At 34.6% G+C, this 71,347-nt stretch overlaps 3 protein-coding genes and 1 non-coding gene across 6 annotated transcripts; all 4 read left to right on the forward strand.

The window, feature by feature from the left end:
• The first annotated feature begins 10,134 nt into the window (after nucleotides 1–10,134).
• On the forward strand, nucleotides 10,135–10,779 carry LOC122310465 (uncharacterized mitochondrial protein AtMg00810-like). The gene has a single exon (XM_043124339.1). The coding sequence runs from the start codon at nucleotides 10,135–10,137 to the stop codon at nucleotides 10,777–10,779; it is 645 nt and encodes a 214-aa protein (XP_042980273.1).
• A 5,868-nt stretch (nucleotides 10,780–16,647) lies between these two features.
• Nucleotides 16,648–20,777, forward strand: LOC122310659. 2 transcript variants are annotated; one of them, XM_043124752.1, is made up of 2 exons: nucleotides 16,648–16,991; nucleotides 18,993–20,777. In XM_043124752.1, the coding sequence occupies exons 1-2, from the start codon at nucleotides 16,896–16,898 to the stop codon at nucleotides 20,400–20,402; spliced, it is 1,506 nt and encodes a 501-aa protein (XP_042980686.1). In that variant the 5' UTR covers nucleotides 16,648–16,895; the 3' UTR covers nucleotides 20,403–20,777. The 2 variants fall into 2 exon arrangements, with proteins under 2 accessions (XP_042980686.1, XP_042980687.1); XM_043124753.1 differs by lacking the exon at nucleotides 16,648–16,991 and adding an exon at nucleotides 17,051–17,381.
• An 11,265-nt stretch (nucleotides 20,778–32,042) lies between these two features.
• LOC122309613 (mitogen-activated protein kinase kinase kinase YODA-like) lies at nucleotides 32,043–41,846 on the forward strand. Of its 2 annotated transcripts, XM_043123146.1 has the most exons (13): nucleotides 32,043–32,363; nucleotides 33,381–34,227; nucleotides 34,379–34,614; nucleotides 34,699–35,107; nucleotides 35,624–35,711; nucleotides 35,930–35,992; nucleotides 36,751–36,911; nucleotides 37,022–37,097; nucleotides 37,346–37,405; nucleotides 37,496–37,603; nucleotides 37,859–38,098; nucleotides 40,381–40,472; nucleotides 40,578–41,846. In XM_043123146.1, the coding sequence occupies exons 2-13, from the start codon at nucleotides 33,671–33,673 to the stop codon at nucleotides 41,056–41,058; spliced, it is 2,571 nt and encodes an 856-aa protein (XP_042979080.1). In that variant the 5' UTR covers nucleotides 32,043–32,363; nucleotides 33,381–33,670; the 3' UTR covers nucleotides 41,059–41,846. The 2 variants fall into 2 exon arrangements, with proteins under 2 accessions (XP_042979080.1, XP_042979079.1); XM_043123145.1 differs by having other exon boundaries at nucleotides 34,379–35,107.
• A 1,307-nt stretch (nucleotides 41,847–43,153) lies between these two features.
• Nucleotides 43,154–43,261, forward strand: LOC122312088. The gene has a single exon (XR_006243002.1). It is a non-coding gene; the product is annotated as a small nucleolar RNA R71 (small nucleolar RNA).
• Nucleotides 43,262–71,347: the final 28,086 nt, after the last annotated feature.

Here is a 71,347-nt window from a genome sequence, read left to right on the forward strand (position 1 = left end):
ATCATGATCACTGTGTGTGCTGCGCTTTGCGGATCTTTTATTTAATTTCTTATGGTTTATTAATTATTTCAGTTGGTCTATTATATATATAATATGATCGACTTAATTATCACGCACTTGATTTTAATTAAATTTTGGGTATTGTTCCACCTTCGTCTTTGGTCTTTCGTTAATTTGTGGATATTTAATTTCATTAACATAAGCTTTTTAATTTCAAGTGTATTTGTATTGATTAATTAATTAGCGACAGTATTTTAACTTGGATTAATGGATATCACACAAATATTATGTACGATCCCGATTCCCGATCGAGTACAAAGAACATGGAGATATTTGTGCCTGTGCAAGGGTTATATATGTATAATTTGGAATTCTTGCATGAGCAAGTGGGCGGGCGGGCGGGCGGGCCATGCATCATGAATGATGAGATCGATGATGAAGTTGCATGCATGTTGTGTAATATTTTGCCAATTTGACTTTGGTGATAAAACTTGGACAGCCATTACAGCTGAATCCAAGATCCAGAGAGCTGAGAAGAAGTAGAGGAAAAGGCAAAGTGAAATTGAGGGAAAAATGTTTTCTTGTTCTATGTATTGATCTGAAACTCAATTGTACATTACATGCTCTGCTTTTTATATACAAGTGAACAACAAGTGAAAAGTAAATACACGTGCTGAAAATGTTTCCCAACTACTTACAGAATTACAACATGATAAAATCTTCTAGTATCTTCTAAAGTTGCTAACACTCTCCCTCAAGATGCAGTGTAAATATTAATAACACCCATCTTGGACAAAAGATGATTAAACTGAGCAACACTGAGAGGCTTGGTACGTAAGAAGATCACTGAGTTGATGAGTACTGTTAACATGTAAAGTCTTTATTAAACCTGCTTGAATCTTATCTGAAACCAAATGACAGTCTATTTAATATGCTTAGTCCTCTCCACAAAATAGAAGAGCAGCTTTAGGATGATCAATATGTAAAAGTTGATAACACAACAAGTAACCAAGTAATCTCATAGGTTTTTTCTTCTTTTTTTTTTCTTTTTTATAGAAGAGTTAGGGTAACATGTCCAAGACTAGTGACCTATCTTCAATTTTATTAATAAACTCTTACTTATAACATATGAATATCGTGGAAACAAGGAGGGCATTATAGAAGCCTACCACATCATCTAGCATAAATATGTATTTGTGTTTCGACTCTTTTTTTATATAACTATAATAGGTCTAGTGTGTTTAGCTAATAAGTAGCAGAACTTTACAGAAATGCAACATGCAACTGACATATACCACCTTTGTGTAACCGGTTGACATAACTGGGTCCCACCTTATTACTTTTTTCTTCCCTCTTTCTCTTCCCTTTCATTTTTCCGTCTGTCGATGAAAATTTAGAAACTTCTTTCTTACAAGATAGACTCCTTCTTTGCGCTTCATCACCCAGTCATTCTTCTCAGCAGAGTGTTCAAGCGATCTCAACTCTCTCAAACAGCTCTCTCTCTCTCACATTTTTATTTTTTATACAAGTATTCCATTACTCACGAGAAAAATCTAACAGACAAGAACAAAAAACAATGACAGCAAACATAAGATGATAGTTTGTAAATGATCTTCAAACATTTAAAGCAAAAAAAACTCATACTCCCATTATTGAACTCAGGTTTAAACATTACATAGAACTAAAATAGAAAATCAAGAGGTTCTTCAAACTTAAAAATCAAAAATCATATCATGCTTCAGCCAAAGCCTTTTACTCTTGTGGAACAAACAAACGAAACCCTTTAGCGGTACTGCAAGAAAAAAAAAAAAGAACCCACCCAAAATCAGATCAAATTAGGAAACAATCAAAACCCAACAATCAGAGTAGGACAATAAACTAATTAGAAAAATAATACCTTAATGAAGCCAATTTCCTTGACGTTGCTGTGGAAGAATTGCCTATCAAGCAAAGAAAAAGGCAACACAAAACTAAAGTCAGTAACTTCAACTTTTTAAGCAAATCCCAGACCATGTACAAAATCACAACTAGAAGGCATGAGCCCTAAAAATCCAATCCACGGAAACTAATTCATTTTAAAAATTCAATCCACAAAAACTAATTCCTTTTCAATCTAATCCATGAGCTTGTTCTGTGTTTCAACGAAAGGGAAAATTGGAGAGAGCTGCAGAAGCAAGAGGCTTTTGAGAGAGAGGAAACGAGAGAGAGAGAGATGAAAAATTTTATTAAATGGGCGCCGGTTGCGCGCCAGTCTCACCGGGCGATTGCAAGAAGTATTTCTCTTTCTTTTAACATGAGAAAAATGATGTCTTGGATTATGTTTTGGAATTTAGTTTCCTCCAAGAACTTTTGGACTTATTAATTTTTTAAAAGTATTCCAGGAAGCAAAGACCTTTTAAGGGAAAGAGACAACATCTGTATCGTCTAAAGCTATTTCCCTTTTGACCTATCCTGGAAAAAATTGAAGATAATCTCATGGAAATAGAAACATAAACTTCGATGACATAAATGCTTTATTGGCCAACAATTTTTCACCTGCCCGCGCAAGGGTGTGTTCTTCACCAGAAGCTTATTTGGCAAAGCTGCCATCTAGGCGTCAGTTGACTTTGAATTAAACAGCATCTCCTTCCATTATAAAGAAGGGGTAGAGGGTGAAGTTATGGGTTTTATCCCATATAAAATTTAACTTGGGTTTATTTATAAAAAATAAATACCAAACTAAATAATAGTCTCTTTATTTTTTCTCAGATATTCGCATGCACCAAGTTTTAACTGCCATGCCTTAGATGGAATCATCTTACACCACAAAATTACTTAATCAAATTTCAAGATTTGACATGGTTTCTATTAAGGCACATAAGCTAGCTCAACTCCCACAAACAGAGCACGTTGAGGATGTCTCTTTAAAAAATAAGGAAACTATCATGTCGTTGAGTGATAAACATCCTCATGATCATGAGCACCAATATGTAGAGACAATTTTAGATGGAAAGTACTACACAAGGACTAATATGACTCAATCACTGAATGAAGATCTCTGTCTGAAATCAAAGAAAAATAGTCAAAGTTCCATTTTATATCTCTGCATCTTCAATCAAATATTATAGTCCCCGATACTCTTATACTTTACTCTCTATATAATGTCCTTCTGTCTGATTATTTCTGTTTAAATACAACTTGTAATCTTTGGTTGTTTTTCACGTTGAAATAAATACAAAAGTGATATTTGCTTCATTTTTAAACTTTTTCATGGTATCAAAGCCTGCCACAGAACAAATGGGGGCCCACACTATTTATCCCGTGACAATAACCAAAAAAATATTGGCCTACACGTGAAGGAGGGTATTGAGAAATAAATCCCACATCGCTTGTAGATAAATTCTTAGGTATGTTTATAAGGTTTGAGCAAACATCTATTATTGAACTGGTTTTAAGAGATAAGTTAAGCCCATAAATTTCTTCTTGGTATCACATCCAGTGTGAGCAACAAGCTCTTTTTTTTTTTTTCACTCTCAATGGACTTTCTTTCTCACAATGTCAGCAATTTCATCACTCTCAAATTAGAACAAGACAATTACCTTCTATGGCATGAACAAGCTCTGGCTCTTGCTAAAAACCAATACATGGTTTGGTCATCTCATAGGAGAAACACCCAAACTAATCATCTCCTTCACATTAGCCATAGACAACCCTACAAATCAGTCTGCATATGCAATGATAACATGGCGAAAACGGCTTCTTCGTGGATGGCTTGTTGGCACACTTGCCGAAGAAGCACTTGGCCTTGTTGTTGGCCTAGACACATCCAATTTGTTTGAGATGTTCTCAAAGAAGCATATGCACAAGACTCTCAGGAGAGAGAGTTCACTCTTTGTAAGCAAATGACTTACCTGTGCAAAGATGACAACATAACCATTGTTGAACATATTTGCAATTTCAAAGGCATCTGCGACAATCTAGTAGCCAAAAGAAGTCCTGTAATTGAAAAAATCAAAATGTTTTCTCTTCTCACAAGTTTAGGACCAAAGTATGAGTCCTTCACCACAACCATTTTAAAGCCACCACGTCCAACATACACTGAATTGGTGTCCTTGCCGCAAGGTTATGAACAATGTCAAAACTGGTTCACTACTAATACATTCACTCACTAGTTGGATTTTTATGGTCAAAAGTAGCATCCTCAACAATATAATTCCACCAATCAAGGATCACAAAATCAATTCAACTCAAATGGTCGTGGATTCCAAACGTTCAATTAGAATTTCAACAACTAGGGACATGTCAACTCTCACAACCAAACGGCTCATGACAACAACAAATAAGGTTCTATGTCTCGGTGACCACCTCCTCTAGGACAATGACAAATGACACCAACTGAACGTGAAATGTATCGCAATGATTCCTATCAAATTTGTGGTGTCATGGATCACATTGCAAAGATCTGTTAGCACTTACCAAAACAAACTCTCAAACAAGATGAAGTTCCTCAGGCTCTAGCTACTCTCACCCTTGACAACATTGTCTTTGATACTAAATGGACATCATACACAAGGGCCTTAAATCACATGAAAGGTAACGGCTAGTATTTTAAAAAATATACGTCCCTATCCTGGCACTGACTCTGTCTTGATTGGAGATGGTACATCACTAGCAATTAAATCTATTAGTGATACTACTCGTAACAATGGAACTCAAGCCCTAACCCTTAATAATGTCTTGCATGTCCCTCATCTGAAACAAAATTTATTGTCTATAAGTTAGCTTAGTGATCACTATCCATTGAATTGTGAATTTTCTAATACTGATTTCTATGCTAAGGAACGGGAGACAAGTCAAAAAGGTGTTGATAGGATGGCGCAAGGGTGATTTATATGTTCTTTCTAGCTCCCATGAATTACATTTTTCACATAAGTTCAAATATGGTACTATAGAAGTATGGCGTCAGAGATTAGGACATTCTCAAGCATCCACTCTACAGTTGATTCAGAACAAAGGATTAATTCATGTCCTAGGATCCAATAAGTTGCAATCCATTTGCGACAGTTGTCAATTAGGCAAACTTAGTAAATTTCCATTATCTTGTTCTAACAATTCTAGTGCTTCTATTTTCAATAAAATTCATTGTGATTTATGGGGTCCATCACTTGTTTTGTCTCATGGAAAATATCGTTCTTATGCTTATTTGGTTGATGACTTATCTCGATATACTTGACTCATTCCTCTCAAAACAAAATATAAATTTGTTAATGCTTATTTGGCTTTTGAGCAATATGTAGTGAGACAGTTTGACAAAAAAATTTAAATATTTCACTCTGATGGTGGAGGTGAATTCATTAATTCAAGGCTCAGCTCCTAAACAAGCAGATATGGTTGAACATCGATATAGGATAATTCATGAACTAGGTATGGCAATGTTGTTTCACAGTAGTGCTTCTTTATACTTACGGGCTGAAGCATTTACAACTGTTGTTTTTCTCCTTAACCGTTTACCATCCATTACCATTAATCTAGCTACTCCTTATTTCAAATTGCAAACTGTGCATCCCAATTACTCCTTTTTACGAGTATTTGGATCTAAATGTTTTCCATATACTTGGGATACTAGGAAACACAAGTTTGAACGCAAGACAATACCATGTGTCTTTATGGTATATAGTGATCGTCATAAAGAATACAAATGCTTCCATCCATCTATACAAAAAATGTTTATTTCTTGACATGTGGTGTTTGATGAAATTAGTTTTCCTTTCAAGGAACCTCGAGGCCGTAGTCATTCAATTTACTTTGATCAATGGATGACTATTTTTTACTCATGGACTGTTCTTCCTATTTCTCAAACTAATCCTCCTACTCTGTCTATAGATCCGACTGATTCACCTCTTCCACCTTCTAATTTAACTCATTCAAATACCCAACCCCCTTGGACTCGATGACTAACACAAAATTGTCTTCCTCTCCCTTTACTTCATTAGTTTCTGATAAGTCTCATCTTACTTTGACTAACTCCTTTATTTTTTCAGGATTAGATCAAAGACATAGCACCTATGTCACCTCTAACAGAGCACGTTGAGACTCAACCTGAGGCATCTAGGCCTCATTATCTACTCGAGCCTCCTAAATTACCTGAACTCCTTGAGACTCAAAATCAACGAATGATGACTCGCTCTCAACATGGCATTCACAAACCAAATCCGAAATATGCTCTCATTGTTGACAGTCAAGATATTCCAAGGATATATACCTCATTCAATTAAAGCTGCTCTTAGTCATGATGGTTGGAGGGCAGCAACGCAAGAGGAAATTGATGCTCTTCATCATAACAATACTTGGCAGCTTGTTCCTCGTAACCCCACTGTGACGCCCCCAAATTCCGTTTGGGATCGGACGGACATTTGAAGCGTCGAAACATGCAACACAAGGTTACTTGCCCCCGTTTATGACATATAAGATGTAATGTTCCTAACATGCATCTAACATTATGCAATATTCGCATCGGATAATTTTTTTTCTTTAGCAATACTATGCACCAAATTGAAAATATCCCAAATGCTTAAAACATATTTCATACATAAAGACCCATTAAACAACTAAGATCACAACACTAGTCCAAAATGGTTATGATTCAAAAAGTACTAGAGATGCAACTCCATCGTACAAGTAGTAATTTACATTAACTACTATATTAACATTGACATCGTACCGTCGCTTAGTTAACTGTGTCTAGTTGATCAGCTCCTGATTCTCCTTCAGGTCCTGTAACAAGATCTACCATTCGGGGGGAATGGTAGTTAGGACTACCAAAGTGAAATTTGATTACAAATCTCAGTAAGTTAACAAAAAACTTTCACACAAGCTAATGATGCATGGATGACAGTAAAAGCATAAATGCATAATCAAATTTATAAGTAATTAAAGCATAACTTGACGTATAACATAGCATAATTGACATAACTTAAATTGAAACATGAACTGAACTTGACTTGACATGAACTTGATCTGAAACTTGACTTAGCATGAACTTACTCTGAAACTTGAATTAATATGAACATGATATGAAACTTAACTTATCATGAACTTGTTCTGAAACTTGACTTAACATGAACGTGATATGAAACTTGACTTATCATGAACTTGTTCTGAAACTTGACTTAACATGAAAAATACATACTCCACAGTTGTTGTGGCCGCATGTATTCTACACAAACTTGACTTAACATGAAAAATACAAACTCCACAGTTGTTGTGGCCTCATATATTCTATGGAAACTTGTTCTTTAACTGCTTAAATACATACTCCACAGTTGTTGTGGCCCCATGTATTCTACGTGTCATAATTGTTGTGTCTCACGTAGTGTATGCATCACAATTGCTGTGATCTCATACATAAGTAATTAAGATGAAATGTGACTAGAATACGAAATGACTGAAGCCCTGACGTAATATAACGTGACTTGAACATAACTTGAAATACATGACCAACTTGAGATAGAAACATTTCGTAACATGACATAACATATAATAGACAACATATTTAACATGACATACTTGCAACAGTAAATATTACATGACTTGACATACATGTAATAGATGACATACTTAACATTATGTACTTGTAATGTACAGCAATACATGACAGAATATATTATGTAACAGATAAAAACTGATGACAAAATTAATTCTGTATAACAGACAATTACGTGATGACTTGGCATGGCATGACATATATGATAACACACATACATACACTGTAGTTCCTTTACTTAGTGCACATACACAGTAAACTGCTAGTAAGTTAAAAGCTAACTTACCTCGATCTCCGCGTTTCTTATAAAACCTCAAGCGCGATCACGAGGAACTGTAATTAGTGATTCTAAAAGTTAGCATTGAATCACTAATAACTTGAAATATGAAAAATACTAACTTAAAGAGTAAAATTTCTATTTTACTCTCTACATGTAGGAAAATGACCGTTTTACCCATAACTTAAGGATTTTGTACACTAACTCCAAAAGTCACCAAAATTTACATCCCTCATGTAAATTTTATCCTTAACTCAAGTATCAATTTAGAAAAATTTAAAACTAATCACAACTATTTAAAACTCCATAGGGCCAAAATTCTCATATGTTATTTCCATTGATTTTTGTTTCTAACTTGTTTTGATTAACCTTTTGATCTATGACTTATAAAGATGTGATCTTCAAACCAAACCATCACATGGTTTAAAAAGATATCCTAAAATATATACAAGCTTCTAATTCAAGATCACATGGTTAAAAATTAACCAAAACATAAATTTAGCCAAGAACATCCACACTTTGGCTTATCTGAATATCTCTTTGCATAAAATTTCATATTTTTGAAACTAACATCAAATATCTTCAAAATAATAATATAACATGTATATAAGATGCTTATGATCCTCCAATAAAATTATCTAAGTCATTGGAATAGGTTTAGACCACCAAAGAGTTAAACTTTCTCAAAACAGAAACTGTTTTTCCTCTTCCAGTTTCTAAATCTAAGAAAATATTTCATCAAAACCTTTAATCATGCAAAAATCCTCAACCAATAGTCATATATACATGTTAACAATACTCCATAAAAATTTCGGACCAATATCTATCCATTAGCTTGGTCAAAAACTCCAAACTATAACATATTCTCCAGTTTATCTTTCAGAATGACCTTTTTATATTTTACATAATATTTGACTGACCAAATGATTTTCAAATGGGACAAATAAGATATCCACGTAAACTAGACTAAAAAATGAGCAACTTATATGAAGGATACTTTATGATAAAATACTTACAAAAGCTTCAAAATGGGCGTGCAAAAAAACTCCTAAAAGCTGTCTGAGAGAGAGTATTTGATATTGTTTTAATGAAAAGTATAAATTAAGATAATTTCGTGGGGAGGGGTGGCTGGAGATACTTATGGATGAGATATGGAAGAGATGAGGCTGGAGTGAGAGTTAAGTGTAGGACTCTCTTACCCGAAGTGAGAGTTAAGTGTAGGACTCTCTTACCCGGAATGAGAGTGGAGTGTAGGACTCTCTTACCTAATAATATCTATAAAAATCAATTCAAGATATTTTTACCCAATAATATCCATGAAATTAGCTTAAAATATTTTTATCCAATAAAATCCACAAAATTAGCTTAAGATATTTTTATCTAATAATATCTACAGTTTTGAACAGACGTTTTGTCCGAAAATATGAAAAAATGTTATTGCGCCATAAGACCTTAAATAACCCTCCGAGTCTAATGGCACAAACCATAATACATTTTGACACTTCTAACTATCTCCAATAATCAAAAACATACTTCTGATACCATAATAAATAATAACACTAATTATGTAGTTAGACAAAAACCTATACGATTAATGGATTTGTGAAAACTTATGGGGTCTTCACGAGGTTCCTAAAGTTAATAGAAATTTCACAATTGAATTTCTAGTGGGCTGTTACACCCACCATACACGTTATTGGCTCAAAGTGGATCCTCCAACCAAAACTCAATCAAGATTGCTCTTGATTGACTCAAAGCTCGTTTTATTGCTAAGGGCTTGCATCAGTTGGATGGCATCGACTACATTGACACATTTTGTTCTATAATCAAATCCGGCACTTGTTCTCAGTTTTGCCTTAGATTGACATTGGGATATTCAATAGTTAGAAGTTAAAAATGCATTCCTCCACGGCTTTCTCTCTGAAGATATCTATATGGAACAAGCACTAGGCATGTCTAATCCAATATTTCCTAATCATGTGTGCACGCTTCAACGTGCACTTTACGGCTTGAAACAAGCACCGATGCCTTGTTTGACCGTTTCAATATTTTCCTCTCTAAAATGGTTTCTTTTGCAGTCTAGTTGATCCATCTTTATTTATAATTCATTCTACTCATGAAACTTTAATTCTTTTATTATACGTTGATGATATACTTCTTACAGGTTTCAACCTACAGTTTCTTAATAATTTTATTCAACTTTTACACTCTTAAGTTTGCTATGAAGGACCTCAGTCCTATCCATCACTTATTTGGTATACAGATTGCACACACATCTGCAGGGTTACATCTCTCACAAGCTCACCATGCACTCACCATTCTTAAGAAAACACAGATGGTGGACTGCAAGCCCATGAGCATGCCTCTAGAGGCAAAAATTATGAGTCTTGACAGTGATGTTCTACTTGATGATCCCAGCTTCTATCAAGGGATTGTTGGGACTCTACAATATCTAACACTCACTCAACCCAGCATTTCATATATTTTTAATTTTGTCTCCCAATTCATGCATGCACCCACTCTTTCACATCTTAAAATGGTTCGACGGATCTTGCAATACATCAAAGGCACTATTCATCTAGGTCTTGATTTAACTTCTCACACTACACTTGATCTTTGTGCATTTTCTGATTCTGATTGGGCGGGTTGTTCTACTACTCGCCAGTCAACGACTGGATATGTCACATTCCTTGGACACAATCCTATTTTGTGGTGTGCAAAGAAGCAAAACACCGTCTCTCCCTCCAGCTTAGAGGCCAAATATAGAGTCATGGCTCATACTACTGTAGAAATTACATGGTTAACATTCATTCTCAAGGACCTTGGTGTTCCTCAAACTCATCCTTCAATGCTGTTTTATGACAACATCAGTGCACTTCTTATGACAATCAACCCAGTCTTCCATGCCCGTAGCAAACACATCGAGTTAGATTATCACTTTGTGCCTGAGAAGGTTGCACTCGACCTCCTTGATACTTGACATATCTCTACTACACATTAGGTGGCAGACCTCTTTACCAAACCTATGTCTAAAGCCTCCCTTACTCAATTTCTAATCAAACTTCACCTCCAACCCTAGCCAAGTTTGCAGGAGGATATTAAGGCATATCAGCTGGCTCAACTCCCACAAACAGAGCATGGTGAGGATGTCTCTTGGAGAAATAAGGAAACTAATAAACTACCATGTCGTCGAGTGATAAACATCCTCACGATCAACACCAATCTATGGAGATAATTTCGACTGACAAGTACAACTCAAGGACTAATATGACTCAATCACTGCATGAAGATCTCTTTCAATAGTCAAAGTGTCCTTTTATATCTCTGTATCTTCAATCAAATATTATAGTCCCCAATACTCTCCCCCTTTCCTTTCTATATAATGTCATTTTGCCTTATTATGTCTGTTTGAATATAGCTTGTAATCTCTGCTTGTTGTTCACATTGAAAGAAATATAAAAATGATATTTGCTTCATTTCTAAACTTCTTCTATTTCCCATGCAACCTGCTCAATTTGCCTTAATAGTCAAATTATATTGTGCAAAAATAATATACCAAAATGTCTTTTGTTAGAGATCCCTGAGTTATTTTTTTGTAAGTAAAACAAACGAAGTGTTAGAGCTAATCCTTAGTTCATGCTTGTTTCTCTAAGTGTTATTGATATTTCTTTTTTCCAAAACTCTATGTTGATTTTGGTTGCATTCAAGCATATGTTAGGAACTTTAGTGACAAAGATGGGAAAGTTTAACAGGAGGTGGAGGAAAAAATCCACCCCTAGAGGCACCTAATCTTGTCATGACAATCCCGGAAATAGAGGCTCTTCGATCTAAGTCACCAATGAAGAACCAGTAGCAACTTTAACAGAAACAATCAACATCTATTTCTCTGACAACAGCCAATTCCTCTAATAGAAGGCCTACTACCTGCTGGAAACTCACCTTCCACTATAGGTACTCTTAGTCTAAACTAAGAAGCTTTCAATTCGAACCCCTCAACTCCAGCTTCGTGGGCCTCACCAATGGAGGGTTTTAGAGGATGAGAAGGCAACATTATACCCTCAGATGATAAGGTTTTTGATATATATGGGTATGGTGGGCAAGCAAATCGAGACTATTAGGATTTTGAGTATCACAGACAAATGAATTTGTTATAACATAATACTCAGCATATTAATCTGCATTGATGCAGCCTGTATTTTTTGTTTTTTCAGCCCTTCAATATTATGGAAAGAAAATCTCACATGTTCAGTGGGCACATGCTAATTTGATTTACGTATCGTAATATTTTCTGGTTTGAATGCGTGGTGTGTAATTGTCTACACTGTTGGCAACTTTTATTTATTTTAAATTAGTGAGAAAGTCAGTGTAAGCAAGATGTGTTTAGGGGTAGTAATATGTGACATGACCTGCGAACTCAATATGACACGAAATTAACAAGTTTGGATTTGATATAGTGGGTTTAGGTATAAATGGGTTAACTAGTTAAGACATGATTAATAAACGGGTTAATAACAGGTTAATCTGCTTAATTCAAAATTAATCATCAATAATGCATTTGAAAGTTTGACATGTTTAATTTGACAAATCAGATTCGGATTGACCTATATAATCAAATGCTCGTGACTTAACATGATATGAACACGACTCGTAAACACGAATTGTCATCCCTGGTTGTGTTGTTGAAATTTATATATGTGAAAACCTGCTCTGGGACTATGGAAAATCTTGGTGGAATTGAATCAAGAGTAAACACGTATTACCATGAACAACTAACAAGTAATTTACCAAACAGAATGGGTTTCAAACTCATGAAATAACAAGCCCAAATCTAAAACATGGTAATATTTTAAAGCACAAATTGTTTCTGAAAACTAAGATAATAGCTTCAAGATAGGCTATGTTTGAATTCAAAGTTGATTTCAATTCATTTCATCTTATCTTATATAATTATTATAATTTTTTTAAGTTTTTACATTAAATATAATAAACAATTCAATTTTTTCAAATATCAAAACAGTAATAATATTAAAAAATAATATTCTAACAATATTTTATATAACTTTTAGCTTTCATCCCATTTCAACTTACTATCCAAACCTCACCCATTTGGTTACACAGTTCAGATGAGATGAGATAAAATGTTTTGAATAGTAATAAATAAAATATTGTTATAATATAATTTTTTAATATTAGTTTTGTATTGGGATTTGAAAAAGTTAAATTGTTTATTATATTTTGTTTGAAATTTTAAAAAAGTTGTAATAATGAGATGAAATGAGATTGTTTTGGTTTTTGGAAACTGTGTAACCAAACGGACCTGAATTACTTTGATAAAAAGTTTCTAAAATTGATTCTGAATGGACATCCTTCTTATTTAAAAAGTGAGTAAGGCACTAACGGTATAAGACAACCACTTTAATCGTTGGATCGAGCAATCAACTTTCGATTCTACCAATCATTTTATTAAGAGAAGTGATATTTGTAGTCGTGGTTGTGTAAGCAGTGTGCAGTAGTTTTGAAAAAAATGAATTAATATGGGACTCACATGAAAAAAAAAACTAACTTTTTAATCGTGGACCTCACTCTTTTTCAAAATAATTGTGCAGTATTTGCAATTCCACGACTGTATGTAGCATTGTTCTTTTATTAATAACCATTTTTTCATTACTTCTTTGATCTGTTAATCGTTTGATGTCCTATTAAACAACATGATAGGTAAAAGAATGATGAACTGTATTTTTTGTACATATATTATCCCAAAGTATCAACGGCAATGCCTACTGAATACAATACACCACTCATTGTGAAATTTAGTTTTGAAGAAAGTAAATAAAAATATTTATGTTAGTTAATGTTGCAGGTTTGTAGATAAAGTTGTAAATAGGTTTCTAGTAGGTGAGAAATCGATATTGGGCTGACTTGGGCTTAGAAGGTACAGTTGTAAGAACCCACTAAACAGTCAACGCAACAATTTTAAAGATTTTTTGACGCAAATAATTGGTTTTTGGACCCACCCAGGACCATGGGCCTGTGCTGTTAGGCCCATTGAATTAGAATAGGTGCAAATAACATATGCGATGGCCGATAGAAGAGGTATGCTGTTGTGTTTCGTGATACGAGTAATGGGTGCGATTTGGAGTCTCCCATGCGACTTGTGAACCTAACATTTTTCAGTGGGTGCCAATGCCAACCAGTATAAATGAGGGTCTTTAAAGTAGTCTGAGTAGTTGAACATTTTTTTTTTCCTCGTCGTTGATATATATATTAATAAATTCTAAATCAACCCCCCATCTACGTGATAAAACTGGAACATGTGGTGTGCTGGTTTTGCTTTTGCCTTGTAGGACCAAAGCCACCCCATAACAGGCTCACCTTGTGAAATATCCAGTAGTTGCACCTCCCTGTGGAGCCTACAATTTTAAATGTTGTCTTTCTTTTTCATATAACATTACCCATATTTATACGAGAAATAATACTTACAATCGTGAGTGTGTAAGTGTCTTGTAATCACTTAAAAAAATAAATAAATATAATAATCACATGAAAAGAAATTAATTTTTTTTATTAGTGAACTCTATTATTTTTCAAAACGACTATACGGTACTTATGTACTCCACGATTATATATAGTATTACTTATCAATGATATTATATATATAAGAAATGATTTATACAAGTAGCAAATATACAAGTTTCATATAAGTTCTTTTTTTTAAAAAAAAATAAAAGTGAACTGACCCTTAAGAAATTGTAAAAAAAATTATTTTTTTATTAGGAAAACTTACTTTTTTTTAAAATAAACTTGTATAAAATTTATCTATCGGAGACTTATTAACAGCATCCAAACATATCCTAGAATTAGAAAAGTGAATCATCATAATAATCCTTAAAGCTATTATTATAAGTCCAAAATCTAATGAAAGTAACAAGAAAAAAAAAAGGTTAAAAAGCTTAGTAAAGAAAAATGAGTGACACATTGAGAGGTTAAAAGGTAGGAGAAGATCGTAACAAATAAAAAGGTTGGTGGAGAGAGATAGAGAATGGTAGGAAATCATCATTATCAGAAAGGAAAAAGGGATAAGGGGATAATGGTTGAGAGGAAAGGGCATTGTGGGGCAAGCAAATACGTTGATTTAGAGGAAAAAAGAAAAAGGAGGAAGGTCACCATCTCATGCAGTGCACGAGGGGCACTCACTTTTGCACAAAAACCCAACAAAATTAAAACAACTGGATCCTCACGCACACGTGCACATCTTTCACAAAATGAAAAGATAACTTTTTTTTTTTTTTAAAGTGCCTTAATTCGGGAATAATAATAATAATAATAATGGAAGGCAAGCATTTGGACAGAAACACCTACGTACAACCATCAAACACTCGTGCTAGCTGCTGATATTTGGTTTGGTAGAAATTGATTTTTATCAACGTCGGATTAGCAAATGCAATGCAAGGAATTGAATTCCATTCATATTTGGTCACGAGAGTCGTGCGTTTTTGTATGAATGAATGCTCATAATAACTTAACGGACACATCATCATCAATTAATTAATTAATTATGACTTGACAATAATATCGTTCGCCGCACGAGGATCTCCCCCCTCCAACAACAACAACAACAACAAAAATTTATTTATTATTCAAGGCTTTCGAGCTCACCGTTTCACGTATATTCAATTCCATATATATGTTGGTCATGTCATGGCAAATTTCGGATTGGCTCATGGGCAGTTTTGTCAATCTATCTGGCTATTACTACAACCAGCAGCATTACCTTTTAAGAAAAATGATAAATGTATAATTAATTTTTACAATCCTTTTATAAGAGGTATTTTGGTAACATCAATTTACATAAAATATTCTCATTTTAATACATAATTGTAAATTATTAACAACTACCACAATTTAAACAATCTTTGGTCCTCACTTCGTGTCTCCCCTACAAAATACATATATAAAATAAGCAAGCACACATGAGAATGAGATGCATTAGAATGTCGGTATTCGCTTAGTCACGTGCTAATATTAGGTAAAATTTAGCTAATTAGACTTAATAATCTGAGGAAGTTGTCGATTTTAATTAAATGGATGTATTTTGATACTTTATGTTTTTTTTTTTTTATGTATTTTGATGTATAGGCTTAAGCTGTTTTTAAAAATAAGGAAAGTGAAACTAATTTGATGGACTTAATATATATGTATTAATAATATAATATATTATTATTATTATTATTATTATTATGTAGAGAATGATGACCTAATCAAATATGAGTTTGATTTTAAATAGATTAGGTAACATGTAAAAAAATGATATCTTTAATAAAAGACTGTCTAAACCAATACTAATGCTTAGTTTATCATAATCCATTTTTAAAGCTCTCCAATATTAATCAAAGTAACTAAAATCGTTTCAAAATAAATATTTATAAATATATATATATTTGTTAATATCAATATGTAGAACAAGAAGTGATAATATCTGTATAATGTAAACAATAATTATGCTCATCTAGAGGGAAAACAAAATAGCAATAATTTCAGGTGGTCCCCCTCAATTATCCTTCCATGCTGTCGTGGTCAGGATTTAGCGCAAATTTGGAGGAAGGGATGGCTCTACACCCACCATGGAGCTCTCATTAGTGTATTTTTTATGTTTTTTTTTTTAATATTTATATAAAAATAAAAAATTTATAATATTACTAAAAAATATTTCTTAATTATTAAATAAAAAAATAAAAATTCCAACGAGAATATCTGAATAAGAGTAGTATTTTCCTAAAAAATCCACACTCATATTAATTTTTATTTATATATAGAAAGAGTTTGCTGATTTTTCAAAAATAATAAAAAAAAAACAAAATAGTTTACAAGTACCTTTGATGGTGTCTCTGTAGTTGTAGATCGTCAAAATCCATATTCCATCATCTCTAGACTCTAATCTCTCCGAAACTGGAAATTCAATCATTTTCGGCCAACTCTCATGCTCGAGCAGCCAGAAAATCTATTCACCGTTGAAATCTGGCCTTCTCTTCTCTCTCTCTCGATTGAAATAAAACAATAACAATAAAGGTTGCTCCGGATCGAAACGAAACCAGAAGGATGAGAGGCGCAAATAGTAACAGCGTGGAGACCATAAACGCTGCAGCCACTGCCATCGTCTCCGCAGAGACCCGTGTCCAGCCTACCGCTGTTACTGTAAGAGTGTGTGCGCGCGCGCGCATGTTTTGGCTTTTTATATGATTGTTTTCTCCATTAATTCTGGTCTGTGTTTGGGAGCTGAGAAAATGGAAAAAAAAAAAAAAAAGGAGCGGGTGCTACATGGGATGCTGTTCTGGCTTTCAGCGAGAACCCGTTCTCTGTTAAATGATTGGTTTTGCTAAAATCGTTCAATTGTTTATTTTTTCGTTTGTTCAGTCATTTTTTTACTCTGTTTAGCTGCTGCTGTGCTGCAAAAATGCGGAAAGAGAGAGAAAAATAACTTTTTTTTTTTTTTCTAATGCCGGTTGGGGGGGTGGGATTCATTTCGCTTACTTCCATTTCATGTTTCTTAAACTCTCTTTGGTGGGCGAGGAAAGAAACTGAATGGTACGTTCGAGTTCTTTTGTAGATTTTAAATTTGGCAAATCTCATTTGGTTGTAGTTTTCTTCTTCTTCTTCTTCTTCTCCTCCTCCTCCTCCTCCTCCTTTCTCTCTCTCTCTCTCTCTCTCTCTTGGCAAGCTGGATTTGGGGTATGGGAAGTCGATCCCGAAAATCTCGTGAGAGAGGCGCAGTGCGCTATTGGCTAGATATCTCAGTCATCATATGGTGCTCGGAGAAATACGATTTAGGCATATTTTCTGCTTTTTCTCGTTTCTTTTTTGGCCGCGGATCATTAGTATATTCGTCAATTTATTCTTGTGCTGCGTTTGGCTGCTGAGAAACCGAGGGAAAGGGCAAAAACGGAAGAATATATAAAAGCTATAATATTTATCAAATAATCCTAGTAGATATTTGGCTCAATTTAGTTGGTTTCTTTCTTTTCTCATCAACTATATTTTCATCTTGTGTAACTTGTTAGCGTCCCTCCCGTCTTGTAGAAATTGGCTGGGTATATCCTTGCACACCACCTGTTCTTTTCATTCTGTGGATTAGACTACACATTCCTTTGATCTCTACTTTTTTCAGTTGCCATAATCATGAAAACAATAATGCTGTGTAATGGAGGAAATATCGCTATCCTTTTATGGCCAATAGCTCAGACGGCTTGGCTTTAGAAAAGTAAGACGGCTTTAGAAAAGTAATACTAGCGTTCAAGGATCCTTTAAAAGGACTTAGAACAGAAACCTGTGTGGTGCTTTTTCTTATCTCTCCGGCTTCTCTATTGGGCCCCCCGTCTGTATTGTTTTTTTTTTTTAGTAAGGAAAAGTGACTTTGATTGCCATTAGAATTAGCCAAATTCGCAGAGAAAAAGAAGAAGCCAAATTCACACATTATATTCTAGAATTAGAAGAGATGATCAAAATATATAAAATTTTACAAAGAAATTTCTTTTCTTTCTCAATTTTAATGTTGTCTGTAGTCAACTTTGCACAAAATCAGGTTGCATCTGTAGTTTTGAAGGAGCGTTCTAACTTGTATTTGGCAAATGGCAGGACCTTGGAAGCTGGAAATTGGCATAGATCTTGTTTAACATTTCTATATGTTAAGTGGCATTAATAACCTATAAAAAAAAGTGGCATTAATAACCTATAAAAAAAAAAAAAAAGTGGCATTAATTGTTCTTTCAAGTTACAATGATAACTTTCTTGCTCACATAGCTATTGTATGGTGATACTGGCTTGATTAAGTAGCCAAGTGCTGAAATTGATTTACAGTTAGTATAGGATGTCCAACTCTGGTGATGATGAGGGCTGTGCCTGTGCTTTTATTGTAGTGAGTGTTGCTGCTGATGCATCAACTACCTGTGTTGTTTGAATCCATAACCGTACCAAAGTGTGTAACAGGTTGTGTGTGTATGTGATTAAGTTCACTAATTCTTGCTGGATTTCCCCACTTTTGCTCTCTGACTATTGCTTACTAAATGTTTGTGGATCTAACAAGCTTAGATAAGAAACCAAATCACGATTCCCTTCAAACTCCAAGCCATTCACAATTATTATTAATATTGTTTTTCATCACTATTATTGTTAGTAATATTATTTTTCATTTGAATACAGAAAAGAAGATGGGGAAGCTGCTGGAACTTGAACTGTTGCTTTGGATCTTATAAAAACCGCAAGCGGATTAGCCATGCTGTCCTTGTTCCAGAGCCTGTGGCATCAGGGGTTGCAGCCCCTGCTAATGAAAACCCCGCACCCTCAACTGCCGTTGTACTACCCTTCATCGCCCCACCCTCTTCTCCTGCATCCTTCCTACAGTCTGATCCTCCATCTGCTACTCAATCACCAGCTGGATTAGTGCCCCTCACTTCTCTCTCTGTCAATACTTATTCACCAGGTGGACCTGCATCCTCTTTTGCCATAGGTCCATATGCATACGAGACACAGTCAGTCTCACCCCCTGTATTTTCTACCTTTACCACTGAACCATCCACTGCTCCTTTCACTCCCCCTCCTGAATCCATGCACTTGACAACACCTTCATCCCCTGAAGTGCCATTTGCTCAACTGCTTACTTCATCGCTTGACCGCACTCGTAGAAACAGTGGAACCAATCCGAAGTTTGCATTATCCCATTATGAATTCCAGCCTTATCAACAGTACCCAGGAAGTCCAGGTGGCCACCTCATATCACCTGGATCAGTGATCTCAAATTCTGGAACCTCAACTCCTTTTCCTGATAGACGCACTATACTGGAGTTCCGCATGGGGGAGGCTCCCAAAATATTGGGTTTTGAATATTTTTCAACTCACAAATGGGGTTCAAGGCTTGGTTCTGGATCTTTGACCCCAGACGGCGTGGGGCTTGGTTCAATGCTCGGTTCAGGATCCTTGACTCCGAATGGTATGGGGTTGGGTTCAAGGTTAAATTCTGGATCTTTGACCCCAGAGGGTGCCGGGCAGGGCTCAAGGTTGGGTTCTGGATCTTTGACGCCTGATGCTATGGGCCTTGCTTCTCGAGAGAATTTCCTTTTGGAGAACCAAATATCTGAAATGGCTTCCCTCATCAATTCAGGGAATGGATGTCAAAATAATGGAACTGTAATGAATCACAGAGTATCATTTGAGTTGACTGGGGAAGATGTTGCACGCTGTCTTGCTAATAAACCAGTGGCATTTATTAGAAACATATCAGAAGCTTCACAGGATATAGTGGCAGAAGCCCCAACTGATAGAGAAGGGATAATAACGGACACCAAAAATTGCTTTGAGTTGTCTATTGGAGAAACATCCAATGAAATGACCGAAAAAAGTTCTGAGGAAGGGGAGGAGCAGAGCTATAGGAAGCATCGTTCTATTTCTCTTGGCTCGACCAAAGAGTTTAATTTTGACAACTCAAAAAGGGAAGTGTCTGATAAGCCCGCTATTGGCTCTGAGTGGTGGGCAAATGAAAAGGTAATGGAGAAGGAAGCCAGGTCTGGCAACAACATGGCTTTCTTCCCAATGCTGCAACCAGGGGTCAGCTGACATTCAACCTTGGCAACATGGTTTAAACTGCACAACTTCTGAGGTAGATTTTGGATGCTAAAATCTGTACTTTTCACCCGATGTATATCCGATGGTATTAGTATGTGGAAGACGAGCCTGGCAAGTTAGGGAGAAAATGATTGACATAGGGTTTCGAGGCAGAGGTGAGATTACTGTTTTCAAATCCCTTATGACTCTAAAGTCTAAAGACAAGGGAGAAACTGAAACAGTTTGTTGGGATCATTGTTGTGGGTACTGATAGATCATTCTTTTTGGTACTTCATTGCTGATGTATACAAGAAATATCATTCACGGTATTATGTTGTGGGTTACTATTTCTAGTCGTATGTATTAATAAGAAAGGTCAGTTTTCCAGATTGAGGACCAGCTGCGAGTCTGTGACTTAGTTGATTATCTATGCCATTGGATGGGTGGGGCTGCAATTCTTTTCTTCGATTCACTCCGACTCTTTTCTCGATTAATTTAGCTTTTATCATGTCTTGGACAGAAAAAGAAGCGAGGAAAACATAAAAATAAAAATGAAATATTTTCAAACCTATTTCGTATCGTTTTAGCGACATGACAGAACGGTAATGAATTCCAAATTAAAAGAAAGGCTAACTTGGAATGCTCAGCTCTAATGCTAGGCTGAATGGCAGGGCCCTTCAAGTTTTTGGCGTCCGAGTTTGCTGTATGGTTAGTTTGTGTTCAAAGCTGAGAAAGTTAAAGAAAAGACAAGAAAGGTAGGATCTTCAACAAACTTTTAAACTGGGTTTTTCCTGTGCAACTTAGCTGGGTTATTACTGTTACGTTTTCCGGGCACTGGCGCATTCAATGGTAAAGTTTGAGATTCAAGATTGTGTTCACTTTGTGTTGCAGACTGGTAAACGATAACAGATATCATCTGTCGTCTGCATTGCCATTCCATCAGACCTCAAGAATTGAAATAACCTCTTGTACCATGAAATGGCCGTACGGCGTACGCACACAAACACAACACACACACATATAGACAGTTTGGTTTGCCTTTAATTTACTTTATTTCCTTTCACTTATGGCGCTGCCGCTCTGGTATGTATACTTCATGTTCTTTTGTGTTGATCACAGGCAGTAGCAGACACACGACCAACTAAATCATTATATGTAATGATAAAAAGGAGTTCATGTGGTGGAAATAGAAATTTGTATCATCATATGTAACCCTGATTCGAATAGCTACTCAACAAATCCAAGTTACTGAAAATTAAAAATTAAATTATAATTCGTCACCTTTTATAAAAGACAAATTCGTGTTTAATAATTGTAGTTAGATATCACGTTCAATGTATCCTGGTGCACTCCTACTAAGTACTGAGTCATACTATTCTCTCTCTCTCTCTCTCTTTCTCTCTCTCTCTCTCTCTCTCTCTCTCTATTTTTTATTTTTTTGCCATTCTTTAATAGGCACCAAAGCAAGTTTGCCAAAGAAACTTGATAAGAAAGTTGAAGGTGTACAGAACACGCAAGGGTGGTAGTGGAGGTATGGTTAAATTTGAGGACCCCACAGGTGTCCTATAACTAGCGCTATACATCTCCCCTAGTTTTGGATCGGTTTAATGACCAATGATATTTGCAATGTCTAAATGTCTCACAATTTTTTTAAAATAAATAAATAAATATAAATCTTAAAATAAATAAATAAATATAAGATTTATATGAAAATAAATTAAATAATAAATCATATTTTTTTAAATGACCATAGAATATTTATACACTTTATAACTAAATGTCGTATAATTTTTTTAAAATAAATAAATAAATTTAATATTTATATAAAAAAATTTAATAATAAATCGTACAATTTTTTAAAATTATTGTACGATACTTATATACTTTATGACTAAACATAACATTACCCTTTATTTATTGATCTTGTTTTCTTATACACGTCAACAAATCTTGAGCTTGTCTCCCAAGCACGTTGTGTGCGTTCTTTTTTAACTGTTTAGATTTTGATTTCTTATTGAGAAATTCTATTTGCAGTCTCTATTTAGGGACTGTATGTGCAAGCCCTTTGTTAAAGGAGAAAAAAAATCATTTTAAGATAGATATTTTAGTAATTTTAAAAAATTTTAAAGATAAAATTGCCTATACCTTTATTGCAGTCCCCAAATAGGGACTGTACGTAGCATTGCTCTTTCTTATTTATATGGCCTTGCTGCACTACTTATAAGTATAAATATATAATTTATTATAAAGTTTGTTATAATTATAAAAAATCATAATATTAATATTTCTTATGCTAATTAGTAATTAACGTCCCAAATTATTATATTAATATTATATTTAGTATAACAACAAAAAGTTTTCTCGAGGAGATGTTTGGAAAATTAGATAAGATGAAAATTTTATAAAAACTTTGTGAATAGTAGTGAAATAGTTTGATTTAGGATTTTATTAGGTTTTGAGAAATAATTGAGAAAATTTTGAATAATAAATATTATAAAATTAAAATATTGTAATAATATAATTTTTTACTATAATTTTTGTTTTAAAATTTAAAAAAGTTGAATTATTTTTTGTGTTTTGATTTGGAAATTTGAAAAGTTGTAATGATTAGGTAATTGTTAATATCAAAAATAGCACATAACAGGCTGGAATGAGAGAAAGAGTCATTCCCAGCCTACTGAGGTTGTCCAAAACTAGATGAGGCGTTCGTATCCCACAATGGCAGTCCTAAGCGGTGGTTCAGTGCTTGTATGTACATCCATGACAGTTAATAGAAAATAAATATAAGAAATACAAATAGAGATAGAGACAGATTTATGTGGTTCGGCATAGGGTCTACGTCTACAAGTTATTTAGAGGGCAAATTCACTATAATATGATTATCCTACAGTCTCTCATAATCTCTAATTTATTTCCAAAGAAAACCTCTTTTCTGGAGAAGATTCTCTCTCTAGATCTCTCGTCATAAGGTTGAAGATGGCCTCTGTGTTCTTGTCCCCTTGTCTCCCCTCCCCCAGGTAGCCGTGTAGAAGAAATCCTTTTTATTCTGGCTCTTGTCAGTAGTAGGCAAGGAAGTCAACTTTATCTCATTCCTCCTTACTTATTTGGCTTGTTTTTCCCTCTTTTCTGTTACTTTCCTATTCTCATCTGACATCTCTTTTCCTTATCCCCTCATTGTCTCTTCCCACTTGCCTCCTGATGGTGACCCTTTAATGAGCTGGGCTAGGTTGGGCTTGGGGGATTTTAATCCCTAACAAATGCTCGCGGTTCTTAAAGCTGGCTTGTTCAATAAGAAGGTCTTGAGAATTTTTAAATTAAATCGCGACAGAGATAGCTTGCATAAAATATAAAAAATAAATTTCAGGAGCAAGTTCTTGGTTTTCTATTTATTTGTATTAGGTGATGAAGATTTTCTAGTGTGAAGCTAGGCAGGAGATCTACTTGACTGAGCTAAATGCGAGCGTGGAGCTCGGCTTGGGCAGGAGATGCACTTGACCACGCTAGGTGCAAGTACGAAGCTTAACTTGGAGCATGAGGGTCAGGCAGTCAGGAGACTATCACTGCCTATAGTTCATGGCGAGTCTAGGGACTTGGCTTTGTACGCTAGGGTCAGGCAGTCAAGGGATTGTCATCACCAATGTTTTTTGTGAGTTTAAAGAGTCTGCTTTGCTAAACCTATGGGCAAGGGTCAAAGCAATCAATGGACCGTCATTGCCATTGTTTTGCGAGTCAAGAGACTTAGCTTTACTGAACATATGGGCAATGGTTGATACAGTCAAGAGACTATCATTGCCGCGAGTCAAGAGACTCGGTTTTGTTGAACCTGTAAGCGAGGGTCGAAGCAATCAAGCGATTATCATCGCCACTATTCGCTGCAAGTTAAGAGACTCGGCTTTGAGTTTGCTTGTATAGATGTTTGCCTGATAGGTTGCTTGTGATTGTTTATCGTTAGCAAAGAGTTACATTCTCTTAATCATTTTTGTTTTCAATAGCAGATTTTTGCCCCTTGATATGGATTGTTGTTGGTGTTTTCATTTTGGAATTAATGTTAGAGTTTGCTTGTAGTAACTTGTACTAAGTGGTCAGGGAGCCCGTCGACCCCTTGGGTCCATATTAGGCAATTGCCAAGCCTGTCGACTCATTTCAAAAGGTAACCCGATCGAGACGGTTTGTGGAGCTTGGAGGCTCGTTCCCAAAGGTAACCCACTAGCGTCAATTGAAGAGTGAGTGCATACACGATGTTTGCTAGAGAACATGTTGTGCTATTGTTGTTGTCCAGGTGCTAGTGACTCGAATTTTGTTGAAGGAGATGCTTGGTCGCTCCAAAAAATTTAAACTGATTAGTGTAGATAATCCAAATCACAAGTGTGACATTTGCAAACCTAAATCGCTTTGCTAGAGCGTGACGAAGGTTTGAGGTGCGTTGGAAAGGCCTTCGGGCAACCATGCTTTGGTGAAGATGTGGGGTGCCTGCGATTTTGAGCAGTTTATTTTGATGAAGATAGATTTAAGATATCTGAGTGATGCCCAATAGGGCTATGTAGCCAGTGTTTTGCACCACCGGAATTAACTTTGTTAGTAAAAATGAAATTCATATAGAAAATCTTGAGAGAGACATACCAAGGTGACTGGGCCATTGTTTCTAATTCTTGCTTGCTTGAGATTTTTCATTGCTGATTTTTTTATTGGTCATTGCTTCGAAATCGAAAGAGAAGAAGATACCATCGTGAATACTTAAGTAGTTTTAGCTACAGACGCATGGCTTACTTGAACCTACCGACGACTTCTAGGTTGAGGAGTGTGGTCCAGCTTCCATGGGCGTGTTCCATGCTTGGGTAAGTTGGAAGGGTTGGTGAAGCACATTGCATGGCTCCTTTAACGTCCATGCAATGTGCCATGGATGTTGCATGGACTTTCCTGTGCAGAGCCAGGCACCTTTCTATGGTCGAGGGTCTTGAGTGGCCATGTGACCCACTGGGGTTGAGGAAAGGTGTGGCCAAGTGAGGTCAAGTCGAGCAAGTGGTTGCTTGCTTGTGTGGTTGAAGCACTATAGTGATTGAGGAGATCTGACCGAGCAAGCTCAGGCCGAGGAGGCTCAAACTGAGGAGGTCTGGTCGAGTAGTGCTCAGGCTGTAGAGGGTGCCTTAGGCTGAGCAATCTTTGGTTAAGCAACGCCCAGGCGAAGGCAAAGAATGTTGGCAGACCATGGGTGACCGTTGGCCCCTCTACCGATCCCCCCGTTGGTGGGTGAGAGAGCCTTAATTGCATGTATGTCCCATGCACATGGTTGCTCTGGTGGACGCCGTCTGTGTGGCCAGTGGGACACCTTGGCCCCAATAGAAGTCACTGGCAATTAAGGCTATAAATGAACCATTCTGTTCGATAGTACATCAGTACTCGCCCGACTAAATTTGAATCGAACTCGATTCATGAACAAAAAAGCTCATCCATGAAAGCAGATACCTGCTCAATCAGTAAATGACACATATCCGATTAAACTGAACTCGACTTGGCTAAGACTCATTAAGGCCTGCTCATTTATGCATGAATCAACTTGATTAAAGCTCATTTATATATTGATAAATATACATACACCTATATAAATATACATTTATATATATATATATATATATATATGTATTAGCTAATAATATAAGCACAACACTTTTATAATTAAATGTATAATATATAACCTAATTATTTATGCTTATATATTGAATTTGCTTCGTAGCTATATTTTATAGTTTGTACAATAATTAGTCGATAATATTTAATAATTTTATATACTAGTATGTGGGAACCATATATCGAATTATAAGATTTCAAAAACTTATAAATAATTAATATGTAACTAGTTAATATTTATCCATAATAACAATATATTATATGCTTATATAAATTATTAATACATACACATAATATGATAGGATATTATCCAAAAATAGAAAAATAAACAACTTGAGTGAGCTATTTGGGATGCGCTTGAGTTGGAAGTTTAGCTTACCAAGTCGAGCTTGAAAACAGATTAAATAAAGAGATCGAGCTCGAGTTTTGGCTCGGCTCAGCTTGATTATAGTCCTACCAACAATCCACACAATTGTCGTTGGCACTTATGTTGGAGCCACGGTGGGTGGGCGATGGCATAGGGGGTGCACGACAGCATGCATTTATTGCACACACCGTGCATAGGCCCCACAGGCAGAAGCCACCCTGCTAGAGGCAGAAGGCATCGGCGGTCCATGTGGTGGCCGCCAGCATCCTTGCAGGTCTCGTGGTTAGTGGGGGGAGGGATTTGTCGTGCACCCATGTTGCACCGTGCATGCTATGCATGATCAGGAGGCTACCACGTGCACCATATACTTGCACTGTGCATGCTCAACCTCTACCCATGCACTGCGCACCACGCACTTAAGTGCACAATACATGCCCTGGCTTGGAGTCATTGCTCCTTAATTTTCCAGTAGCAGTATTTATGAAAATAAGAGTTGTAAGTTGAGAACACTTAACTGATGGGAACTTCATCTGTTCGTTTGGGGATGAATTCGTGCTTTGGAAAATCCTTCTTCTCTCACTTTTGGTGTAGAGAATAATCGAGATCCTACAGACGAATCCAAATGTTAATGTCAAAAATCGTACAATAGGCCAAAATGAGAAAAAGAGTCATTCTTGGCCTACTAAAGTTGTCCAAGACTAGACGAGGTGGTTTGAAGCGCATTATGGTAGTCTTGAGCGATGGTATAGTGCCCATATGTACATCCGTGACAGTTAATAGAAAATAAATATAAGAAAATAAATAAAGATGGAGACATACAGATTTACGTAGTTTGGCATAGGCCTTACGTCTATAGGTTGTTTAGAGGGTAAATTCACTATAATATGATTGTTTTATAGTTTTTTACGGTTTCTCATTTCTCTCTATACAATGGAGGTCGGAGAACTCTTTTCTGGAAAAGATCCTCTCTTTGGATCTCTCATTGTGAGGTTGAGGATGGCCTCTATGTTCTCATCCCTCATCCCCGTATCCGTGTGGAAGAAGTCATTTTTATTTTTTGTAAGTAGTAGGCGAGGAAGTCAGCTTTATCCTACTCCTCTTTGTATGTTTGATTTACTTTTCCCTCTTTTTCATTTTTATCTCTTTTCTGTCTCTTTCCTCTTCCCATCTGACATCTCTTTTCCTAGTCTCATTCTTGTCTTTTCCCACTTGCCTCTTAATAGTGACCCTTTGATGGGCTGAGCTTGGTTTATCTGGGCTAGAGAGATTTTACCCCCTAACAGTTATGATTAGATAAAAAAAGTTAAAAATTTAAAATTATTTGTATTTAAATGATGTTTGAAAAGAAAATTATGAGAGATTTTGATATGAGACGAGTTATTTTTTCCAAGTTGCCTCTTACTTAAAATAACTCATAGAATTAGATGGGTGAAGTGAAATTGTCAAAAGTTGGGGGGAGGAGTGTTAAAAACAGCTTTGACTTTAGTTAGTAAGTAAAAATGCAGGTGTCGTTTAAGCAAATTTAAGGACTTTCAAACACATAGAGTTACATTTTCATAGTAAGGGCATGTTTAGGTGCTAAACTCATTCTATCCTATCTTAAATCTGTTATTGATGAAAGTCATTATTTTTTTTTTATCTTTTTTATAAAAAGTTAAAATATGTTTTAATTTATTTCATACATTTAAATACATCTCAATAGACCTATAAAACCCACTCAAACATCTTAACTAACTACTATTTTCAGATCAACACAAATTATTTGAAATTATCTCAATACCTAAACGCAGCCTAAGGCCTCCTTTGGTTGTACATATGCGATAAGATAAGATGAGAAATTAGTTAATAGTTGTGAGAAAGTTTGTGAATACTACTGAAATAGTTTGAATTAAGATGTTTTATGAGATTTTTAAAAATGAGAGAGAAAAAATGTTAGAACTGACAGATCCATGGCTGCAATATCACACAAGCTTAACAGTTGCGAAGATTGTCTGATTAACTAGAACAACAGTCAAGAGAGGGATAGAAAATAAGACATTGAGAACCATTTGAGTAAAATCATACAGTTGCAAGAGATGAACACATGATCTGCTCAAGATGAAATAAAACAAGTTCAGCAACAAGTTAATCTCAGATTGGAGCAAGAGGAAGTCAAATGGAAACAAAGATCAAAACAAAAATGGCTCAAGGAAAGGGATAGGAATACTAAATACTTCTATAGCTATGCTTCTTAAAGGATGAAAAATACTCTATAAACAAGATCATTGATGAAGCTAGTCTTATAAATACCAATTTAGAATGTATTAGTCAGACATTTCATAATTTTTTTTTCTCTTTTGTATACTACTTCTCAATCCTCAGGTTAGCAACAATGTGTGGCATCTATTCCATCTATGATTTCAAAAGAGATGAACTCCAACCCAATAAAAGACTTTAATCTATTAGAAGTGCAAGAAGCAATCCTACAAATGAATCCCATTAGTTTACTAGAACCAGATGGTATCTCAGCTAGTTTCTTTCAACAGCATTGGGACTCAGTAGGTAAGGATCTTTGTGAAACTGTTACACTGGCATTAAATACTAATAGATGGGACAATGCCATTAATAAGACTTTCATAGTCTTAATACCAAAAACAAAAGGTCCTAAAGATGTTACACAATTTCGACCCAATTAGTTTGTGTAATGTTATATACAAAGTAATGGCAAAGGTGTTGGCTAACAGACTAAAAAATATTTTGCCTCACATCATATCCCCAACTCAAAATGCATTTGTTCAAGGAGGCTTATAACAGACAATGTCATTGTAGCATTTGAAATTTTGCACACTATGCAATGTAAAATGAAAGGAAAGAATGGCTATATGGCCCTTAAGATGGATTTGAGCAAAACCTAAGATAGGTTGGAATGAAGTTTTATTAAAATGGTGATGGAAAGAATGGGATTTTCATAGAAGATGGATTGATCTTATCCTTAAGTGTGTAACAATAGTTTCATATTCAATTCTATTCAATGGAATTCCACAACCAAGCATCACTCTAACTCGAGGCATTAGACAGGGTGACCCTTTGTCACCATACCTATTCATTCTTTGCTTAGAAACTTTAAGTCAGATGCTCAACAAGGCAGCAAGTGAAAGGCAGATCACAAGTATTCCAATAGCAAGAGGTAAACTTAAAATAAATCATCTATTTTTTTACATATGATTGCCTTCTTTTTTGCAAAGCATCATCACTGGAATGGAGTAGGCTGCTTCACCTATTAGGACTCTATGAATCAGTTTCAGGGCAGAGATTGAACAAGGAAAAATCATCCCTATTTTTTAGCAAGAACACACGAAGATTAACAAAAGATTGTATCACTTGTGTAGTAGGGGTCAGAATCACCAATTCATGTGAAAAGTACCCTGGCCTTGCAAATCTGATAGGCAAATCAAGAAATCAAGGGTTCAAAGAAATTTTAGACAAAGTTAGAGCCAAATTGAGTAATTGGTAGCTTAAGTTTTTATCTCGGGCAGGAAAATAAGTGTTGATTAAATTAGTTCTTCAAGTCGTCCCAACTTATGCTATGGGAGTTTTTAAATTTCTTAAAGGATTGCTGCACCCCTCAACAAAATAATGACAGGTTACTGGTGGGGATAGGTCAACCAAGAAAGAAAGTTAAGCTACCTGAGTTGGTCTAAATTGGGTAAATCAAAGGAGATAGGGGGGGTCTTGGGTTTCATGACTTTGAGAACTTCAACTTTGCTTTTTTAGCAAAACAAGGTTGGAGAATTCTTAAAAATCCTAATTCCCTAGCTTCTAAGATTTTGAAAATAAAATATTTTCCTAACTCAGATTTCTTCAAGGTTAAAATGGGTAGTAGGCCATTATAAATATATATGGAGGAGCATCCTATCAGCTAGAGACTTATTGCAATAAGGTTTAATATGGAGAATGGGTAATGGAAGCTCAATTAAAATCAGGTCAGATTCTTGACTCCCTCAACCTACATTGTACAAGCCTCAAGGTGGGAAAAATTTGTTGGGAAGTGAAGCTAAAGTGAAAACTCTTATACAAGCTGATAACAAGGAATGAAATATTCCTTTAATCAAAGTTGTTTTCAATAGCCAAGAAGCAGAATTAATTACTCAAATCCCAATTAGCCTTTGCGGAGAACAAGATCAAATCATGTGGAGAGGCAATACACATGGAGATTTCACAGTGATGAGTACATATCATCTTCAAGGGGAGTTGCAAGATAGGAAACATGTTGAAACTTCTTGTAAAATATTTCTTCAAGAAGATTGGACTAAATTGCGGAAGCTACCAATACCTCCAGCTACTAAGAAATTTTTGTGGAGAGCTTGTAGAAATATTCTGCCTACTAAAATTAATTTGGTCAAAAAGAAAATTTTGGAAGATTCAATATGTCCTATGTGCCTTCAAGCACCAGAGACTATAGAACATATTTTGTGGGAATGTGTTTTAGCATCTGAGGTATTGGGTTCTAACTGAAGAAAGATTCAAAAGTGTCGACTCTCACAAAACAACTTCAAGCAGATATTGTAGGACATGTTTAAGAAGCTTGATAGAGAAGACATGGTGGAATTCTCATTGACCCTCTGGAACTTATGGTGGAGGAGGAATGAACTGGTGTTTAGAAATATTTTCATTGATCTTAAGACAGTGATACACAGAGTGAATCAAATGAGGATTGACTTAGCAGCTGCCAACTTGAGAGACCATAACCAGACTTTATCTACTAATACAAGGAGAGTAATATGAGAATATCCTCCATAAAGATTTTGCAAGATCAATTGGGATGTAGCAGTTGATAAAAGACTATGTAAAATAGGAATAGAAGTTGCTGCTAGAGATGAGCAAGGGAATTTTTTGGCTACCATAAGGAAGAAACAGGCATCTATCCTAGACCCTCTATTAGCAGAAGCAATGGCTGCACTTAAAGTAGTCACTTTTGGGCTTAAATTGGGCATGGCAAAAGTAGTAATGGAAGCAGACTCTCAAGGAGGTTCAACAGCAGAAACAACAGAACAACTACTTTGGAATGATCATATCAGACATTCCAATCTTATTACTTTGGGCATGTTCACAAAGAAGGAAACCTAGTTTCACATAATTTAGCAAACAATGCTTTATCAGTCACTGAAAGTGTAGTTGAAATGGAGGAGCCTCCAATCTGTATTAAGGCTGCGTTATAGCACAGTTTATCAATAAATGACTGAATTTTAAAAAATAAAATAAAATAAAATAAAGAGCATTGACAAAAAAGAAAAATGATAAAAAACTTAATCCGTATGGTAGTAAAAATAAGTAGATAAATTAGAAGGATAACGATAAAATAGAAAATAAATCCAAAATAACTAAGTAGTCTATTAAATGTTAAAATATTATTTTTTAATATTATTATTATTTAAAAATTTAAAAAAATTAAATTATTTATTATATTTTATATAAAAATAATCAGTTAAATCTATTTTACAATAAATATAATTTTATAATATTATAAATCACATTATGTCACGTTAATTTATAAAATTATTTTTATATAATTCTTTTATAATTAGAATATAATATGATAAAATAAAATGTAAATCATCTCAATTATATATTTCATAAATAATTTTATTATAAATCTTAAAATTCAACGCTCGGACAAGACACCGTGTCTTAACTCAGCTCAGAAATAGCATACTCTCTCTCCTCCCCCCTGTCTGTCTCTCTGTGTGTGTGTGTCTCTCTCTCTCCACACGATCTCTAAGCTCTTTTATTTTTTGCTAGTTTCTTTCTTAAGCTTTCAATTCAAAAATTTCCTTCCAAATCCCTGTATGCAAAAATTTTTCCTTTCACATTTCTAGGGTTTTCTTTCTTTTTGCTCTCCAACTCCCCCAATCACGGAAAGATTCAAGGAATTTATCTGACTCAGATTTTTGCTAAATTTATCAGTTGGGTTTAGCCAAGATTCACAGCTCTCAGTATCTATTGTAAGCCTACCTCTGCTGTTGTCTGATTTTAGTATTTTTTTTTTCCTGATAGTTAGTACTAGATGGTGTAGTTTTTCTCTGTTGATTTTTTAAGTTTATTAGTAGATCTGTGTTACGAGGAAATGTTTTGAGCAAATTAGGATCCTATTTTTGTTTGGTTCGGAAGAAAATTGCGGTAAGAGGGAAGGAAAATTATAAGTAAAGTTGGGAGTATTATTTGTGCGTTATTTTGTATTTTGTTTCATGGAGTAGCTTTCTCAACTGAGCCAAATGCGTGGATTAGTAACTCTCTGTAGAGTGGTATTTTGGTTGCCCGAAAACCCGAATGATCAACATTGAAACTTGATCGTGTAATATGCTGGTTGTGCATATCTTCTTGGGAACCAACACAGCATTAATGCTTTTGGGTTGGAGATGAATGAGTTTGATCCGATTTAAGCTAGTTAAACATTCACGTTGATTTGCATATTTTGAGTTAAGAGTGGGGAAGATCTATGTTAAGAAAATGCACCTGAAAAATTATGATTTTTCTTTAATAGAGGGAGTAAATGCTGACGTTTTGTACCCAAGAAGTTGATTTTCCCGTCAGATTAATACTCTTAAGCGCTATATGGGTGACGCAAAAGGCAGGTCAAATAGGTTTTGACTTTAAAGCTATGGTATCATGCAAATAGGGTATGTCTGTTGGTTGTGCAGGTGCCTGTGTCCGATATATTCAGATCAAAACAAATTATTGAAAGACTTTGTTGTCGGAAATGTTATTACACACTGATCGTTATCATTTTTCAACATCCATAAGACAGGTTACTGATAAATGCACTCATCCGCACAGGCACTTGCTTTGTTGTTGAGAAGATTTATTTATTTATTTATTTGTGATTTGTGCTTATTTCTTTTATAGAAGTTCATTAGGCATTTCAATTCGTGCGTGATTAACAAAGTAAACATAGCTTTGGTGCTTATTAATTCTATACATGAACTTTTTCCAAAACTAACGTGCAGCTTCTCTTTCTGCAGGTTTCAGTTATGTATAACTAATTGCGAACCTTATTCCAAAATTCTGCCTAAAATTCTGAATTGGTAATTCTGGCCCTCCCAAAGTTTCTTATTGGTGGAAGTCATTTTTGGACTAAATTGGAAGGAGATAATTGATCCTTCCAAACCTCTCAGAGTTGTAGAAGTTGTGTACTTGGTTATTAACTTCATGTATAGGTGTTGTATGATCAATCTGGTTACTGAAAAATGGATCTCCTGTAGAACTATACTTTGCTGATTCTTTAAATTTTCAATATAAAGTATAAAAAAATATGCCTTCATGGTGGGGGAAATCATCATCCAAAGAAGCAAAGAAGAAAACAAGCAAGGAAAGTTTCATTGACACATTACACAAAAAATTTAAGAGTTCATCTGAAGGTAAACCAAGCAATAGATCAGGAGGGTCTCAAAGACATCGCAGTGACACGGTTTCAGAGAAGGGGTCTCGATCCCCCCTAGAATCAAGATCACCTTCTCCTTCCAAACATGTGGCAAGGTGTCAAAGTTTTGCTGAAAGGGCTCATGCTCATCCACTTCCACTTCCTGGTGTACACTCTGCCTGTATTGGTCGTACAGATTCTGGAATTAGTATATCAATAAAACCTAGGTTAGAAGAAGCCTCAAAACCATCATTGCTTCTGCCTCTTCCAAGACCTGGATGCATTCATGGCAGGCCAAATCCTGTGGATTTAGATGGAGATGTGGTCAATGCTTCTGTTTTTAGTGAGAGTTCTGTTGATAGCGATGACCTAGCTGACTCACATCATCGTAGTCCTCAGGCAACTGATTGTGACACTGGGACTAGAGGTTCTGCAGGCAGCCCTTCCAGGTGTGGTTGCATCTAACACGCCCACTTTAACACCTGCATTGCTGATATTTACTCATATAAACATAGGTTTCTATGGGTTGTTTTTATGCTTACCTGTCATCTTCCTTTTATCTTAGTCATCTCTGACAAATTTATTGCATATTTTCTGAAGCTTGAAGCACAAGGATCAATCCTCTAACGTTGCACAAATGAACTCAAGAGAAGGAAAAAAACCACCCAACCGTCCTTTCAGTAATCTTTCTTCCCCTACATCACCAAAAAAAAGACCTTTAAGCAGTCATGTGCCAAATCTACAGGGTCCTTATATTGGTGCTTTCTTCAGTGCTCCTGACAGCTCCATGTCAAGTCCTTCCAGAAGTCCAGTTAGAGCTTCTGGCTGTGATCAAGGTATGAGTTCTGCTTTTTGCATTGGGAAGACTTATCCAGATATCACTTTTGTTGGATCTGGTCACTGCTCCAGTCCTGGTTCAGGTCAAAACTCTGGGCAAAATTCAATGTCAGGACAGATTTTTTGGCAACAAAGCAGGGGCAGCCCTGAGTATTCGCCTGTGCGGAGTCCTCGAATGACTAGCCCTGGACCAAGCTCCAGAATCCATAGTGGTGCTGTTACTCCTACTCATCCTAGAGCTGGAGGGACATCCACTGACTCACAGATGAGCTGGCCTGATGATGCAAAACAAAAAAGTCACCGTTTACCACTTCCTCCTATAACAATTTCCAATACTTCTCCTTTTTCTCACTCAAATTCAGCAGCAACATCTCCCTCTGTACCACGAAGCCCAGGAAGGGCAGAGAATCCAGCAAGCCCTGGCTCACGGTGGAAAAAAGGGAAGCTGTTAGGTAGAGGCACTTTTGGGCATGTTTATGTTGGTTTTAACAGGTATATACCCATAAAAACAAGATGCTTTGATCCACTATGTTGGAAATTTTTCCTTAGTCACCCGTAAATGTCAATGGGTCCTCTAGGATACCCGGGTGCTCATCTCTTAATATGGATATTGTAAAGGTGTCTATGTTTAGAGGATCTGATAAAAAGAAAAAAAAAAAAAAAAAAAAAGAGAGCTTCTCAGAAAGCCACTTTTCCCATTGCAGTTGTCTCTCGGCTCACCATGGTGCCTAGCTGAGCCGTCTATGTATCATTAGTAAAATAAAGTTTGTGGAATACACTTGCTTGATCCTTATTTCAATTTCAATATAGGAGTGAAATGAGTACATAAGTTTGATGTTGGTCAAATCCTTCGATTATCCATTGCATCAGTGATTATTTGTGTTGTACAATAAGATTGATGTTTTCTGTGCATACCTAGTCCAATATCCCCCATTCCCCTGCCCCCCTCCCTTTTATTGTTCATTAATGGAGTTTATGAATATCTAATTTTAATCTTGATTGATTTAGCGAAAGTGGCGAAATGTGTGCAATGAAGGAGGTCACCTTATTTTCAGATGATGCGAAGTCTAAGGAAAGTGCTAAGCAATTAATGCAGGCAAGTTGATTTCCAGTAGATTTAAGAGATTTTCATCAACTTAATAGTTCAAACAATCTACAATCTCATAAATATATATTTTTTATACTAAAAAATTATCTGAGGTTGTCTATTGTTTGAACCATTAAGTTGGTGACTTTTCTATAACTTTGCCCAAACAAGCCATTTAGCTGCTTTATTTTTTTCTTGAAAGAAGTTCTTACATTCTGTTGTGGCAGGAAATTGCTTTGTTGAGCCGTTTACGACATCCAAACATCGTGCAGTATTATGGGACTGAAACGGTAGGTTTAATGTTTATATCTGCTAACGTACTTATAAAAAAAAAATGTTTATATCTGCTAACGTACATCTGATGCATTAAGCATCCTGCATAATCTCTGGAAACGGTCCATGCATGATAGTGGTTGCTAGGGCCAGCTCGGGGGTAAGGCCACTTAGGCTATTGCCTAAGGCCCCACCCTATGCAAGGCCCCCAAAATTAAAAAAAAAGATGTTTTTTCTTTTAATTTTGTTAGAAAAATATAAAAACCATTTCATTAAATAGAAAAATTTAAATAATTTTTATATTTCTCTATGTGTGCAAGGCCTCATGATACTAAATTTAATATTTAATACAATGGATAATTTATATTTTAAATAATTGATCTTTTCTAAGATCTTGCAAAATTGAGGCACAAAATTTATAATGAGGCCTCATTTTAAATTATTGTATTAAATATAATTTCAAAAGATTTTATTTAAATATTTTAAATAAAGCCTCGTTTTATTGAGAATTTTGAAAAATATTTAATATAATAATTTGTATTTTATTACATTATAATTAAGAGTAACTCACTTAAATTTTGCCTTAGGCCTCAATTTCTATTGAGCCGCCCCTAGATGGTCCCCAACTTTCAGAAATTTGGGATTCTGACTTTTTTTGGTTACTTCAATAACCTACTTGCACCCTGCTATATATTGGTGTGGTGGTGCTCATGTGCAACATCATATTTTTAATTTTCTATACCATGTACATAAGTTTTATAAATTCCTTGGATAGGTGGGTGACAAACTTTATATATACCTTGAGTATGTTTCTGGTGGCTCCATTTTTAAACTTCTCCAAGACTATGGACAATTTGGTGAACTAGCAATTCGGAGTTATACTCATCAAATCTTGTCAGGGCTTGCATATCTGCATGCAAAAAATACTGTTCACAGGTGAACTGAGTCACCCAATTTCTTGTTATCTAATTCGAGATATAAAATTTTTCTGCTGCAATTGACCAAATTTAAACATCATTAATCTTCTTAAGCTGAATTTCTTTTAGGGATATTAAGGGAGCAAATATACTCGTAGACCCAGTTGGCCGTGTCAAGCTGGCAGACTTTGGGATGGCCAAACATGTAAGTGTAGGCATAATCAATTTTTGATTTAAAGTGAGATTGCAATAAAAGCAAGTGAGTACTCATTCAGGCATAAGAAATTTGTGAATTGGAATTATTATTAAAATGGAAGATTGTGCTTACACAACCCTCAACATCACCCCCCAGACTTCTCATAAACATTTAACATAGAATTAATGCATGTTTAACATTCATTGCAAGGTTCTGTCCACACTGCTTGTCCAACTTACTGTCTTTGTGATTTGTAGATTGCTGGGCAGTCGTGCCCATTATCATTCAAGGGGAGTCCGTATTGGATGGCACCTGAGGTCAGAATAATTCTGGTGCTAGCATATTCCCTTAATTGCAACATGTTTCTTAATTGTAGATTTCAATACTCTTGTGTATCGTTTGCCCAGGTTATAAAAACCTCAAATGGTTGCAACCTTGCTGTGGATATCTGGAGTCTTGGGTGCACTGTTTTGGAAATGGCTACAACAAAACCACCTTGGAGCCAGTATGAGGGGGTAGTGATTTAGACCAAAGATAGAAGCTTTAAATTCATCTCTTGCCAGCATTGCATTTTTGGTGTTTTTTTTTTTTTGTTTTTTTTTTTGTTTTGGGGGGGGGGGGGGGGGGGGGGTGCCATTTCCCTTGAATGTTTTCATCAAATTTTCACTTAGTCAAGGATTCTCTAACACATTGGAAGCATGAATCTCAGTGAATTTTTTAGATTCTGGTGTTGATACTTTTATGTAATGTTTGCATGTTATGGTCTGAAGGTTGCTGCCATGTTTAAGATTGGTAATAGCAAGGAACTCCCAGCAATTCCAGAGCACCTCTCAAGAGATGGGAAGGATTTTGTCTGGCAATGTTTGCAACGCAATCCAATCGATCGTCCTAAAGCTGCCGAGCTTTTGGAGCACCCTTTTGTGAAATATGTTGCACCATTGGAAAGACCAATTCTCAGCCCAGATCCTTCATCTCCACCTGCTGGGGTTACAAATGGAGTGAAAGCTCTGGTATGAAATTCAATTTACTATAACTAGTTGTGGACTCGCACAATGCGTGAGAATGATTACCCAAGTGTCATGCATAAATTGTCTAAAATCAGTCTCAAATAGTCTAGAATGCAAGAACATTCATATTATCTTCTTTTCATGAAAACAGGAAAAAGAAAAAAGACCCTTCAAAGAAGGTATTTGGACTTGGGAGTTGTATAAATTGAAAAATACTTTAAACAACAAAATTACTTTTATATAAGTATTTTTTAAAATCTTTTTACAAAGTATAATTAACTGTTCTTTTAGAAGTAAGAAAGAATTTTATTAATAGAATCTAGGCAAAGCCTGTGTACATAGCAAGTATATAATTAACCGTCGAGTATATGAAAAATAAACTGTCGAGTATACAAAGATTTTAAATTAGGAGTGTTAAATGGTGAGGAAGTCATAAAGGTAAGTACTGAAGGGTCAATAGCTACAATAAGATAAATAATCTTTCTTTCTTTTTTGAAAAATTAGTACTAATAACATTTGTTTTTACCTATAAAAAAATAGTAATAATAAAATAATAGAAGAGTTAAGTGGTGGGGAAGCTAAAGGGTTAAATAATGGGGAATCAATAACTACAATAGGATGAAAGAGTCTTTTTTTTAGAAGTGCTAGATCTACAAATAGATTTTACAAAATTAAGTTTACAAACTGACGTGACTTAATGTGACGCATCAGATCCTTAATAAAAAAAATGTGATACGTGATATCTACTTTACATTGAAATGTGTTTTACAACCCAATGTACCATATCAAGTCATTAGTTTGTAAGCACTTATTATTATTATTATTATTATTATTTTTTTTTATAAAATTCCTTTGTACATTAAACGTTTCTCTTTGTATTTCTATTGAAGAAGTTCTCGTAAAATGTTAAGAAATTTTTCGTCTTTAAAAATTTTTTAAATCAAAATATTTAAATTTGTACAGTAAATTGGATGACGTGGTTTAATAGGAGCGAAGCTAAAATTTTACATGTTATAGATGTTAGCCCCATTGTTTTTGTTACAAATTACATGTATGATTTATGTCAGAGTGGAATGTCTATGAACTTGGCTAATAACTTGTGTAAGGTAGCAAGATTATACATGTATTTTCTTACTTGGAGTGCTTTATATGCCTTATGACTGGAGGGTTTGGGTCAGAGAAATATTATATCAAATGTATGTAGAACTCTTCTCTTAAAAAATATTGTCCATTTTGAGGTTGGGAATGGAAGGTTAGACAACTTCGTTTTCCTGACTTTGGAGAATTTGTATTTAGATTTTTCTTCAAAGAACGACAAAATTGAGACACCCTGTTTTAACATAAATTCCATTACAGGTCAGAAGTCTAGGCCTGGTGGGAAACAAACAGTGAGTTGGGCTGGTGTGGTGATAGATATTGCGTGAAACAGATTGTATTAGGCCGAGTATCAGAAAGAGAGAGATATTAGATAGGAGGATGCTGCTCATAAACTCGATTTAGTTTGCTAATTTTCTTTAGGAGTTTTAAGCTGATCCTCTCTTATTACGAAGTGTCCTATTTTTTATGGACTACCATATTGGCTGGGCACCAGGGGACTTTAGCTCAAAGAAATTAGGGGTTCAAAACTCCTAGGACATGCGTCCAGTTGGGAGGCCTACATCCAGTGCATGAGAATGGAACTCAGAGTTATTTGGCGGGAAATAATATACCTTATTAGAATAGGCAGATAAGTTGCAGGACCATCAGGGCAAATAAATAATGCAAGGACATATGCAGGAGTAAAGTAAATAGTGGGACAAAAAAGGAGAAAAGAAAAGCTGATGAGCGTTGTCAGGTCATTTTGCAGGAAAGGAAAACAAGAGAACTGGTAAGGTTTTTTGTGTGTTTGGGTGGTTCAAATATAAGATGAAATGCTAAAGAGTTGATAATTGTAGTACAAATATACTCTAAATAGAATGCATAAAACAAAAAAGGTTCGAGTCCAATTCCAAGTGATCCAAGAACTTCTTAATAAGGTGTGGTGAGGGGCGATTCTGGTATGTATACAAATACACTTGCATGCTTACATAAAAACTTTGTTTGCTAGTTGGTTCATGTGGATGTAATTCTATTGCATTATGCGAGTGTGTGTTTGTATTCATAGATTGTGCTATTTAGAGGATTGGTGTGTAACATACCACTTAGTGAGACCCTTCATAAAAAAATGTTAAAATACCACTTATTTGTGATTTCTTATATATGCCTCCAATTTTCAACTGTTGCTCTGCTTTACTGATCGTTTTCAGGGCATTGGGCAAGCAAGAAATCTTTCCACCTTGGATTCTGATAGACTTGCATTTCACTCATCTAGAGTCCCAAAAACTGGTTCCCGTGTCAGGTCTGTCTGTCTGTCTGTCTGTCTCTCTCTCTCTCTCTCTCTCACACACACAGGGCACTTGCGCTTACAATAGCAACTATCTGATTTTATTGTCCTTATTTACAGTGAGATCCATATTCCAAGGAACATATCATGCCCTGTTTCACCTATTGGAAGCCCTCTTTTGCACTCAAGATCACCACACCACTTGAATGAAAGAATGTCACCTTCTCCTATATCTAGCCCCCGAACCACCTCAGGCTCATCCACACCTCTCACAGGTGGTGGTAGTGGCATTCCATTTAATCAACTGAAACAGTCAGTTTATTTGCCAGAGGATTTTGGAAGCATGCAAAAACCCCCAAACGGTTTCTGCATCACTGTCCCCTCCTATCACGAGTCAAATCCGGACATATTTAAAGGAATGCAAACAGAGCCTTATATATTCTCAGAACTGGTCCCCAGTGAAAATGGTGTTTTGGGAAAGCAATTTGGAAGGCCTGCTCATGGCGAGTTGTATGATGGACAGTCTGTCTTGGCTGATCGCGTGTCTAGGCAGCTCCTGAGTCCCAGCTCTCCTTTGTCCAGCCGCACCAATGGTATATAACTTGACACATAGTCCCGGACTACCTTTCAGAGCCTTGTCAGACTATGTTTCCGCTTCATAGGATCAATGCAATTATCATTTTAGCCGACAAGGAAGCTAATTTTTCCAGTAAGGACTCCTAACCAACAGAATCCCTGGAAGATCTATGGCAAATGAAGTGGCTGGAGGCAGAAAAAGTGTGCGTAGTGGCTTGGTGTGGAGGCTTATGGCATTCAGATCATCCAGTGATAAAACAAACCAGGTTAGATAATGAAACCAGCGCGGTAGTGGATGTCTGACCTGGCCAATTACTTGGAGCTCACTTCCTGGAAAGGATGCCAGTTCTCATGATTGATGCGGCATTGACATTGTACAAGTTGAGTGCTTAAATTGTCACCTAATGCTTGACGGATTTGAGGTATGGGAAAAGGACGATTTTTCCTTGGTGAACATGTCTCACCACATGCGTGGCAGTTCCTTCAGTACTTAAAATAAAAATTATAAAAGAAAAATCACGTCTATGATAGCTATATTTTTTTTTCAAGATCATCATCGTATAGGAGAAAATAGTGATCGAATTGGTACTTGAGACTATTCTATCTCTTATCTTTTTTATTTTGGGGGGGTTGATTCTGAAACTTCTGTACAGGGGGGAAACTGACTTATGGTTCCAAATTTGTCAAACTTTTCGAGCCTGTGCTTTTCTGTATCCTACAACGGTTTATGCCGGCTCTGTTGTAACTCTCATACATACTGCTTTACCTGATTTGCTGCATGTATAGCTTGGTGGAAACTTCCACATCAGCAAATATATTGCAACATGTTCTATTTTATCTGTTTAAAAAAAATACACTCGAGGGAAAAAAAAAAAAAAAAGTGGATTTATTGCCTGGTTTGAACGTTTAACATATATTCAACTGTGACTTAATCCACCAATTAAAATTCAACCTGAATTAAGGAAAATGGGTAAGAAAATAAAGAAGTCAACGCGCAAATTGAGGATATTCAGAGTACCTACCCCCAGGTCAAGATTTCATTAAACGAACTCAATGAATATGACAAAAGACTGCCCAAGTGTTTATACAATTGGCCCGGCCCCCGGATCGCCATCTCATGGTTTGTATAAGAGTATTATTAGATATTTTTAAATATTTTTTCTCAAACATCATTTAAAGATAAAATATTTCTTTACAAACATCATTTAAAGATAAAATATTTTTCAATTTTAAATTTTCAATGTTTCATATAATCATTACTTAATCATTACAACTTTCTTAAATATTTAAACAAAACACAAAAAATAATACAATTTTTTTTTTTCAAATTTCAAAACAAAACCTATATTAACTTTATAATATTTTTATAGGTGGTGCTATTGAGTCCTATGAATTTGCTCCTTCAAAGTTACCACTAGTGCAATTGCACTCTTTTTTTCCTTTTTCTTTCAAACATACTTTAAATATTTAAAAAAAATACAAAAACTCACTAGTAGTCACTTACTTAACCATTAAAAATAAATAAAAATAAAATACAATAGTGGTAAAGGGTGCATGATATGGTGCGTGATATGATGGGCAGGCGGCTGGTTTTTAGACTTCCAGTTAAAATTGGGGTGATTGAGCCATTCCGAATTATAAGTATTAGAGAAAGATGTAAAATGCTTCTTGTACATACCTAAGGCATTACATTATTTTTCATGCATCCCTCTCATCTCAGTAAATGTGGGACACTCTTGGGCAAGGTGATCTACCCCACCACACAGAAAACATGATCCAAATGACTCTGTATGATTAGTCACGTGTGTTGGCTTTAAGTCCTTATTCTTAAAACCTCTAACTCCCTATTGAGCATTTCAACCTTAGCCTTTAAATTATCCTTTTCACTGAGATGGTAAATTCCACTACCATTTAGGTTTCCTGCAGATCGTGACCTATTTGTGCTCTCAGTAACACTAGGTCTAGTCCAAGTGTGAGCTTTTTCAGCAAGCTCATTGAGATATTTTATGGTCTCATCAGGATCTTTCTGTAAGAACTCACCATTACACATCATTTCCACAAATTGGCACTCTTTAGGTGTAAGTCTCACATAAAAATAACTCACTAAGCGCCAATTCTCATACTCATGGTGAGGACACATACTCAATAGCTCTTTAAATCTCTCCCAAGACTGATACAAAGTCTCACTGTCCTTTTGTGCAAATGTGGAGATTTGACTTTTTAAAGCATTGTTCTTATGTTGGGGAAAATATTTATTAAAAAAGACATGAGTTATCTCATTCCATGACCCAATAGATCGTGGTTTCAATGAGTATAGCAAACTCTTAGCTCTATCCTTCAAAAAGAAATGAAAGAACTTAAGTCTCACAATGTCATCAGTTGCATTTTGACTATGAAAATTTGTAACTATTTCCTCAAACTTCCTAATGTGCACATATAGATTTTCATTTTTCAATCCATGAAAAGTAGGGAGTAATTGTATCATCCCTATTTTAAAATCTAGTTGGCGAGTATTAGCTGGAAACATGATGCATGATGGTGTGGCTATGTGTGTAGGGTGGAGGTAATTCTAAAGGGTCCTAGTGGGTTGATTTTCGTGTTCACTCATTTCCTTAGAATTAAAAAAATTATCAAACAAATTATTAGAAAAATTAGACTCTGACTCTGACTCTAACACAGGTCTACAAATAAACTGACCCAAAACGTCTCTATACCTGTGCATGCAAGGTAGAGAAAAATGCAACACTAAAAAATATATATAGATAAAGAAAAATAAAATAAAATAAAGAAGCAGCAAGCTAAAAGAGAAAACAAAGTTACCACCTTTACAAACTGCTGAAAAGAAAAACTATCTAGCAATTCTTCTACCGTCTCCTCGGCAATGGTGCCAAAATTTGATTACGCCCAAAGAATAAGGCAGTAGTTGTAGCATAGTTTTGGGGTGTTGATTCCACAGGGAAAAAAATTAAAAGAATAGCAAAATGAATAAATAAATTAAGGAAAAATATTAAATAAGCAATGGAGAACAAAGATTAATTTTTAAATGCAAATTAAAGTGAAGCAAATTGATTAACAAAAAAAGTACTCAAATTTGACGAACAGTAGAGTGTCGGGAATCCCTTGCACGCATCCAGTATTTTAATTATTCTTAATTCATTGGATAATTTAATTAGAAACTCAATTCTCGAAATTTTCAATTGGAATGTATATATTTATAAACCAGAATTAAATCAAATGTAACTCTTTGAAAAATCATTCACCACTTTTAAAATACGTTTATTACTATCCCTATTGAGAAATCCAACGACGACAATATACTCAGGAAGCGATATTGCAGCAAAGAATTAAATCAATATAGATAAATAATTTATCCAAACATAGTCAAAGAACTAATTCATTCAATAGAAAAAGTATGACTGAATCCATAAACATAATAAATTCTATGATTATTCGGAGAAGAAATCATCAACAAAGAATTGAGAATGATAAAACAAAAGAGTTTTAGCAAATGAAAATCAAATACATAAATTAAAAATAAATTAGAAATACCATCTAATGGACAAATTCATTCCTAACCCTACTCGAGAATATAGATAGCCATAAATATAATGGATAACAAAAATTTTCAGAGAAAAGTACAGCAAAAGGCGGCCATGGAAGTAATTTTCTCATCTCTTAAAATCTGCCTCTTGTGCCTCCCTCCTCCTTTATTTCGTGCTAATGATATGCTTATATAGGATAGAAAAGAAACCCTAATGCCTTCATAATTTCCGTAAAAACAATCACCTAAATTTTAGGACTCATTTTGGTAGCCACGTATGTGCTTCAAAAGTTTGAATTTGGAAATACTTATTAGAGACAAATTTATAGTCCTTTAACATAGCTTTCTAATTCATTAAGAATTATATCAATCCGATATATGAGTAAAAAGTTACAGTCAAAATACTAAAATATGTCCAGATTATTTCCTAGCAAATTTCAGATTTGGACTTCTTGCAGTTTCCTTTTGTAATTTTTTTTTCTTGATCCAAATTTCTCTCAAACCCCATGAAGCTCCTCTTTTGAATTTAACTGAGTTTTGACTTGCTCTTTTATAAACTCTGAAATTAAACATTAAAAAAACTGCTTAAGAGTATTCCAACGTAAATAGAAACTCAATTCAAGAATACACATTAATTCCTATAATTTCTATTTTCATTTTAGCATTTTAATCTAATAATAGGGTATTTAGAATGCACTTTCGCGCACTTATCACAACTGTATGGGGAAGATCCTATTGCTGCTACGTGCGGCACTTTTAGGACCAAGGCCCTCGTTTTCTTCAGACTCAACCATTAGCTACACTTCTAGGATGTCATGTGTCCCTGACACGCCATCAAAATCTATTTTCTTTTGTATTTTTTTCCTGCAAGGCTGAAGATGTGGATCTACAATTTTTCAAGCTATAATTTGTCATTTTCACATCTATCTTTTTTTCTTATTATTATTTGATTTTGTTTAGATAAAAATAAAAAAAGAAATAGTCTCTTGAATACTTTGTCCATAGAGTGAAAGTCCACTCCACCTCTGGAGGGTGAGATTTGGAAGCCCTCTCATCATTTGGAGGGTGGAGGATGAAATCTCTACTTTATGGAAAACAAAAAAAAAAAAAAACTTTTTCACATCAGGTATATGTTAAAAAAAATGAACCATACAAACATTGTTCATATTCCAAAAATTGATTCTCCAAGCGCAACTCATCAATTTAGACCCATAAATCTTTCAAATGCCTGTTATAAGATAATTTCCAAAATCCTATCCAACAAACTTAAAATAGACATGCAGAAATTCATCTCTCCTTTTCAAATTGCATTCCTTCCAGGAAAGGTTATTCAATAAAACACAATTCTTGCTCATGAGGTGTTGCATGTTCTGAAAAACAAAAAAGGAAGAAAAAGTCTTATGACAATCAAGATAGACATGGAAAATGCCTTTGATTTTATGGAGTGGAAGTTTTCGTTAACCATTTTTAGCTACCTAGGTTTTAATCAACCTTGGATAAACTAGATCAAGGAAAGTATCACAACAACTTCTTACTCTATTGTAATCAATGGAAAGCCACATGGTTTAAAGCACCCAAATAAAGGAATCAGGCAATGAGACCCTCTCTCCATTTCTTTTCATACTAGGTAGTGAAGTCCTTTCAAGAATAATAACCAGACAAGAACAAAATGGAAAAATCAGAGGAATAAAAATTAGTAGTAATGGACCTTACATCTCCCATATGCTTTTTGAAGATGACCTAATTCTTTTTGGCACAACCACAACTCATAATGCATAGGCTTTCCTACAATGTCTTGAAACATACAAATCTTGGTCTGGTTAAAGAATAAATATAGCAAAATCTTCCATCCAGTTTAGTAAGAACAACAGGCATAACATAATAAGAGAAGTAAAGGAAATCCTTAACTTCAAGATCTCACCTTCAAAAATCAATACCTAGGTCTGCCACTCAATTTTGGATCTTCTATTAAACAACACTGTAATGGAATCTTAGAGAAAATCCATAGTAAACTGGCTGGATAGAAATCGAAACTCAGTTCACAAGCTGACAGAACAACTCTCATTAAAGCAGTGGCCAATGCACTTCCCTCTTACACAATGTCCATAATTTGGCTTTCAAAGAATACCACCAATAAAATAGACAGAGCCCTAATGTGTTTATGGTGGAGCTTTAAAGCAAACAAAATGCACAATTTTACCCTAAAATTTTGGAATTCATTATGCAAACCCAAGTCACTAAAAGGACTAGGCATAAGACTTGTTACCAATTTCAATAAAGCATTACTGAGCAAACTTATCTAGCACCTAATTAGTAATGAAAAAAGCATATGGAAAGAAATGCTTGCCCAAAAATACATGAGAAACACACCCTAAAGCACTATCTCAACAAAACCAATAGACTCAAGATTCTGGAAAGGTCTCATTAAACAAAGAGATTTCATTCTTTCTAATATATGCTTTCAGATTAATAATGGGGTTGGTACTAAAGTGTGGTCTGATCCTTGGGTACCAAATCTAAACACTTTCACTCATGAACCAAAGACATTAGACATATGGCAAGACCCTCACTTGAAAGTGCCAGAGCTTATCTTAGAGGAACCAAGAAGATGTAACTCAATCCTTCTCCAGGCACTCTTCACTCAGAACTTAGTGACTGAAATTCAAAAAATTCATCTTACAGAACATCAATTTCATAACCAACAAAATATTCCAAGATGGACACATCATTCTTTTGACCAGTTTTTTGTCAAGTCAGCATATGCTGCTATTGTCATCCAGTAAAATGATCAAAATGCAGCTCACTCCCCTAACATATGGAAAAAACTCTGGTCTTTAAAACTTCATAATCTTCTTAAGCTATTCCTATGGAAAGTGCTAAATGACATCTTGCCTACTAAGTCACTACTCAGTAGCTGTATTTCACTTTTTGAAGACCAGAAAATTTGTCCAATTTGTCAGTTGGAAGAAGAAACCACCGAATACTTGATCCTAACTTGTCCATTCATAAGAATTCTATGGAGGCAATCACCTTGGCCACTGGATATATCATCCTTCAGGCCACTAGACATTAAGAGCTTGAATCAAACTATCTTAAACCCCACCAACAAGCTCAATCTCTTGGACGAAGAGGCTTACCAATTCTAGATAATTGTTGTTTTAGCAATGGACAATATTTGGTTCATTAGAAACTATAAAATTCACAATGATAGCAGCCTATTAGTAGAACAGTTTGTCAAAAAATCATAGACATGTATAGGGAACATTGCAAAGCATAGGAGTGGAAAGTTGCAAAATATAACCTCAAATGGAACCCTCTAGAATCAGAAGACACATTTTTAATCACATTTAATGTTGCAATAAGGAAGGAATGGAGCATATCAGCTGCAGTCTGCAGATTAAAAAGGAGAGACATACAGTTTGTGATAACTAGATTTATATGGAGTACTGATCCTAATAAAGGTGAGGTAATGGCAACTTACATAGGAGTGTAAGAAGCATGCTCGAGATAGATAAAAAAAAATCATTATAGAAGGAGAATCCTCAAATGCCATCAATAGTATAAACCAACCACATAAAGAAACAATTGGGAAGCAAAAGAAGTAGCAAGAGACACCGGATTCTTGCTAAAAGATCTTGAAGAATGGAGAACAACCAAGATACATTGATCCCAAAATAGATGTGCACATTCTATTGCACAATGGGCACATTTCAATAATAAATTTAGAAAAATCCCTTTCATAGAAATCCTATCTTGCCTATTAGACTTTCATAGTGGGAAAGATCCTCCCTAGCTAACAAAAACTTGGCTTGTAATATATGTTAACTTCCTATATTAACTTTTGCTTTATTAATGAAGTCATTTGAGAGAAAGAAAAAAAAAAGATTATTACTTTGTTTCTACATATACAATATATTAGTATATTATAAAAGGTTATATAGCATCGTGATATATATTTTATAACGTGCGTAAATCGAACTAAAATAATTGAAATCAAACTATTCAATTTTTCTACTATACCAATCAGTTTGAGTTTCCAAAAGAGAAAAGCTTCAAACTAGACGAGGTGTCAGTTTAAATTTTATACCATCCAATAGGAAATAAACATGTAGGGGATTTACTTGTTTTATTGTGGAGCATATTTCTTTAAATGATCTCATCTGCCTTTCTATCCTCTCTTTGATCTCTCATTTCTCCCTTTCTCTCTTCTCTATTCTCCCCCCTCCTCTCCCATTCAATCGATCTCTCTCTCACATCTATCACCACGCCCATTTCTTCAGCTCTCTTCCTCCCATTTCATTGTCACTTAACTCAATTTGTAAGCCATCTCCATCGACTTGACTTGGAACCCACCTTTGTCGGCTTATTCAATTTGCTTTGTAAGTGGTTTATTTTACTCGATCTGTAGGTGGATTTGTTTTTTGCATGGCATGCTATGGAAGCCACTGATTTTGAAGATTTTGTTTCTTCAGTTTTCTCTATTAAGAATTATTGTACCTTGGCAACAATGACACTCACCTAAGAACACCTACAAAGTAAGCATTTATAAGTGGTTTATTTTACTCTGTAAGTGGTTTATTTTACTCGATATGTAGGTGGGTTTGTTTTTTGTATGGCATGCTGTAGATAGATTGATTTTGAAGAATTTGTTTCTTTAGTTTTCTGTATTGAGAATTATTGTACCTTGGCAATTAACTCATGCACCTAAGAGGTCCTAGAAAGTAAGCATCTTCTAGCTAAGGATCCTAGCTAGAAAGTACCCACACTTAACTGGTTTGAGCACATTAATTGATTGATAGCTGATTGGCTCCAAGATTGATAATTAGAGTCAATTACTCTTGTACTTGGTTTTCTATAGAATAACATTCAAGCAGAGGAGTTGAAATCTTTGCTAATTGGATTTATATATGTTGGTGGCTTATATTAGTTGTTGTTTCCCATTCGCTATTTTTGTTCTTCATATTGTTTTTTTTTAGGATCATCACATGGAGACATTCTAGTTTCTAGAACTATTGCCATATATCTTTCACATGGATTTAGTTTTGTGGAAACTGGCATATTATTGTATTTATAACTTTAGTGATATTAGTAGTTTCAATGGTCTATGTGATAGCAAACTTGGAGGTATTATTAGTCTTATACAATTTATGTACCTTTATCTTTTTTTTTTTTTGCTTTTGGTATGCTTTTTCAAGTGCCAAAAAGCATTTCTTTCAAAATCATATAGACACTCTCTCCACCTGAATATGAGGTGGATATGATAAGAAGCCTGCAACTTTGCATCAAATGCATAGAAAATATTCACAATACATATATAACGCACACATACTAGTTCATAAAAAAATATAGTGCAAACAAATACTGTACAGAAAAGTGTTGTGTACGAAAAAGTACTTTTCTTGTTATCATTTGGTTCACGTCTTGAAATATTCATTGATTTTCAGCTTAGTTGATGGATAATTTTTTTTAAAGCAATATGGAAAGTAGTGGTCTAGACACCATATCTAGTTCACTGTCTATGAGGATGAAGACCACTATGTTATTGTGGCATTCACTCCAAACTGCAGATGTTGGGCTACCCAAAAAGTTTTGGTCGGCCATTTTTCAATTATCGATATTATAAGGCTAAAAAATGGTATGTATCTTTTGATAAAACAATTGGATTGTTGTAAGCGAACCTTGGAATTAGCACAACGAAGAAATGAAAAGATGGCATCTGAACATACAAGAATTGAATACGCAAAATTTCAATCAATGAAGAAGAAATACAAAAGTGCCTTGATTGCATCTTTGGTTGTATTTATTGCATTATTGGTTAGTCTGAAATTTTATGAAGCCAAAAATAATGTATCTTGTTTAATACTACATTAAGATGCACTTGGCTTATCAAGACAAGTTGTACTTATTTTCGAATCAGTCTATGTGGGTTGTTGCAGTTGCGGTATTTAGTAAAATTATATTCCTTTTTGTAGATTGTATTTGTGAATTTTATTTTTTGTAGTTGTCAATATAATTTTCCTCCAATGAGACCTAATAATACAAAATTTTTAATAATCTAATGAAACCTAATAACACAAAATTTTCAATAATCCAATGAGACCTGATAACACAAAATTCCTCTTGCTTTCGTCCAGTTCATACTTTTTTAAAAGCATGCTAATAGTTAAAAACAAATAAAATGTTTCATATCAGTAGGCTAAGTAAATTGCCTTTTTAGGCTTCGTTTGGATCCTTGAATGAGTTCAGCTAATCTCAGTTGGGTTTTGTTTTAAATCTATTTCAACATCCAAATACACAACTCTCAAATCACTAAATATCACTCAATTCAAAATCTCTTTACATGTTAGACCTACAAATTTTTTTAACTCAACATTTATTTACACATGAGACCCACAACATTTTTCAATTTACCATAAATATATGTAAACTCATCTTAACATCCAAATACATATAAATTTATCTTGGGTGGTGCCTACAAAACTCACTTTATCATTTCAACTCATGACTAGTTATAAAGAAATCAGCTCAACATCCAAACATAACCTTACATTCCAATGTCATATTCTTTGAATTTTTCTTATAATCCCATCTCGGCACAAAACCAAGAAAACCAAAAATGTTGAATGAAAATTATCAAAATCAGCCCAATAATTAATGATCTTGTGACATATGAAAATTTTACGAAGCACCAAATTCTTCATTCTACGACATGGTCAGGTTTTGCATATTCCTGCAAATAAATAAAAAAAGATTCCTATTAAAAAATTGATTAAAGAAAAAGTCTAAATATAAAATAACTAAGATAAGAGTAATATTCAGAAATTTCAAATATAGTTTAGATAATGGCCAGGTTTAGAGATATGCCAAATATAGTTGAGCTTGGTTCCCCCATATTCCTTTAGAAAAAAAAATATTTCATCAAGTTAGAAGTTGCAGTTAAAATTCTTACATAATGGAATCATTCCAAATATCTATGTGATGGACATTTGCTTCTTACATGTCCATCTTCTTTACAGATGTTGAATCATTGCTTTTTTATTGGTATATTTTCCTTTTGGTTGTTTTGCATAACAATTTGGGCCTTCCTTTAAACAATATGTGGACAATTTTGCAATAAAAAGTTTAAGAGTAATTGCCTCTATTGGATATTTGGGCTTTTCTCAGTATTACCATCATCAACATTCATCAAGATAAGCTCTTTTTTAGATATTCTTTGTGCCCCTAAAAACATGCTCATATTTCTAGATAAACTGTGATCCCATCTCGTCAACTTCATAAAACTGCCTCATGAAATGATGTTTCATGACTAATGCAGTTGAGATTGTCTCCTATGGCCCCTCATTGCCACATATTCATATACCGCATGATTGTTCACATTGACCATCCACTTCTCTAAAACATACAATTGTAGTACGCTGTTTCATACAATTTTTTTTTTGGCCAAAATATTTAGGTTGTGCCAACATAGAAAGTCAATAAATTTAAACTTACAACATGTACAAAAAAAACAATGTGGTTCTTTCTCCTAAATGTTACTTCATATGCTAGCTTTTCTTTCTCATCAGGTGTCACCAAATAAATTTTCTACCCATCTTCCTCACGTGTTTTGTACGCCTTGTACACTTGGCTATTAAATAACTCATCTTGGAAGATCAAAAATGATTTTTTTTTTTCTATAGATTTTTGTTGATTCCTTTTCAATTTTGTAAGAAGTTCTCATAATTGGCTTGGTAGTTTTTGTTTTCACATCTTTCTCTTTCTTATTTAGATAACATACGTTTAATGTTTTATCATATTAATGGACGACTTCACTAACCATTGTACTTAAATGAACAGTCTTTAAAAAACTTATTCATACTCTCAGTTCGTTGAATTGTGGACATTCTAGCACAAAATATGCATCTAAAGTAAGCCAGCACCTATCTTGCCCTCCTGGTGTAAATATTCTATAATCAATTATTTTCTTCTAATTCATACATCAGTAACATTTTAGTCCACTCCAACTCGAACTCCTTAATAGTGAGTGTTTCATGAATACAATGGTGAAAATCTCCTTGAAATTGTGGATATTTATTATAAATATGAGCTAGATATTCAAGAACGTTTTGTAAGAGATGCCATAAGTACAATTTATGAGTCTTATTGAGTAATACCTAGGCAATGACCTTAGCCATTGCCTTATAATCATCGGTGATTATTGTAGAGGGAGCATGTCCAAGCATCGCTTCTAGCTATGTTTTCAATAAGAGAAGTGCTATAGCTATAAATGAATTACACAAAAATAATCCTATAAATTAACATGGTTTTATATGCTTCGTTAGATCCACTTTATAATAAAAGTAACTTTACAATCCAACGAACCACATTAAACCATATCAGTTTGTAAGATTATTTTTGTGTAATCCTTTTGTGGTTAAAGTATTTCTCTTTCAATAATCATGTGTAAGACTCGGCTGCTTAATTTATGAGTAATGCACATCCAAACATCACATATTGATGATAATGGTTAACTCCAGTGAACAAAACAAAAAACATCTTATAGCCATTTGTGAGGTATGTAACATCAAAAGTAATAATGTCCCCAAAATATATGTATGTGGTCCTTGATCTAGCATCTGCCTAAATTTAATTCCCCATCGACCCATCTATATTGACTTGGATCAAATATATAAAGCTTGGATTATTACGTTAGCTTTCCAAAAATTAAGCATATAAGTTCTGTGAGTCTTTCTCTCCAAGATGTTGTCTCATTCGATTGCCTAAGTAACTCTGAATGTCTTTACCGATGATACCAATATTATAGTCACTACCTTGACTCATTTAGCATGTCTATTAAATTTTTTGCGTTGGTGTCTCCCATCTATACCCACGAAGCAACCTTGTACTCATAAGTATCAGCACCTCATTATTATGATGGAGTAGAAATTTGGACACAATCCATTTTTCTCCATTCTTTATTATTATCATCATTGCCCTACACCCAATCTTTATTTCTATAGCTTGAGTCTTACCCTTTCTTTAAGTTTAGAATTAAGGCAACATAATCCATCCCTCGAAGACACATATTCTACCCCAATTAATGACCTGTATTTGTTTGATAGTCAAGCATGGTTTGTTTGAATGCTAAAGCCAGTTCTTCTTGATAAGGGTTTATATCAACTGTGTGCATCTTCTAGATCGTCAAACTGTTGCCCCACATACGACTCTACATATGAAGATGACATCGTATTATTTTCCTTGGGCATGTTTCTATCTTGTTCAACCTCACCATCCTCTTCAATTATCTCAATTTCATCGGCATTAGAATTACTAGAATCTAAAATCTCAACACTATCTCTATAAGTAATCATCATTCACTCAACCTAATATCATGAAACAACAATCTTTTAGAAAATTACAACACTACAAATTCTACACAATCTTCATGCAAATTTATAGAACAAGAAAATGTTAACAACTGGATTGTTAAAAATTCAACATTAATGTGCATTTGCATATACATAGAATACATATTTTTGGAGTGGTTGCAATTGCACTTAAGTGAACAAAACAAAACAAGAAAATATCTACAGAATAAAACAAGAACATATCTACAACTAGTATTAGATTCAATAGAACAAAGCAATAAAATATCTACAGCCAACTAATTTAATGTATTGTGTGACATAACCTTTCAATGGCAGACTGTTCATACACAAACTCAGTAACACATGTATTGTAGCTATACAGGGGTTATCATAAGCAACAAATTCACCTTTAAGCAACAAAGACATCCAAAAAATTCTTCCAATCAGAACCTATAAGCAATAAATTCAACCACACAGCCCCTACAATACACCCAATCAACTATTCATAGAGCAAAAAATACATCCAACCCCTAAAATACACCATAAGCATAAAATATTAGAGTAATGCTACGTACAATCGTGGAGTGTGCAAATACCATATAGCCGTTTTAAAAAAAAGTGAGATATACTATTAAAAAATTATTTTTTTTCTTGTGGGTCTCTTATCTATTATTTTTTTTAAGTGATTGCATGACGTTTGCACACTCATGATTGCAACTACCATTTATCAAAATATTAACTTTACATACATAGTAACATGTCGGCCGACAGAGATTGACTGAAGGGAGAGTGATTGAGTAGAGTTGAGAAGTTTGAGTGAGGGACAGAGGAAGGGGCACGTGAATTGGACCTTCGGAGGAGAGTGACAGAGGGGGCTTCGATTCAGGCTTTCAAAGGAGAGAGAGAGAGAGAGAGAGAGAGAGAGAGAGAGAGAGAGAGAGAGAGAGATGGGTTTGGGGCACTTGAGTGGGAGGATGAAATTAATTGAGATTCTCTACATCTAATCTTATACAATATTTTGCTAGAATCCATATGTGTCATGTGATTATTGGTAGGTGTAAAACAAATAAACTCACAAGCAATGAATCAATATACACACATAAAATGATGTTAGTTTTATAAAGTATAAAATACTTGTTATAAAGTATTTTACGAAAATACCACTCATTTTAAATATTATTGTGTGAAGTGTTGTAAAAAGTGATGTGTTTATATACAACCACTCGGTAATACTCCCGCACATGAGCCCAAGCACCTCCCCGCCCAAGAGAGATTCTTGAGTTGTCTGTCTCTTTTTCCAAAAGGTAGCCATATATTTTCTTTTGTTAGAAGTAAATATTAATTCGTACTTCCATTTTCAAAAGATATGGAAAGAGTGAGGAAAGTTCTACAGCTTTTGAGTAAAATACCGGCCTTTGGCGGTTATCTCCTAAATGACATCCAACCCTTCACATTATATTTGTTGTTTGTTACTATGTGTTGGTGACGTAGATTCATTGTCGAATGAATATAGGATCTTCTCAAAGTCTCTATCCCATTTACCCCTTTAATTTATTTGGCATCCAGATGATATATAAGAGCAAAACCAAGATATCAGTCCCCTTTATTAGAAGAGGGTGTGGTATGGAGCGTATTGGAGGTATTGGAACCCTTTTTTTAATAGATTGAGGAGAAGAGTGAAGAATGATTATTTTGAGGGAGTCAGACCTCGAAATTGTTTTATTTACTATTTTATTCAACTTACATAGAACTCTTACATAAAGAAACTATTTACAATAGATTTTACTTAATATGGGAAAAATCTATCCTGATGGAAATTATTTTCCTTGAAATAGATAACTGAAAATATGAACCAATAATATCTCATTAAATATATTATTTTATTTTGTACCTTTTAACTGGCTGACCCCAGTAATAGCATTAATGTAATGGATTAAGCTTTAGCATGACTGTTACTCAATAACATTACTACTTTTGCCCTTATCTTAGGATGTTTGGTGGGAAAAAATATTAGAAAAGTTGTAGCTTTGAAGTGAATAGTGTCAAGGGTACTTAAAGTTGGAAAACTAACGGAAACGATAAAAACAACCAAGCATTAAGGGTGTAAAAAAAAAAAAACTAGAAAATCGGTTGAACCAGATCTAACTCATCTGGTTTGTAAGCGGTCTAGTGCAGTACTGATTATTAAGAATCGAAACCAGTCATGAACCAGTATAGTACCCGATTAAACCGAACCAGACTGGTATATAGTCATAATTTTTTATAATATATTATATATATTATACCAAATAACTAATTATATAATATGAAATTCTAATCTTATTATTCAAGTCTATTAATCTTATAATTTTTAATATAAATATAACATATAAATTTTAATCTTATAATATAAAATTAATATAACATAAAATTTTATTCTTAAACATAAACATTAATATTAAGTTATTAATATAAACTTACTTTTGATATTCTATATATATATAACTATTAGTCTATAGTTAAATTCAATATTATGCTAATATGTGTACGTAATTAAAAAATAATATAATCATACTATAATATAAATCGACTAATAGTTTAATATATGTAAATATCATATTATTATTAACATAGATAGTCCATAAAATGAGAAAAACCGGATTGAAACCTGAAAAACTGGAAGTTCCGATTTCGGTAGTGAATCGGTCTTTAAAATTTCAAAATCGGTGTATACTAGTTGGGTTCTAAAAAATATACAAAATCGGTGCTTGGCTAAATTTGGAGTAATTTGGCTCAAAAACTCATCACATTGAATTATGCAAATTCAAAATATTATGGACTTCTGCTACAATCCATGGCCAAATATGAAAGACCATTTTCATTCACTAAATAATAAACAATTGTTTTCTCACTCCAACCGACCAAGCGGAAGTCAGAAGTACTAAACGTGAGAATGAAAATTTTGGTCCCTCTATTTCGGTACCGAACTCCCTTTCTCCTTAAACTTTTTCTCTATGTCTCTCTCGATTCGCATACACAGTGCTTCTCCACTTCCACGACTGCGCACGTCCACTCCCACGGTTGCACCCCTCCATTGTCTCTCTCTCACTCCCACTCCCGATCTGTAAGTTTTCTCAAATTATTATTTTTAGGCTCTCAGTTTTTCAGTGATTCATGTCTATTGTTTTCTCATTTCTTACCCTACCTGTTGTCTATCAATTTCTCAATTGTTACTATACTGAGACACGGATGTAGAAGTGGGATTGACAGTTAGGGTTTTTGATTTTGGGATTAACAGTTAGGGTTTGCTTGATTTCCTCTATTTTTCGATGATTGGATTTGGATTGAAAAATGGTTGCCCTCTCTCTTCTTGATAAGGTTTGATGCTGAATTTCGTTGAGGTGTGGGATAACTGGGTTTAAGAGCACAAATCACAGTCAACTACACTCTATTATTAGTACATACTCCATTCTCGTTCTGCCTTCAAGATGAGGAAATTGAAAAAATTAGTACCCGAAATATAACAAACACTCGAAAGTTGCAAACATGATCTAGCATAATGCATTTGGTTATTAATAAAACTAAAGAGAAGGCAATGGATAACTTCAGTAAAACATAGTAAAAAAAAAAAACAACATATATAGAAACAAGCAAATCACTCAGATAACTTTAAATAAATAGCCTGCCAAGAAAGAAAAAATAAAATTAAAGCTGCTAATAGAACAAAAGTTCTATAACCAGTACATTAGCTTTAAGGTTGGAATTCCTCTAGGAAATTAAAGGCGTCCAAATCAACTCATCAAAACTAACAAAGAAACTTACCAAAAATTTTGCCATCACCAATCTCACCAGTCCTTGCCTCCTTAATTATCTCTTCCATTACTGCTTCAACCTAAGAGAGGATGGCATGTAGGTATCAATTATTAAGGGTATAGTGACAAAATATACCACAATTTTTTTCCTTAGCAAAAATGTGATGAATAGTCAACTTAGTTGCTAGGGAATTAAAGATTTAGTTTCTAGTCCATACAACAAAGAGTCTTAATACCTTATCTTTGCTCACTACAATTTCCATTTTAACTTTAGCAACAAACTTGTCTTCAGAAAATTCAGACCCTACATAATATATATTAATAAACAAAACATTTTAAAAACAAAGGAAAAGTGATGATATAAGAAAGAGCGGAAATAAAAGTAAGTGAGACCAAACAAAAGAATTCTTTGTTTAGTACCAAAACAGATGAACAAGCAAACAAAACAACCAACAAAAGTGATATTCACAGTACCCTACCTTTTGCTAGGGAATTATTCTATTTGTGCAAGACGATGCACAAAAAAAAAAAAAAAAGGATAATTGAAAACAAAACTTGGGTGATATGCATGTTAGACTTCAAAAAGCTTCACAGAAACTACCCATGGAAATCAGTTCTTTGTAATTGTTAGTGCCGATGCAACTGTAAGTCTACATGGAGAATAAATAACCAAATTCCAATCCTAACAGGTTGATTTAATTAAAAAATAAAGTTAATTATGTCAGTTGCAACAAAACTGGGACGAAAGCTCACATGTATGTAGGCAAGGTCTATTTCAGAACTTGTTTAAACATAATAGTTAATAGTCAACCATTGATTTTTTTAAAGTATTGTGTGTGTGTGTGTAGAAGTCAGAACCTATTTAAACTAATGATTGTTAATAGTCAACCTTTCTTTTGCTCACATGTTGTGTGTGTGTAGAAGTCAGAACCTGTTTAAACAAAATAGTTAATAGTCAACCTATTTCTGTTAGTCATTTTGGCTTACTGTTTTGACTGTTTCCCCTGCTTACTTGCTGACTGTTAACTTTATTACTTTCTGACTGTTTTATGAATGATGGATTCATACTTATTGGACGATCCATTTTTCACCACACTATTGTAAAGTAGTGGAGAATGTATTATTAACCCCCCCATGGCTCGTGTCTTGCATGATAGTGTTGAGGTTGAGGTTGAAGTGACACAACCCGAAGGGCAAGTAAGGGCACGAACTAAACTATCCCAACATGGTGTGTCCTTCACCTTGGAGGCAGACAACCTCGTATCAAGGTAACTCAACATTAGTATAGACGCTATTAGGGGGACAAATCAAAAGTTCACCCAATTGTGGATAAGAATCCATGATTACTTCAATACTTATAAAAAACCTAATTGGCCTGAATGTTCTGTGGGGTCGTTGACTAATCGATGGTCAACTATCCAAAAAGCCACAAATAAGTTTTGTGGTTACTTGGACCAAGTCGAATTAATGCATCCAAGCGGTACCAATGAACAAGATAAGGTATGTTTCTAATTATCATAAATTTGGATTGTAATATGTACTAATATTTTTATGATTGATGTTTAGATTGACAAGGCAAAGGTATTGTACCGATTGACACAAAAAAGCAACTATAATTTGAATCATTGCTGGAACTTATTGAGGCACCAACCAAAGTGGCAAGTGCATATGGATAATTTGCCAACAAAGAGAAAGACAGGCTGCTCTACCCACTACAAGAATCTCGGCTTTTCCTGGCGATTTCTTATCTGCTGCCAAAATAATCGCCGTAATATATGACATATAGCGGCGATTTATTAATCACTGCATTAAATCACTGATTATGTGGCGATATATAGCAGCGGCTTTAATTATTTTAGCGGCGAAAAAGTTCGCTGCTAAATCACTGAATAAATATCAGGCGCCAAACATAAAATTTTATTTCCCTCCCCGCCTGCGAGTTACAGTACCCTCTCTCTCCGTGTGTGTTTACTCGATTTTCCCTCACCTGAAAGTAAAATTCCTTCCGACGAATCCATAGTGCACCACTGCGATAATCCCCATTTCTGAATACGGTTAAGAGCTCCATCTCTGGTCTCCATTGCATTTTTCTTTTGCGCCTTCAAGCTGGGTCATCGTTTCCTTCCAAAACCAAGAAAACCGCGAAATCCATCGATCGGCTTACCCATTTCAATTCTATGAACCCCCTTCCATTCTTCCACTTTTTGAACCCAATACTTCGGCTACCAAAAGCACTAAAATCCCCCTTCTGTTGAATGCCAGCGTACCCACGGCGATTGCTGCGACAATCGCCCTCTGTTTTGATTTTTCCAGCGGGGTAATTTCTTCAATGAAGTGTTAGTCAGAAACAAAGAAGTTGGAGGTCCCAAACATTCCTTTTTCCGAGGCTTTTCAGTCCATTCTAAGCCCTCAGTTGGGCAAAATCCACTGCTCGGCCACTGCTCAGCGTGTTCAAGGTATTTTTCTACTTCCAAGTTGTCTGTTTGGTTAAATTTCTTTCTCCAAACATGCATGAACATAGTTGGCAGCGAGGGGTTAGTTGGATTGTTGGATGACATGCACAATTTATTGACTATAAACATTTTGGAGTTTTTTTATATGGAAATTTTTATGACCTTTGGTGATCTGTCGATGCTGTGCATATTGTCAATTCATTGGTTATATAACATTCTTGGTAGTTGGCAAATTTTTGGAATTAACCTCAAATATATTAGGTCTTTGTTTAATCGATATATTTGTTGCGTATAAACCCCATTCATCTAACATATCCTTTTTAAGCTTAGTTTTAGGGCTAGATTCTGGGAAATAATTTTGGCCAACCGAAACCTTATATCTCCAACATATGCAGCCCAATAGACAACACAGTACACGTTTTATTTGGTTTCATAAGATAATCAGTTTATAAGGATTCCATCATCTATTATTTTTCTACACTGTTAATTAGTGGATAATTACATATACCAATAACTAACCACTGTGAATGTTAAGTGTGTTTAGTTTTCCTTTTTCATCTATTATTTTGATCCCAATCTTGGAATATGGCTTTGGCATTTATTCTAACCACTGTTTTACTTTGGAATCAATGAACAAATTAACAAAAATTATTGATAATTCGTCTGCAATAATAAAGTAAATCAAGAAAGAATTGATTGAACAAATAAAATTATAATACACTTTATTTCAACTTTGAAAAGTTTACTTTGTGGATTCATTTTTGTAGAGTAGTAACTTTTAAGTCTTTGATGAAATACTGCTTGCATAAATATCAATAACTTGTTCCGATGATGGAAAACAATTACACCAGTAACTTAAATGGGTGGTTTTCAAAGCAATACACTTACAACTGTTTGAGAAGGGGGCACTTCTCTGTGAACCTTTCTGGACTGTTTGCTTTAGAAAAAGCTGTTTTAAGTGCACCTATCTAGGCCCTAGGGTGTCCGGGAAGCTTCATACTGCTAGAACTGAATCCATCATGACACAAATCCATATGAAACAAGTGTCACTTGGATCTAAGAGCATGCATCCATATCTAAGAATGATAAAAATAGATGCATTTTCCTAGATAATTTTGTAAGTTCATACCATCCAAAGTTCAATTTCTTTGAATCCTTTTTTAAAAGGATTAAATTTATAGAACATGCCTCTTCTTCATGCCTTCAATCCTCATAGATTTCTGTTTTCATTATTTAAATCACGCTGTCTCTAGCTTTGTTCTGGGCCAAGCAACTGAACAAAGTATTGATCTAACAAATTATTTGAGTAGCCAACTAAGGAATGGAAAATTAACCATTCAAAAGGAGTGAGCTATAAGATACCTTGCTGCATTCCTGATGGACCAGGTACTCTGAGATCCATGCATTTAAACCTGAAAGCCCCAGCCAAAAATTTACTATTCTGGACTCCATTATGATTTGCATCCATTTCCTTCTTTTTAACAAGAAATTCAGCTTCCATATCCCGAATTTTTGTCTTGTACTTTCTACGAATTTGAGCAACAACTTCCTCAATCTCCTTCTCGCAATCAGACTTGAGCTGCAACTTCTGCTCAAAAGTTGAGAAAAGAACTTTTAAGCCTTTAGATAATAATAAAGTAAATAACAACCAAATCAAGCAGCTTACTTGTCTTTCTAAAAACAAAAACTAAATCAAGCAGCTAAGAAAATTGGAAAACTAACTGTATCTTCATGAATTTTGATAAATTGGTCCGTTTGTTTACGTATTCTTTCCAACTCGATTTGAAGCGGGTCTGGATAGAAATGCATAGGCATGCGGGATGCCATTGGGTGTGTAGTTTGTATAGGAGGATTACTAATATCTGTTGCGACGAGCATAGTCCTTGTATCTGAAAAGGATTGTGTCCCCAAGCCACTGACAGGTGCCTCAATGGGCAACAACAATGCTAAAGAAGTTGATGGTTGCATAACAGCTTGATCTAGAAACTCGATAAGGTTTTCACCTAATTGAGGCGTTTGAGTAAGTTGGTTGGATGTATGACCTTCAAAGTTTAGCTGATGTTCAACTCCACCATCTGAAAGTAAATCAGAAGTATTGTTTCCAGAATATGAATCTGCAGATGATAACATCTGTATCTGCTGTATACAACATCCTCAATTGCAGGTGCTGCATGATTCAATTGATTAGAGGGCCCAGCATCAATATATGGAGATGTGTGTTGCTCGCTCTAACATATCCTCTAGGCTTAATGTTCCCCCCCTCTTCTTTAGCTACATCTTTATAATGGAGACTAAAATCCAAAGGTGGCAGGTCGCTACTGCCTGCCAACCATAAGCTTCCATCAACTGGAAGCCAGACAATGAACTCTATCTCTGAAAATTAGAAATTTTTAGTAGGAAACATCAAGCCTTTCAAGTGACTTGATGTTCTTACTGCTGGAAATAGGGACTTCCAACTTCTATACTATTATCTTGTCCCTTGCAATTCTCAGCACACTCAACCAACAGAGATTTTGATTGAACAAAGGTTTGCACTCATGCACAAATATAATTCCATAAGAAAGGTGTCTGTGGAAGCTGCCATAGTACAATGCTAGTTGGGTTATTTCCAACTAGCATTGCCATGTACCCACAATTGAAGCATGGTCACATCCCTATAAATGCAATTGCATATTGCATTTATAGTCAGAGCACAGAGGTTAATACACACCAGATTGACAAGCAAAGCTCACCAAATGTGTATGTTAAACTAAGCCCTGTATTTTGTGGTCTAAATAAATTCTTAAAAACACCCTTAAGTGTAAACTATAGCATGCAGTTGAGGGTGCATTAAACATTTAGTAGCTAGTCACCATTTTTTTTCAGCTTTTTGATTGAGTAGCTGCTGTAACACATGCAAAATGTCAAATGTGGTTTGAAATCAGATCATGGAATTGTCCAGCAGCGATTTTTGATCATACATGAGTAGGTTCTTTGGCTATAGTGTAGGTAATTCTAAATATTAAATTGCTTGTGCTTCCATTATATAACCTATAATGGTTTAGAGGAGAATGGGTTGTACTCTTAGTCACTGCCCAAGCATTATCTCATTTTATCCCCTAGTTAGATTAACTTTTACTAAAAAAAGAGGCCATTGACAATATATTAAACTTGGTTTAAAGGCTCAATATATTAAACTTGGTTCACTTACTAATATATTAAAGCATAACCTGAAACTAAGGCCCATGTCCAGAAATTATGGACATGTCATATAATATTACTTTTGACCTATTTCACCGCTCCATTGAAATTATCATGTCAATGTGTTCATGTTCTGTTACTATGTTGTGTGACATTTATTTATCGTTAGTTTATTTTACTTTTCATCTCCTTAACTTTCCCTTTTGGTTATAATCAACTTCCTGCAGATACCAGAGAGAAAGCACTGCCCTTTAGATAAGTCTACCCAGCTGGTTTGACGTTGAGGTTCACTTGGATTTGATAATAATCATCTATCATACGTTAACAAGCTACGTGAGTTTTGGGACAATGGCCGGAATTGACCATTGTTATTGATGATCAGGTGAGGTTAATATATGTTTCTGTGATTTAGGAGCTTCATTGATAGTTGTAGTTAAGAATTTTCTCCTCGGATGAGATTTTGGGAATATAACTTTTGAAGATCATTATGCTGTTTTCCTGTTTTATTTCACTTGCTGGTGGACTTTGTCTTTTGTATATGGACCCCCTTGTATTTTCAAGTTTGCTGCTATCTCCTCTTGCAAACCAGGATATGTTTTCACACAATATTGATGTCTTAAAGGCCTTTTTCTTCAACAGAAAAATATGATTGGGAAATATAGTTGACATAATACAATGTACTTTGTGTTTTAGCTGTCCATAGTAGCATGTCAAATCGATTTTTCCCAAATTCTATTCTATAATGGGCTTCAACCTGTCCTTTTCATCCATTTTCTGCTCAACCAAAGTTGTTTGTTAGTATGAAACACTATTACTGAAATGGGCAAAAACCATTTCAGTAATCTTTAGCTATTCATTAGGCAATTTATCCAACATGGAGCATAAATTATACAATCCGTTATTTGGTTTGTGAGGTAAAATTCCAGATTACCTCAACACAAACTTGTGCCCTTCCATTTCTAAGTAAATTCCAATTATGCATACATTCTTAAACCAGAATCTGCATATTTTTGGATTGTATTAAGCTCAATGGCCTTTACTAGATAGCCAAGCTTTTGGGAAATGGTTATTCCCCAGCATATCTCTCAAATGTGAATCACCAGGATTTGAAGCAAGGCACGATTAGTTGATGCATGACTTGGAATGTGAAGGATTGGTAAAAAAACTAATGGACATTGTTAACATAGAATCTTTTCTTGTTTTCCTTAAAGGATATTGAGGTTTTTGGAAATTCATAGCCAATCATGACTAGTTGGTCAGCATATACACATGCAGGTTTTTTTGGTAGATATTTGTAGTTCTATTGATCAGATAATTGCAAATGCTACAAATTATTTTCTTGTGAATTAAAGTCCTTGCTAAATCTTATGATTGCATTATGATTTTATGGCCTTCAGGAAACTTTTAAGAACAATGAGCATGTCTGAAGAGCCTTTGTTGAATGTAGGCTCTTATTGCAAGTTCATTCTAGAGGTAACTTCAGCACTGTCAAAGAAATTGCTTACTTTGCACTGAAGGTAAGTCATTTTTGCAAGCTATTTCTGCTATTGTTTACAATTGAAAAACTTTAGCAGATAATTAAAATCCTTTTTCCCCATTTCCCCCCCCTTTCCATTCACATATATAACTTGTCATATATGTTTCTCAGTTTATTCACTGGAGTTTCCTTAGCCATCATATTGGGTGTTACATTTGGTTCTTTGGCTACGTTGTTCTCTAATTATTCTGAGGTACACGAATTTGTTAGATCTGGCTTGCTAGTATGTATATCTGTTTGATATGGATAACGCTCAATTTTTTCCAATTCTTTGCCATGGTTTACGATTTTTATATCTATGGTGTTTTTGTCATCGTGTTTATAAGCTCCTCTATTAAATATGCTGTAGTTTGTAAGTGCACTCCAAAGATCTCAACACAGAGGCTAGGATATTTGATGGTCTCCATTATGGCATTTCAAATTGACCATATGCTGCTTGCTCTATGGTCAGCTGCCACTTTAATATTGATCTATTCAAAGGATAACATTGTAGAATTATTTTAGAGTGGAAATATACTCAATAGGCTAGTGCTATTTTCTTGCACTCCATTCTAATCAGTTTTGGTGCGGGGTTATATATATTGTCAAGCACTATATTCTGGGGTCAGGGCCTTGGAGAAAGAGTTATGTTATAACATCTTACGTTATAAGGCATGATAGTATATTAATACTAGCATAGGTAAAGCCATGTTCAGCACAAATTATATGAGTTAAGGAAGAATATTTTGCAAAATATTCATTGAGAGAGACTGAAAACAAGGTTAGTGGAAACAATCAGCGATGAACAACCTTGCTGGACAGTACCTATATCAGGAGAATTGCAATATTATCATATTTTGAATGAGTAGCAAATATGGTCTGAAATTTAATGCCAATGAATCTGTTTGACACTTTTCATTAATACAATGTTCTGGCCATTGGTTAATCGATTTCTTAGAGTATTAATCAATTTCATATTTTGGTTTCTGAACTATATTATTTCCATTGAATCCAGCATTAATTTGCTAGGTTATGTATTCCCAAAATATTTACTCATTATCCAATATTTTGCCGAAGGAACGGCGATTTGCAAGGGGAAAGGTGCTGCACTCCTTCAATCATTGCATACTATTGGGGAAGATAAGAATGAGGAGTGCTGGATTACATGTTACTTCATGCAACCGGAAAAGGTACTCAAATATCATTTTCAAGCAACTTTGAAATTTAATTGTTGTGGGAAAGAATATAAACCCATACTCGTCCAGTTGTTGAAGTATAAACTACTAACTTTTCATGAGGAAATGCTTACCTCTAGAAAAGGTGCGAATAGAGACTGTGTGCATTGATTGTTTACTGCTAATATAGATGACACTTGCATGGGGTTATCTTGTAGCTACAGACTTTATAATACAATTGACTATTTCTTGTTGAATTGTCTGCTGATGGATACCCTGTAAGAGTCCTGTAATGAACATATGATCCATACTTAGCGTTTGGTGAAGCATGGAATTTAGTTATATTTATGACCTTTCAACAACTCCCGTTGACAACAAAAATCAGAATTCCTTCAAGTTTTGCAATGACTGTCAAACAACTATAGTATTTGCTTTCCTCCAAACTATCTCTCTTTTTTGGAATTTGCCACTACGATTGAACTGTGAAGATTGTGCCACCTATGATGTTTTGGGAAAACGTTACAGGATAGAATGATATCCTGGGGGGAAAGTGTGATTTGCCAAAACATAAAAATAAAAGGAAAGGAAATTGGTGGGAAACAAAGGGATTATTTATCAATTAATTTGATGGCTTGATATAACAATTGATTCAAGTTCAGTAAGAGTCCCCACACTTCCAAGTAGTAAAACCATTCCTTGTGCCTTCCTAGACAATTTTTGTTGCTGAAAAATCCAATGTTTTCAAATGCCAGGAAAATGCTAAATGCTAAAGGAACAAATTGAAGGACTTATGCGGGAGAATACCATTGACAAGCGTGCTGTGACTCTCCAACATGAATGACAGGAGTATGATGATAAGGATCAACAGATTGTTGAATGAAATGCCAGTGTGAATGAAAATTCCAAATTAAACATAATGAGAAAAATTGATAGTTTTCTGATTTAGTGATAGTAGAGTAGCCGAAATTATTATATGGTTATGTTTGTCTAATTATATAATTACTAGCTCAGCTTGTATTAACTTCCACAATGCACCACCTAGGGTAAAAATTTATATTAACTTCATGAATTGACGCTTTAACAAAATTGTTAAATTGGCTAGAATGGTTGCAGATATATTAGTTGATGTATGGATATATTGTTGTGCATATACGGAAATCTATGTTGAACATGTCAATTAGGTACCTTTGGATGAATCAAGAAAAATATTAACCCAGTATTCTTACTAGTTGTTAACCCAGTAAGAATACTGGGTTAACAAAAATTTGATTTTTAGGTTTTTCCAACGATTTTTTAATCGTCATTAATAAGTTCAAATAACCAAAAAATAAAATGGCATGGCAAAAATCACTGTTATTCATATGCCAGCGATTTTCGGAACGCTGCAAAAAGAATGTGAAAACCGAAAGCTAAATGCCGGCGATGAAAAATCGCGGGGATATTATTTTCCAGCGATTTTTACGTCGTCGGCATATAATTCGCATAACAAATAATCATTTACCAGCGATATAAAACTCGTTGGAAAATTATATCCCAGCGATTTCCTGATCGCTGGTGAAAGAATATTATAACAACAAAATCCGTCACCAGCGATCAGGAAATTGTAGCTAAATCCATTAGCAGCGATTTACAAATTGCTGGCAAATACTTCCCAGACGCCAAACGTATTTACCAGTGACGGAAAAAGTGTTGCCAATTAATTTAGCAGCGATTTAGATGTCGCCGGAAAATATTTACCAGCGATTTGAAAATCGCTACCAAATCATATCCCAGCGATTTCCTAATCGCTGGAGAAAGAATATTAAAACAACAAAATCCGTCACCAGCAATTAGGAAATCGCAGCTAAATTAATTTGCAGCGATTTTAAAATCACTGGAAAATATTTTGCCCTTTTGGAATTATATGCCGGCGACCAAGAAATCGCTGCCATATAATATCGCAGCGATTTTTTAATCGTCGGCATACCTCATAATATTTTCCCAGCGATTATTAAATCGCTGCTATACTATATGGCAGTGATTTTCTAATCGCTGGTGAAAGAATATACCAGCAACAAAATCGTGGACCAGCGATTACGAAATCGCTGCTATATTATATGGCAGCGATTTTATAATCGCCGGTGAAAGAATATACCAGCAACAAAATCGTGAACCAGCGATTACGAAATCGCTGCCATATAATATCGCAGCGATTTCATAATTGCTGGGAAAAGATTATGACGTTTTAGAATTATATAGCGGCGATGAAAAAATCCCCGCGAACTATGTTGTTTAAGGTGGCGATATTTGACTTTCGCAGCAGTATATCAAAAATGGCTTTTTAATACCGGCAATTTGGCGGCGAGTTTGGAATCGCTGGTATTTGTATTTTTCGGGAATTTTAGTGCTTTTGCCGGTGATTTAAAATCCCTGGTAAAAGTGACTTCTGTTGTAGTGACTGTTTCAGCTGCCAATGCCATAGATGTAGAGAAAAATGAGAGCATGCCTACCAATTTGGAGATGCCACTAGGCAAGAAATCTAAAAAGAAAGGGAAAGGAAAAGGAAACGCGAAGAATCTTCACCTAGTCAATTTGATGAAAAGTTAAGTAACATAGAAAGTGATAGGAGGATAACAATGATTGAGTAACGGGAGGCGGCAATTCGAGCTAATATGGACAGGGCTGAGATAATCTCACTTAGGGGTGAGCATCGGCCGGTCCGGACCGGCAAAACCGACCGGACCGGCACTGTTTGGACCGGACCGGACCGGACCGAATTGGGTCCGGTCCGGTCCGGTCCCATTTTTAAGGGACCGAAAAGATTCGGTCCGGTCCCGGTCCGGGAGTTTTTTACCCCGGACCGGACCGAATAGAAATAAAAAAAAAAGAAATATTATTTATATATATTATTTATATAATAGTATTAGCATATTACTAATATATATAATAGTATACTATATGTATATATATTAAATATATTACAATATAATTACATAAATATTAAAAAAAATGTCATTAAATATTAGCATATTATATAAATATATAGTTATCACTATTACTATTATTACATATAGTTATTAGTTATAGTATAGTTATTATTACATATATTTATTAGTTATAGTATTATTAGTAATAGACTAATAGTATTAGCATATTACTAATATATATATATATATAATACTATATGTATATATATTAAATATATTACAATATAATTACATAAATATTAAAAAAAATGTCATTAGATAAAAAAAAAAAAAAAAAAAAAAAAGTCAACCTTGGACCGAATGGACCGGACCGGACCGGTCCTGATGGAGTTCGGTCCGGTCCAGGGTTGGAACGAATAGGTCCGGTCCGGTCCACAAAACCGGACCGGACCGGACCGAACTCACCCCTAATCTCACTTAAGAAGAAGAAAATGGAGATGAAAATCATGATGTTGAATGTTGATAACATGAATGCAGTGCAGCGAGAATACTTCAAGTCAATTCAAATTGAAATCCTAGAGAAACATAGGAATGAATTGAATAAAATGTAGTAGCTGGAGGAGGAAGCAGTGCATTGAAGAGTTACTTTTTTGCACACCTGGTAATATATTGTTCATTGTAAAAATATTTGGTAGTTGCTGTTTTTGGTTAATAAACTAAAGAGTTGATGGTTTTGCACACCTGGAAATCTTAGTAGTTGTTGTTTTTGGTAAAAAAAACACAGATTAATATTGCTTAATTCTCAGTTTTGCAGTAGGTACTGATTTTTTGATGGAAGACTACTTTTTGGATGTAAGACTATTTTTTGGAACTTCATGACAGATTGAAACTTCATGACTGATTTTTTGGTTGTATTTGGTGACACTTGTAACTGCTGTTATGTGTAATCTAGGGGTTTATTTTTGTGCTGCTGCACATGATAAATAAGTGCAGATTTATGTATTTCCTCTAGGTGTTTATGTATGTGTTTTTTGTAATTAAAATAATGTTGGAAGTCCATATTACCTCTAGGTGTTTATGTAAGTGTTTTGTAATTAAGATGGTGTGGAAGTGTAGATTTCCTCTAGGTGTTTATGTAGATGTTTTGTAATTAAGATGATGTTTATCAGTGCAAATTTCCTCTAGGTGTTTATATATGTGTTTTGTAATTAAGGTGTTTTCTTGACCTCGATTTATGTAAGTGTAGTTTTTTTTTTTTTTACGTGAATTCTCATAAGTTGCTAGATATTTGGTTAAGATATTTAGTAAAGAAATTTTGATAGAATTTTGTTAGGATTAAATGACCTTTTGAAAATGTGTTTTTATAATATTAATTTAATTATAATATAATTATTAATAATATTAAATTGGTAGAATTATAAAATGTGATAAAATAATTTTTTTAAATTAAATATTAATTTAATAATATTTTATTATTATATAGAGAATGAATGGCTAATCCAATGTGGGGATTGAATTTAGATGAAATAGGCAAATTTAAAAAAGTGTTGATATTGGCTAAATTTGAAGATGCATTTGGCCAAGCCAATGCTAATGCTCTACCAAATATAACTCTAAAAAGTGATTCTTTGAAGCAAAGAGAATGATATAATGCAATTCTTAACTTTTATTTTTTACAACTTTAGAGATAATTATATAAAATTGAAATATCAAATTTATTTAAAAAGATCTTAGCATTTTTTAATAAGGTGGCACTATCGCATTTATTGGTTATAATTTTTTTAAAATAATTGTAATTGTATCAATTTTTTGGTTGAAAATTACGATCAATTTTATTCATAGTCTTTGCTTAATTAAGTTTTTCATCCGACTCGGACCTTGTTTGGTTCCTCACACCTTTTTAAAAAATTGTAAAATTAAATTAAACATGTTCAAATCCATAGATAAGATAGGATGAGATAAAAATTTGTGAATAATATTGAGATAACTTGTAAATAATAGTAAAATAATTTGAGTTAAGATTTTTATGAGGTTTTAGAAAATGAGAGAGAAAAAATTGAATAAATAAAGTTAAAAGAGGGTTATAATATAATTTTTTAATATTATTTTTGTTTTGAATTTGAAAAAATTGAATTATTTTTAATATTTTATTTGGAAGTTTGAAAAGTTGTAATAATTATATAATGATTCGATGAAAAAGTTAAAAAATTTAAAATTTAAAAGTGAAAAATATTTATATTTGAATAATATTTAAATATTGACATAAAATAAGATAAAAAGATATGAGATGGTTTAAAAGATTTTTGAAATTAAACTAGCCTTAGGACCTGTTTGGAATTGCGGTGGGAGGTCTAAAAAGTACGGTAGAACGGTATAAAGTGCTTGTATGACAAAATTTATCTATT

The sequence above is a fragment of the Carya illinoinensis genome, chromosome 5 (genome assembly GCF_018687715.1).
Source record: "Carya illinoinensis cultivar Pawnee chromosome 5, C.illinoinensisPawnee_v1, whole genome shotgun sequence".
Taxonomy (NCBI): Eukaryota; Viridiplantae; Streptophyta; class Magnoliopsida; order Fagales; family Juglandaceae; genus Carya; species Carya illinoinensis.

Excerpts from the sequence above, each read along its gene's own strand:
- LOC122310465 (XM_043124339.1), top strand. The coding sequence starts at position 10,135 with ATGGTGGACTGCAAGCCCATGAGCATGCCTCTAGAGGCAAAAATTATG.
- LOC122310659 (XM_043124752.1), top strand. The coding sequence starts at position 16,896 with ATGAGAGGCGCAAATAGTAACAGCGTGGAGACCATAAACGCTGCAGCC. Across the intron at positions 16,992-18,992 it reads TCCAGCCTACCGCTGTTACT|AAAAGAAGATGGGGAAGCTG; the intron begins GTAAGAGTGTGT and ends ATTTGAATACAG.
- LOC122309613 (XM_043123145.1), top strand. The coding sequence starts at position 33,671 with ATGCCTTCATGGTGGGGGAAATCATCATCCAAAGAAGCAAAGAAGAAA. Across the intron at positions 35,108-35,623 it reads GTTTATGTTGGTTTTAACAG|CGAAAGTGGCGAAATGTGTG; the intron begins GTATATACCCAT and ends TGATTGATTTAG. Across the intron at positions 40,473-40,577 it reads AAAACTGGTTCCCGTGTCAG|TGAGATCCATATTCCAAGGA; the intron begins GTCTGTCTGTCT and ends CCTTATTTACAG.